A 71805-nucleotide genomic window follows, 5' to 3' on the forward strand; every position below is an offset into this window, starting at 1 on the left:
CCGTTCACACCAATCCGCGAAAATGACTAAAAACCCTGTATTACGCATGCCGGGCTAGCCGTTAGCAATGTCACTTAATATTTATATAGGCTACACCATTCATTTTGAAGAATTTAATTGCGCTTTTTTATACGTTCTACATGATGCATACATTTTTTTAAATCAAACTTGTTGCAGATTTAAATTTCAAATGGGTCCAATGCATTTTGTGGTCTGCGGCGACTCGTGTATATGATCTGCTCTATGCTATCGTGTCTCTGGACAAATAGTGACAAATCCGGTGAAAAAGCTAATTTTCCAACTCACCTGGAGTTAAACAGTTGAGTTTTACCTTTTTCGAATCCATTCAGCCGATCTCCAGGTCTGGTGGTAGCACTTTTAGCATAGCTTAGCATAGATCATTGAATCTGATTAGACCGTTAGCATCTGGCTCAAAAAAAGGACCAAAGTTTCAATATTTTTCCTATTTAAAACTTGACTCTTCTGTAGTTGCATTGTGTACTAAGACCGACGGCAAATGAAAAGTTGTTTTTTCTAGGCTGATATGGCTAGGAACTATACTCTCATTCCTGCGTAATAATGAAGGAACTTTGCTGCCGTAACATGGGTGCAGCAGGGCAATGATATTACGCAGCACCGTGAAAACCTGCTTGCACAGGGAGCGTGCTGGGGACTATTTTCAGGCGCTATTTTCAAACTCTTTGGTCATTTTTTGAGTGAGATGCTAAGCTATGCTAAAAGTGCTACCGCCAGACCCAGAGATCGGCTGAATGGATTAGAAAACGGTAAAACTCAACTGTTTAACTCTAGGGGAGTTGGAAAATTAGCCTATTTTCAAAAAAAGTGGGGTGTTCCTTTGAGGGCTATTATTATTATCATTATTATTATTTATTAATCAACAGTTAATCAAGTGTAATAAATTATGTTCAATTGGTTTTATTATGCACTAATGTGTTTTGGTACACATTATATATAAGCTACGTGTATTTTAAATGAATAACATTCGTATATACTTAGGATAATCTTTAACTGACAGTTTGGGGAGGCCCGATTTCGAGGGAGTACACGATTTATCATGACACTGCAGCAGACTATGTGTGCGCATGCGCAAATATGCATTCTTTTACAGAGCAGAACGTGCACGCCTATAGTATAGACTAAAGACTTTTCACAGTCTTTAGCGTTTACAGTTAGAGACGATAACGGTTACGTTTTCAAAAACGTGCACTTTGAAACCGGTTTTCAAAAGTTTGTGTTTTCAGGCCCCCTAAACACCGTTGTCATGTAAATGAACGGCAAAAATGCATTATATCACCAGACCAAGCTCAATTTAAGATTGAACATTGGTCTGGGGAGTCTGCTCTGTATTTTCTACTGCAAACGCGAGTATAAACACGCATAAATTAAATGATTCTGTACGCAATTGGATAGTCCTTCAACCAATCAGACCACAAGAGAAGTGATTAACGGGTAACAACCCACCGCTTCTCTATCCGTCATCGTGATAATCCCGCCAATAGTGGGCCAGGTGGATAAGCCAGTCTGTGATTGGTTCCCGCAAAAGTGTAACAGAAGCAGTAGAAGTGAATGTACGAGTTGCAGGGCGAAATTAAATCACCGGCAGATCAGGCTGGGTTTACCGAGTCTATGAAAACGGTGTTGTGTAAACGGAAAAAAGAAAATCCTTTGTGTGTTTCGCGTACAGACGTCAATGTTGTCAAACGAAAACGACTAAAAACGCTGTATTATGCTGCCAGGACAGAAGTCAGCAATGTCACTTTGTAAAAAAAAAAACCCTATGCGCCTATAGAATACGCATTTGTGCATAACATCACCTTTTTCACAAATTTGCATGTTTGTAGTTTACACTGAGACAAACGTTTTCAGGCACCATTGTTGTGTAAATGAATGGCTAAAATGCATTAAAAAGGTTTACATTTTTAGTTGAAAATGGTGTCGCGTAAACGGACCCTAAAATGATTTCTCACATAAGCTCCTTTGTTTGTACTAGAGCGTGTGGTGACATCTAGAGATGCAAAACTTTTTGCAGCCCACAGTTCTGTCTGAACAAGTGTTGCATACATTACCCTACCTTATATTCAAATCACCACAATGTGACATGTACTCACACTTAACTGCGTTGCTTCAGGGTAACAACCATATTTCCATATAACATGTACCTTTAGTAGGCCTATTTATGTACAGTGAAGACAATTTCAATTCTTTGTTTCAATCATACTGTTAGTTTTTAGTATTCTGATATCAGCAATGTATTTGATTCATTTTGTTCCATAGTTGTATGGTGGATTATGCACGATCATGTTTGTTTTTGGTTTTCTCTCCATTTCACTAAGCTTTTGTTCACTGTTTGTTCGCTATATCCATGTTGTTCGCTATATGTCTGTCACAATGCACATATGATCCGCTCTATGCTATCGTGCATGTCTCTAGACCGGTGTAGTGACAAATCGAGTCTCCTTTAGGACCCTTAGTGATCCCATTGGTTTAAATTGCTTTTTAACTCTCTTTAACACCTGATTACAATTCCTACAAAATCATGTTATGATAAATGGCTTCAACTACGTTATAATGGCCATGTCTGTATTAGTTAGATTATACTTAAATATGTTAAATGTCCAAATATTTCCGTTATAAATAAAACAAATGAATGATGATCAATTAATCAAGATCAGTTAATCAAGTTGAATAAATTACGTGCACTTGGTTTTATTACGGTATGCACTAATTTGTTTTGGTACGCATTATATATAAGCTACGTGTATTTTAAATGAATAACATTCGTATATACTTAGGATAATCTTTAACTGACAGTTTGGGGAGACCCGATTTGTCATGACACTGCAGCAGACAATGTATGCGCCTGCGCAAATACGAATTCTTTTACAGAGCAGACTTGTGCCAAACGTACACGCCTATAGTAAAGACTAAACACGTAATCATAGACTGTAAAAAAAATATGGACGTAGTGTCCGTGACGTCACCCATAGGTTTCTGATGAGCAGTTTTGAAGCGTGAAGTAGGGTCGAGCTGGCCGTTGCCATCTTGGCAGTGCGTCATCGCGCATCACTCCCGGATAATAGAAAATGGACAAAAAGGCGGGACGTGGGCGGAGCTGAAGTTACGCGATGACTAACAGACAGCAGATAAATGGCTATCCACCTGTCACTCGAAGTGGCCACGCCCTTAATTATGCAGAACTTTAATGCTTTATATAATGTAAATGAATGAGTTATAAAAAATTCACCCCCCTCACAGTTGTCATGAAGGTCAGTTCTGTATTGATTTCAAGAGAAACTGCGGGAGATTGCCGCTTGCACGTAATACGCATGACGTCACCGTTTTCTCAGATTTGCATTTTCGTAGTTTACACAGAATTTGCACTTTGAAACCGGTTTTCACGTTTTTTTAGGCCCCCCAAACACCGTTGTAATAAAAATGAACGGCAAAAGTGCATTCAAAGTTTTCAGTTTTTAGCTAGTCCTTTTTGTGTTTCGCGTACAGACGTTAACGTTGTCAAAATGACCTGTATTATGCTGCCAGGCCAGAAGTCGACGACGTCACTTTGTCAAAAAAACCTACGCGCCTATAGAATACGCATGCGCATAACATCACCTTTTACACAAATTTGCATGTTTGTAGTTTACACTGAGACAAAAGTTTGAGTTTTCAGGCACCATTGTTGTGTAAATGAATGGCTAAAATGCATTAAAGAGTTTTTAGTGGAAAATGGTGTCATGTAAACTGACCCTAAAATGATTTCTCACATAAGCTCCTTTGTTTGTACTGGAGCGTGTGGTGGCATGAAGTTACAAGAGAATGAGATGAAAAGCTTTTTGCAGCCCACAGTTCTGTCTGAACAAGTGTTGCATATATTACCCTACCTTATATTCAAATCACCACAATGTGACATGTACTCACACTTAATAACCATCTGCATGATGTTGCTTCAGGGTAACAACCCTATTTTCATATAACATGTACCTTTAGTATATTTAGCCTATTTATGTACAGTGAAGACTGTACTGTTAGTTTTTAGTATTCTGATATCAGCAATGCATTTGATTCATTTTGTTTGGAGAGTTTTCTCTCCATTTCACTAAGCTTTTGTACAAACATTCCTCTGGTTCACTGCGTTTTTTGCCTTTAGGTCTTCACATCAAGTGTACTGTGACAAGGGCAGATTTATGCAACCCTGAGATTATACAGCACCTTATAAGGCAATATCCATGGGCTTTCCCTTAAAGAACCAGAACACATGTTAAAGGGGCCAAAAAAGTATTTAGATACACAATATAAATAAGTTAACAGTGTTAAAACGGTTGCATTCCCTCCCTGGCAACACAAGTGGAAAAGTCCCGTCTTTTATTCCACGGATCGTTCTAATTAAATGGAAGGCCAACTGCATGCAGCTGAATGGTTTATGGAGAAAAAATATTAGACACATGTGTGAGAAATTGGCTCTCATTTCTCTGTTGGACTGCACTCGCAGAACGATTCCAACAATAGACCTTAAAAGGGCAACTGACTACTGCAGACGAGCCGACACAAGCCCTAAGAATATTACTTCAGTATATTTTAGGATATCAGACTAATCTGGGGAGCATGTGGAAGGATTTTAGTCTTATACTGAAATATAGCATGGGAAAACATTAACAGAACAGTTCATACGCATTTTAAATTTCAACTGCACACCTTTACATACGTGACACAAGCACAAAAAAGAAACATGTCAAAAGCTGTAATCCCGCGCCTTTATCCATCCCATCTGGGAAGCAGAGTCAAAGTTCATAAAACCACATCGACCTGAAAAGCTCGGCTAAGCTTCTATTCAACCGCAAAAATATTTCGCAAGAATATTTGTAGAGTGATTGACGGGAGGGCGTAGGCCACAGATAGCAGTTTTTTCTGCTGTCATGGTTATGTTTACTTGCCAAACCCTGAGGGAGAAGGAATGAAAGAATATGTCCCCTAGTCTCTGGGTGTTACCTAACCTGCGCTTCGAATCAATCCGACACACCCTCTGTCCTCAAAAATGCTCACCTGATGTTTACGGCCAACATTCATAGCAAGAAACAGCAGGACAATGTAAGCATTGTCCTGCCCAAAGGATAATTGGCAACTATATAAATGCTGCCAATTGCATGGTTTGACAAAAACGCGGTATATGCAGTGATTCACAAAGGTTTCCGCTTGTACAAACAGACACTTTGTTTCTTCATACTTCCATTACGGTAAACAAATGACTCAGTTATGACTCACAACTTTTTTGCAATAAAACAATAAAAGATTCACTTTATGAACGGATGTCAAGAATGGACCGGTTCTCACGGGTGTCTTGTCAGATTATTATTTTAACTCTGATTCATTCCGCTTATTGTACTCTTTGAATATAGTGTAGTGTGTATAGTGTCCCATTATTAGCAATATCAGTTATGTTTTTGCAATGCAATTAAAGCCAATTCAGGTAGAATAAAACAAATATCAAGGAAGGTTATTGAAAAGTTGTCCTGCATTATTAGCCTTTTTGTCCAAACCGATTTGCTGTGGTCAGGCTGATCTTATAATATCCTCTTCAATCCCATCACAAATAAGGTAACTTGGCTCTGAATGGTCATTTACAGTACACAGCCGTGGTCATTATCAGTTTGCTTGTTTATAGTAATCAATTCGATGTAAAATAGCAATACTCTCCAGGAGGAAAGACGCATGCAGAGAGGGTTAAACTGCAGATTGGGGCTTGTGCGCAGCAGTAATATGAGACTCGATGGGTGGAGTGGGGTGGGGTTCGGGTGGTCCAATAAAACGGCAGCAAACTGAAACCTCTGTCTAAACAGCCTCTCTCATGCTTGAAGACCTACGTAATGGTTTACAAATGAAGAGGTCTTTCTACTTCACATTTAAAAGCAAGCAATTCAATGTTGTTCCCCTTAAAGTCATATATCAAGATAACAAGAAGGTCTTCAGTCATAAAACACACAGCTAAATCCTTGTTGCCCCGGCCACATTCTTACAAGCTTTTCGTGAGCAAGACTTATTTAAGAATACTGTTTAGGAAGGCCCACTTTTGTCACAGCAACACACCCAAACAACCCTGTTTAATGATATGGTGTTTTCTTGCATGCACAAGTGTTAATGAACCTCTTGACAAGCATATATCTTTTCCCTTCAACATTGCCATAAATCTTTGAAAACCACATAAAACTATCTCACAATATGGTCAGAAGGATCAGGTGAAAAGGCTATCTTCATTGGTTTGGGGCTAGCAGACGATTTACAGGTTTGTACAAGCCTTTGTTTGCACATTCCTGAAGTTTATTTTCAGTACCTCATTGTTAAGACACACTGACACAAATGTTTCAACAAAGATTTTAGGCTTAAATGTATAAGAAAGTCAAGTGTTTTTAGTTAAGGTGACCTCACAAATGTCCTCTTTTTAGCCTTTGATAGTCCTGAAGTATATTCCATTTAAAGGGATAGTTCACCCAAAAGGGTAAATTCTGTCATCACTTCCTCACGCTCATGTTGTTTTAAACCTTTAAACCGGAGTCTTTGTTCTGTTGAACACAAAAGTTTGTGGTCCCCATTGACCAGCAACTGTTTGGTTACCAACATTGTTCAAAATATCGTCTTCTTCTAAAACTCGTACAGGTTTAGAACAACTTGAAGATGAGTGAATTAGGACAGAATTTTCATTCATGGGTGAATTATCCCTTTAAGGCCCGTTAACATCAAAAACGATAACTATAAGCAGATGCAAGCGTTCTGTTTATAGACCATTTGTGGGCAGACGTCACAGTTACGTCATTGGCAGCTGCGCACACACTGTGGTGGCAGAAAAACAGTGGCAACAAGGGAAGGAAAATGGGCAAAATACACGGAATAAGAGAAACAATGTCTTGTTGTGCCTCTGGATGTGAGAAACGGAATGCAAAAAAAGATGGTCTGCACATTTAATACTGCTGTCGAAGACGCTCTGTGAAGCTAAACACAGACATGGTTGCAATCCACAGACTGGACTGATGAAACCTGCAATGATTAGTCTACTATTAAAGCATGGATTTTTATGTAAACAATAGATCTACATAATATTCCAACCCGATCTCACAGCAATTTCTATATTTTACAAAGTGGCAAATTTGTACGAATAACCTACCTCAAACCCCATCCCGAAAACTACCTGTCACTGGGGTATTTTGTATATTTGTATGAGTGAGTTATCACAATTCTGAGGGGGGAAATCGACTTTATATCTTGCAATTCTGAAATTTAGGGGCCAAGCACCGAATGGTGAGATGGCACCTATTGTATCTGTTAGTTTTCTTCTTCTTCTTCCTCCGCCGTCCATAGAACCATATGGTAAAAAGTTGTGAAATTTGGCACACTAATAGTCAGTCCAAACATTCACCACAGCATGTGGTCTCAAACTCAATCCCTCTAGTGCCACCAACTGTTCAAATTTACACTTACAATTATGCTAATAACTTTTTAACCATAACCATGCTGGCAAAAAGTTATCTGAAGCTTTTTGATAAACACAAACGTTCTCGAATAACGTGCAAACAAATTTGATTAATAGCATGCCAAATTGGACATGAGGCTATATCTCCGCAATGCGTTAGTGTATTCAAACTTGGTTCGATGTACAAGCATGAACTGAGGCTACATGCAGCGTTTTGGCACAGCATCACCTACTGGTCAGAAGATATGAAAAATTGCCTTTTTTTGCTTATAACGTCTGAATGGTTTGCTCAAAAATCATAAAACTGGTCTCAAAACTGCATCATGCCGAGTCGAATGATACCTAATCCCATATTGGCTATTGTGGGCGTCGGCCATTTTGAATTATGTCCTAAAACGCATTAGTGTATCGTTACAAAACTCGGTATGTGCCATCAGGACCATGCCCTGAAGGTGCTCAACATTTTTTTCGAAACAGCACCACCTTGTGGTCATAAGTTATGAAATTTCCAAAAATGCTAATAACTTTTGATTAATTTTGCCTATTTTAATGCAACTTGATAGATTCCTTGTGTCATTCCGAGACAATGACACCAAATATGCCATATTTGCTTGAACTTGCTATCCGCCATTTTGAATTTCTTTGAAAACCTACTTTTTTCGAACTACTCCTAGACCGTTGGTCTGATTTTCACCCAAATTGGCTCAGATTATCTTCTGACCATGCCGGCAAAAAATGGAACAAAAGCTTTTTGATAGACCAAGCCGTTCTCAAATAACACATCAACAATTTTGTTGGCATGATGCCAAGCTGATTCTGAGGCTGTAACTCTGCAACGCTTTTGCATATTAACACCAAACTTTTTATGTGTCATTGTCACCTCACACTGACCACACCATCATAATTTTATAACAGCGCCACCTATTGGTCAAAAGTGATAAGCAAGTTAATCATATTACAGTGGTTGCATTTGTGATTTTTTTTTTAGCCATTTTGACTAAAATAATCTAAAAACATCTTGTGGCAAGAAGCGAGGCCGGGGGACCGTGAGAACGGGACAAGGCCGGTGGTGAGTAATAATGAGCGCCAGCTGCGCACTGCACCCCACCGGTCTTGTGTCTCACAGAGGAGCTCGGACGCATTAAAAGGAGGAGCGACGAAAGTGAAGGACGAGAGAGGACCAGGCCTGAATTTTACGTTTTGTCTATGTGTATGCGCAGTAGCCATCCGTGAGGAGGCTGCCGTTTTTACTTTCAGTTTGTTTATTTATTAAAATCTTTTTTTAAATGTTCGCCGGTTCCCGCCTCCTCCTTCCCATATTAACAAACCTCGTTACACATCTTTAATTACTTATTGTGGCTTCCATAGAGTGCTACAGCAGGATTGTAATTTTCTGCTACCAGGTAGGCTCCGCCCACAAAACACATCATCAATGATTGCAAACACTCAAATTGGTCTATTATGCGTGCTATAGTTTTGTCGTTAGTTCTGTTCTTTAAAGCAGGATGGATTCTTATTGGCTGTCAATGTTTTAATCGCTTTATAAGCTGGATAAAATAGCTCTGTAAGTGATTCCAACGATATCGTTTCTCTGTGCCGTTATCATTATAGTTGTGAACTATGTATGTGCTATTCTTTAATATGGAAAACGATTTTTAGAACTATATCTTTATCGTTATCTTTAAGGCACGTTCACACCAAGAATGATAACTATAAAGAAAACTATATTAGCATTCACACAGCGTATGATATTGTTCTGTTTATTCTAAGTGCGTACTTGTCTGTCACTTTAAATGCTCGAGCTTATTAAAGTAGGATGGATTCTGATTGGCTGTCCATGTTTTTATAGTTCATCAGCTATCAGCTAAATCGTTCTGAAAGTGATTCCAACGATATTGCTTATATGTACCGTTATCATTACAGTTGCGGTGTGGAAATATTTTAAGAACTATATCTTTATTGTTATCTTTATTATAGTTATCGTCCTTGGTGTGAACGGGCCTTTAGTCTCAAATCATGAGGTCATTAAATGGATAATAACTAAATCAAAGTGATAAAGTTTAGCATGCCACTCTGCATATCAAATCATATGTCTTTATGTCTGCACATAGGTATAATAACATACTAGTCTATATAATACAAATATACCAAAAAGCTTAAATAACCCTTATATTATAGACATTGATATACTGACAGTAAAACTCTAATGTATTCCGCTTGAAGCAAAGATAGGCACTTTTGCACCAAACTGTTGGAACACATTGCACTTTCCTTAATTATGTATTTATTTGCAATCATCAAAAGAACAAAAGAATTGCTCAAGATCACGTTTGAGGGCGGAGGGCACTGCTAACACTATTGGCTCATACTTGCGTATACTTGTCAAACCCTGAGGGTGAAAAATGAAAGAATTTGTCCCCTTGTTAGTCTCTAGATGTTACCTAACCTGCACTGCGCTTTGTATTGATCTGACACACCCTTTGTCCTCAAATGCTTACCTGGTTCAGGCTCATAAAGAGACTAGTACAAAAGCACTTCCATGAAAATCTAAAGAAGGCAAAGAAAAAACACACTGAAATGCATTCAAAATGCACGCTTTTGTTTGGAGGAAAAAAAGTCAAAGAAATGCTGCACAGAGACACAAAAGCAATTAAGAAAAAAATGTAATTTGCTACCTACAAAACATGGACCTATTTCTTTGTCATTTGACTTTGTGAGTCATATTTGGATTGTTTAGTAAAAGAAAATTCATGTTTTCATTGCATTAGCTAAATGCAAATATGACCCACAAAGTGCAATATATTAATATAACTTGCAAAATAATATAATTTCACAGGTGTTTCTCCTGTGCATTACGTGAATTATGCTTTCATAAATATTTAATGGTAGCGAACAACTACAAAGACAAGCCCTATATTTACCAGCTGCACATTAACGGCTTTGAATAATTCAGTCAGGAACGACAAATTACTAAAGTGTTATTTTGCACCTAATTACTATTTCGTACTTAATAGGAGCAGGCACATCAGACATAATTTATCATACTCCAGGCATTAGACTTTGTCTCACTTCTATATTTGTCTGTGTAAATTGTGCTTGACTACCATAAAACAATATATCATCAAATTTTGACTTTCTCTGATACTTCCCTGTACTTTATTGACATTAAGCGTTGAAAAATTCAGAGAGAGAACCACCCTTTGTGACAACTTAAAAATGGCTGGTCATGTAACTGTCGAGTTCAGTATAAGTTCCTACTATATGTGAAGTTACACCTCCAAAGGGACACAACCTAAATTAAGCAAGCTTTACAGTAAGCAAGTCTATGTAAAATATAAATACTCCTGCAGCCAAGTGTGAAACTGTGGGTTCTGGCATACAAACTGAAACTAGTCCAACTAAGACACTCCAAGTAAAACAGTTGACTAAAACTAGACAAGATCCATTTTCTTTTTTAGAGTTTTGTTTAAGAAAAAACTGGTAACACTTTACAATAAGGTTGTATTAGTTAACATTAGTTAATGCATTAGTTAACATGAACTAACCATGAACAACACCTCTGTTAAGTTTTAGTTAATCTTTGTTAACGTTAGTTCATAAAAATACAGCTGTTCATGGTTTGCTCATGTTAGTTCACAGTGCATTAACTAATGTTAGCAAGATTTTAATAATGCATTAGTAAGTGTTGAAATTAACATTAACAAAGATAAATAATGGGGTAACACTTTACAATAAGGTTCGTTAGTTAACATTAGTTAACATGAACTAATAATGAATTGCATTAATAAAGCATTTATTTATCTTTGTTAATGTTAACTTCAACATTTACTAATGCATTATTAAAATCTTGTTAACATTAGTTAATGCACTGTGAACTAACATTAACAAACCATGAACAGCTGTATTTTTATTAACTAACATTAACAAAGATTAACTAATGCTGAACAAAGGTGTTGTTCATGGTTAGTTCATGTTAACTAATGCATTGACTAATGTTAACTAATGCAACCTTATTGTAAAGTGTTACCATAATGGGTTTATAAGTGCAGTTCATTATTAGTTAATGTTAACTAATGTAGTTAATTAATGTTAACTAATGAACCTTATTGTAAAGTGTTATCAAAAAACTCATTATCTTATTATGTCAAGCGGTCTCACGGTCTCTTCTAAGTTTTTATGGTGCATGGTGTTTCATATCCAACTTTTATTTCTTCACTGTAAAACACTCCCTGCCATCAGGTGAAGCTTAATTATTAAAGGGCTTTCTTGTTCTCATATCAGGCCATCAGATTTACGGCTTTAACGCTTACTAAATGTTATTCCCTTTTGTTCTGGTTGCTTATTATTTGTTTTTGTTTTCACCATGGCAACAACATTAAGGCTTAACTTCATTTTTTTCAGATTTAACAAGGATAATGTAAAGAATGATTTGATCCAAACAACATCACTCGAATGCTAAGAGTTATAAATACCTGATAAATGCATTTTCTAATAAAAAGATATGAAACGTTCTATTCTATGTTCTTGTACGCAATTGTGATAAAACCTATTTTCTAATAAAAAGATATGAAATGTTCTGTTCTATATTCTTGTACGCATATGTGATAAACCTATTTTCTAATAAAAAGACATGAACCGTTTTATATTCTTGTATATAAATAACTGACGCAGTAACTGTGACTTTGCTGCAGCTTGTTCTTTGGGTGTGGCTCAGTTTTGGCACCCTGAGGACAGAAACTCTCACTTTCCTAGTTCTTGTATTTGCAGAGCCGTTTTCCTCTCAGGTTCAAAAGAAATTAGGGTAACTACAATGTTAATGTTGAATTTTGTGATTTTATATACAATATATACTCATAATATGCTGTATTAAACATATTAAAAATCGGATGCACTTCAGAAGGTATTGTTAAAGTTGGATATATGTATTTTGGTCCAAGTTGATGTAACGGTCCAGATGTGCATGTATACACACACTCCATATAGTCCATATATAGTATGTACTATAGACGATATATACATATAATTATTTTCCTTCTAAATCCACTGAGTTTGAGCACACAAAGGTTTTTTTTAACTAAACTATTAGACTATGAATAGTGCAGTTGAAATCAAAAACGTATGCATAGTGTTTTGCCACTGACTTCACTATGGCAAAATCCAACTACAGAAAATCTGGGCTTGATTTAAACCATACAGTTGGCTGAATGCTGTGACTGCATGTGACCCTGTGTTTGTTTTGGAGAGTGAGGCAATAGTTTCTCACTCCACCTCTTTGGCTAACCCACAACGCCCATCCTGATCGTTGCCTCCCTCTATTTCTAAATAAAAGAACATTTTGTGGTCATCTTTTCCTCACTTCTCACACTCTCTTCAGTCAAAGAACAGAACTGAAAGCCTCCTCTGCAATCATGTCTGTTTCCTTCTCACGCAGTTACAAGTCCTCTGGAGGATCCATGGGAGGAGGATCTCAATTCTCCATGTCCGGTGGAGGTGGGGGTGGTCGTATGTCTGGCATGCGTGCCCCCAGCATGCACGGGGGAGCTGGAGGATCTGGGACCCGTATCTCAAGTTCCTCTGCTTCTCGTTCTTACTCTTCTGGGGGTGGCGGCGGATTTGGAGGTGGAGCTGGTTTTGGTGGTGGTTTTGGTGGTGGAGCTGGTTTCGGTGGTGGAGCTGGTGGTGGTGGTGATTCGTTTGACGCGTCTGCAAATGAGAAAGCCACCATGCAAAACCTCAATGACCGCCTGGCCACCTACCTGGAGAAGGTGCGCACCCTTGAGAAGGCCAATGCTGATCTTGAGCTGAAGATCCGCCAGTTCCTGGAGAGCAAGACGTCCCCCACTGCTCGTGATTACAGCGCCTATTATGCTACCATCACTGATCTCCAGAACAAAGTATGTGGTACTGTCAGAAGAAAAGAATTGAAACTGTTATTAGTAAATAAATAATATATACCTACTTATCTTTTGTTAACTTACCTGTATACTAATAATGTGCTAAAATAAAGAACATTGTGTGTAGTTTATGAGTGATTTTTGTACAAAATAACCATTTAAATATTTGAGAACATTGATATTTTCAATATAGAGATAGCCATATGGAGATTGATGTAATTGTGATATATATATTAAAAGAGATACGTTTAACACTAAACTCTAATAATTCTCGAGAGATATCTAAATTTGGCTATATGCTTGTCCCCTGAAGATCCAGGAAGCCACTCGTATTAACGGAGGCATCTACCTCAGCATTGACAATGCCAAGCTGGCTGCAGATGACTTCAGAGTCAAGTAAGTCCTGTCACATGACTAAGAGAAAAGCTGACTATCAACATCTTCGAATGGGTCCAAGTGATTTACAATGGTTCCATTTCTCTGCAGATATGAGAATGAGCTGAGCATGAGGCAGTCTGTGGAAGCAGATATTGCTGGGCTGAGAAGGGTGCTGGATGAGCTGACAATGGCCAGATCTGACCTGGAGATGCAGATTGAGGGTCTGAGAGAAGAGCTGATCTTCCTCAAGAAGAACCACGAGGAGGTAAGTTGGTGATTGTTTCACACTCTTGAATAATTCATCCAGATGAAGCAAATGCTCAGTGGTTTGTTATCGCATCTTTAGGAACTCTTGGCAGCACGCGCCCAGATGACCGGACAGGTCAACGTAGAAGTTGATGCAGCACCACAGGAAGACCTGGCTAAGGTCATGGCTGAAATCCGTGAGCACTACGAGGCAGTTGCTGCCAAAAACCGCAGAGAACTCGATGCCTGGTTCCAGGCGCAGGTAAAATCAGAGTAGTTTACATTTGTCAAAACCAAATCAAAACCAAAGTTCTTATCTTATCTGACTGCTCTGCTATGGATTGTCTCTAACAGAGTGAATCCATCAACAAAGTCGTCGTTGAAAGTACAGAAAACCTTAATTCGTCCAGATCAGAAATCAATGAGCTTAAACGCACACTCCAGAGTCTTGAAATCGAGCTGCAGTCACAACTCAGCATGGTAAGTAGGTGACCAGGTCAGTCTAGAAAATTGATACATCACATAGACTTTAGAATAATGACTTTTCCCTCAACAGAAATCGTCATTGGAAGGCACTTTGCAAGACACACAGAACCGCTACAGCTCTATGTTGTCCGGCTACCAAACGCAAGTGACCAACATGGAACAGCAACTGGTGCAACTTCGTGGTGATCTGGAGCGCCAAGGTCAAGAGTACAGGATGCTTCTGGACATCAAGGCCAGACTGGAGATGGAGATTGCAGAGTACAGAAGACTGCTGGATGGAGAGGCATCAGGGTGAGATGCTAAAATACACATTCACACCCTGATTTCTCAGTAAATTATAGGAAGCAGAATGAGATTGAGACTTTTTTCTTCTGTTTTTTCCCCCAACCTCAGAAGCTTTCAAACTGCACAGTCCTCAGGCAAAACTTCAAGCACTTCAAGCACAACTACACGCAAAGTGGTAACCATTGTAGAGGAGGTTAAGGATGGCAAGGTGATCTCCTCCACCCAGGCAGTGACTGAGGCCAAAAAGTGAGATCTCAAACAAGAACAACCAGCACAAGAACTCCTGAGATAAAACAACCTAACTCAGAGTGATGAAAAACAATAAACTGGTCTAAATGTGCTTTTGTGTTTGAGTCTCTTTTATGCTCAACTTAATTATAGAAACATTTTTTTTGCCTTCTACAAAAACTTAATGAGGACTGTTGGGCAACCTTTTTTATGTTAAGTTATGCACAATACATAATATACAGGCATATACTGCCATTAAAAAGTTTGGGGTTATTCACATTTTTTTTTTGACTTTTACCAATTTCTAGTCTGATGATGTTGAAGATATGCACAAATGATTAAATGGTAGCGTATTTATAAAGATACGCAAGCTCAGGAAATCCACAAAGGTACAACTAAATGAAACAGTCAATAACAGACAAAGGAACAGAAGGAAAGGAAGGGATTATATGTACAAGATAAAGAACAGAATACTGACAGATGCAATCTAATCAATGAGTATCCAAGGAGACTAACAGGAAAATGAGAACAAAGGAACACTTACTAGAGAACTAAGTCGGGCTAAACAGAAAGAGAAGACAGCGACAATGAAGCCAAACTGAACATAAATGTTACAACTTCTATTCAGCTAGGATGCATTAAATTGATCAAACGTGACAGTAAAGACACTTATAATGGTTACAAAAGATTTCTATTACAAATAAATACTGTTCTCTTGAGCTTTCTATTCATCAAAGAATCCTGAAGAAAATGTATCATGGTTTCCACAAAAATATGAAGCATATTAGAATGATTTCTAAAGGATCGTGTGACACTGAAGACTGAAGTAATGACTAAAATAGAAAACTAAAAATGTTCAATTGTAAAAATATTTCATAACATGAATGTTTTTAGAGTGTTTATGATCAAATAAATGCCGCCTTGGTGAGCATAAGAGGCTTCTTTCAAATAAAAATTACAAAAAAAAGTGTTACATACAAAACAAACAAAGAACAAATACAAATGTACGCAAAGGTTTAAACAGTTACAAATTTCAACACAAATGAGTTAATACACTGCATATCAATAATAATTTATATAAAAAAATGCTACTGCACTGACCAATTATGTTAACAGAAAGTCCACTCCATTATCAGTGTACACACTGTCAGAAAAATATTGGCAAAAATTATGCCTTTAGGGCTACAAAAGCTTGTCACCAGAGCTGTGCACTTATAAGCTTAAAGCTGTACCCCTTAAGGGTGCATGTAATTGATAGACAAATTAATTTCAGTGCAGGTAGGTCTTGTACTGAAATATCATTGGGTTTTAAACAATCTAACACTGAGACATTTTCATTTCAATCCAATGAGATACTGACCTACGAGTAATTGTGACTATCAATGCATGCCAGATAGCTTGCCCTCAGTCAAACCATTGGGTCAGGACAAAAACAACTTTTGACGTTATAAAGATGAGGCTTACCTTTTTTGTAGCCCCACTGATTTATTCATCATCTTGGGAGAGCTGTATGATTTTTTTACTCTGGGAATGCTTTTGTAGAGTTTGTGCAGGGATTAATGCAGGGTTCAGATTGACGCTATAAAAGAATAAATATATGGGGCAGTCCCATTTACCTCTCTCACAGTACAGAATGTGTATACATATGTGTACATAACATATTAAAAACCATATCAGATTCTCATCTACAGTTCAGTGTGGATACTGACCTCTGTGTGGGACAAGCATCCTGGATCCAATCCATAATACACTCTAAAAAAAAAAAAGGTTCTATATGGCACCAAAAATAGTTCTTGGCTCGTAATCATAGGGGAACCTTTTTTAGTGCTATATAGCACCATTTTTGGTGCTTCAGTGGTTCTTCAGCGGTTCTTCACCGGTTCTTCACCGGTTCTTTGACTAAGGTGCTATATAGCACCTCTGAAGAACCACTGAAGCACCAAAATTGGTGCTATATAGCACTAAAAAAGGTTCCCTTATGATTACGAGACTTTTTTTTAGAGTGTATGTAGGTCTCCTCTTCTGCCACGGTGCATTTTGAAGTTGCTTTTCCTCCAGTTTTGTTCATTTGGGAATGTTACGCGTGATGTGTGATGGCTACAAAAAGGAGGAAAAAGAGGTAATTGCAAATAATAAACAATTGTGTACTTAAAGGGTTGGTTCACCCAAAAATTATTTCATTAATTCCTCACCCTCATGTCGTTCCAAACCCATAAGACCTTCGTTCATCTTCGGAACACAAATGAAGATATTTTTGATGAAATCCGAGAGCGCTCTGACCCCTCCATAAACAACTGTTTAATTAACACACTCAAGGCCCAGAAAGGTAGTAAAAGCATTGTTAAAATTGTCCATGTGAATACAGTGGATACATTTTGTGCGCAAAAAACAAACAAAAATAACGACTTTATTCTATAATTTCTTCTAGACTGTCAGACTCTTATGCTGTTTATGTAAAGTGCAGCACTTCCAGAACGCCGACTTACCATTGGTTGACGCTGTTCACGTGAGCACCACGACGCATGTGCACGAGTCATTCTGCCGTAGAACTAGGAAGCGCTGCACTGTTTACACTACGTCAACAACGTCCAAGTCTGACACAGACGAGAAGAAAATGTTGAATAAAGTCGTTATTTTTGTCTGTTTTTTGCGCAAAAAACGTATACTCGTCACTTCATAAAATTAAGGTTGAACCACTGGAGTCACATGGACGATTTTAACGATGTTTTTACCACCTTTCTGGACCATGAAAGTGTTAATTAAATAGCTCTCTATGGAGGGGTCAGAAAGCTCTCGGATTTCATCACCGAAGATGAACGAAGGTCTTACGGGTTTGGAATGACATGAGGGTGAGTAAATAATGACAGAATTTTCATTGGTGGGTGAACTAACCCTATAAAGTGGCTGTATGTAAGAATCTTCATTTTATTGCTAATATGTGAACAGCTTGTAACGAAACTTCCCTGACTTCCTAGGTTGTCTATGAAAGCCTGTAGACTGATTTACATGTGAAGGACTTGGGACGTTTTTGCCCGGGAAAATCAAAAGGACGTGGTGTTTACGCACGCCCCCGAGAAACTCTCTTCCGTTGACTCATGAAACAAATGCTTATACAATGTTCAGGAAAATGCCGAAAGAGCTATTCTGTGGGCCTTCTATAATGTCATTATAATGTCATGCAAAGAAAAGGGATTAATTCAAACTATAGTCAGATCTATATAGTCTATAATCTCGAATATAGGCCTACTTCATAATCAAACTATCGTAACAGTGTAATTTTGTCGACATGATGCCAGTGAATTGCAAAAGTTGGTGCAAACATATCCATATTACTATATGTGGTATTAGGCAGAATAAAGAACAGAGGAGATGGCATAGGCCTATGTCTCATCTTGAACTTTTACTCTCTTCATATTTTTTTAATGCCTTTTCTATTATTTTTTTTATGGGTCCTCTAGGGACCTCTAGTGGTACTGTTTCACATTACATACGAGTTTAGTTAAAGCATTGCAGCTTCTCAATATGATCAGATGCTTTCTTAACTGCTGTTTTCTCACCGCTGTCATTTTTGTTGTGTTTATTTTGTTATTGAGAGAAAAGCGCCCGGCATATATTAACATATTCATCTAAACGTCACTCTCAGCAGTGTGGACGGTGTCTGGATGTTTGTTACCAGTATATCACTGCAAAATTATTTTCATCTTCTTTTTACTTCCTAAGCAAAGAATGAAAAAGAACTTTGCCTTGGCCTGTGAGTATATCGGAGTATTGAATCAGGCTCAGTCTTGTGTATGTGTCGTGTGCACGAGCAATAATTTGCTAGCTGCAGTTCACTCAACTTGTTCACACTTGTCCGTAATAACAAGGGGTTTCTGAATTGTACATATAGCCCATTAATTTTTTTTACAGTAGAGGGAATGTTAATTATCCCCTGCTGGTAGACGCTGTAATTACACCACTAAGTAGGCATGTTTCTCCATTGTAGGCCATTCTGTTTTTGCAACCAACATTTAAAATGACCAAACAAACATAAAATGTCTCCACAAAATGACAGCAGCACCCAGGTTGTACTTCCGTGGCTGCATGCTCCGCCATTTCAGTGAATGAGAAGTGCTTTAGAGCTCTTTAGTTCAATCCAACCTTCAATCCTTGAGTCTCTTTTATGCTCAATTTAGCACACAATGGAAATAATGACATGAAAAAGGGGTTTAATTTTCAATAACGAGTTCAGTAATGAGTGACTCCTGGCGGCAGAGCGATTATATTGCAGGCTCGCTTTCTGAATGTACTAACGGAAACATAATTTGTCCAATGGCAAACTAGTTCACTGAAGTTCATTTCCAGCAACCTAGTTGTTCCTGTCAGTAACATAACATGCCAGAGATACAACAATACTTGTGAGAAACCCTAGCGAGAGTTTACTGCATTGTAGTGAATTATACTTTCATATAATCGGTTAACATTTTCACATATTTGGTAAATCTAACTGTACGGTGTTCTTCAGGTTTGACAGCTGTAACATGATACCTCCAGCATTTTATCCTTTAGTTAATGACACATGGTACTCTAAGCCGACATAAGAATGCCTACATTTTCGAATACATCTTTTTTTAGTTATCCTCTGATCGTTAAAAAACAGAGCACTAATAAATCTGACTTAGAAGCTAAACATTGAATTCAGATCTGCAGCAAAAAGCAATGTAACTGGTTTATTTTTTTACTAATAAACCAGTTAAATACTGGGTGTTGCACTATAGCTGCTGTGTCGACCTAAATTAAGTTTATGATTTATGACTCACTGATCACATTTGATGTTTCTTGCACAATCGCAAGTGACATTTTCTGCATGATTTAAATGCTGTTCCATTACATGTCACTTTCAACCTGACAACCAACACAAACACTCCCTTGTCTGCTTCTGTCAATAAGTTGGTCAGAGAAATGTGTGGGTTTACTGTAGACTGAAGAGTGATATTTTTCTTTGAAATTAATCTAATGAACTTTAAATTAAAAGGGTTTGTTGTACTGATATCACACCTCATACTATAAATGATCTGCTCTGGAGTGGACAAATCTGAGAGCTGATCATTTCAGAATCTCAGAGAGGGCTTCAAGGTGTAGGGGAGAGCGGGGCACAACCTAACGCTTTTTGACTTTCTCAGTTTGTGTAAATCCACTTGGGGTTCAGAGTATTTATTTTTTCCCACATTAGTTTCACACGTCTAGTAAAATTATGTGGTTTTGTTTCATTAATACAGTGTTATTTACCACGAAAAGTGGAAGTGAAATACGTTGTAACGTGAGGGGGCACATTTTAACATGACCAAATGACAGCTTAAAATGTTATCTGATATAATCACAAAAATATCCAGGAAAAATTCTAATATTTTGTTAATAAAATACAATTATTAACTTTTTATATGGCAACTAGTAAATACACTAAGTTTGGTCATGCTGGCACGTGTGGAAAGTGTTAAACCATGTGTGTTATAACTAACCCCGCTCACCCCTACACTTTTTGATTTAATGTTAAGACCTGACACATTCAGTGGATAAAACAGGTTTATCTTGCCTGAGGTGGGTTCTGAATGATCTCGATTAACTGTTGAAAAGTTTTTGAGATAAGGCTGAGAACTTGTTAAGTGCAGTTGACCAACATTTTCTACGGTTTTAAATTTAATGTAATTTAAAATTTAAAAAGGTGCATCTAATGAATCTAGCAATCCATTAATTTTAATCTCTTGAATTCTGCATAAAAAATATGTATCTACCTACAACGTATTTGAGTACTATCACCAGTGCCTATTAAAGGGATAGTTCGTTTACCCAAAAATGAACATTATTTAATTAATTACTCACCCTCATGTGTTTCCAAACTGTAAGACTTCCATTCATCTTTCGAACAAAAATGAAGATGTTTTGAGGAAATCTCCCTCCATAGACAGCTACTTATAGAGAGATCATAAAGAGATCGTAAAACTAATCCATTGGCGGTTTAGTACAGAATTTTCTGAAGAGACACAATCACTTTATATGATGAACAGATTGAATTTAGGCTTTTATAGACATATAAAATTTCATCAGCTCACACATCAGTTGTGGTAAACGGAAGCTCAAACATGTTAGCTTGACGTGCGAGAACCAATGAGGTTCATTCTCGTATGTTACGCAGCACGTTTGAGCTTCTGCGATAACCAATGATGTTCATTCGCGTGTGTTACGCAGCATATTTGATCTTCCTCAAGAACCAATGAGGTTCATTCGCGTGTGTTACGCAGCATATTTGATCTTCCTCAAGAACCAATGAGGTTCATTCGCGTGTTATGCAGCACGTTTGTGCTTCCACAAGAGGTTTGTTCTTGCGCGTAAAGCAGATAACGTAGAGCTTCTGTTTATGTTTTATGATCAATGTTTAAATGTGAAAAAAAGCCTAAATTAAATCTATTTATCATATTAAGTGATCGAGTCTCTTCAGAAAATGTTTACTAAACCACTCAATTCATATGGATTAGTTTTACGATCTCTTTATGAACTTTCTGAAGCGTCAAAGTATCAGTTGCGTAGCTGCCAATGGAGGGACAGAAATCTTAGATTTGATCAAAAAGATCTTCATTTGTGTTCTGAAGATAAACAAAATTCTTATGGGTTTGAAACGACATGAGGTTAAGTAATAAATCAAATATTTGGCAGAGACGAAAAGAAACAGTACATGCGAGCACAGAAGTGTGAAGATTGACAAGGACTGACAGCTGAACTCAACGAACTTATTTCTTCTAAGGAAATGTGAAACTATTATGATAACATACCAATCAAACCTGTTATCGGCCACACCTGCTGCTTCGAGGAACTGTGAAATGGTTTCACTCTCTACCACCTCGGGCAATCTTCACAGTCCCTCCCCTTATTTGTCAACATAAAAGGATTAAGGGTCGTCGTCTCCTCACTCATCCGCTCGCTCATTCTCCAGTCAGAGCAGAAAACGACAGCAAGACTCCTTCAAAATGATGTCTTCTTCTTCTTCCACCCGCAGCTACATGTCCTCAGGAGGATCTTCTCGCTTATCAGTCTCTGGTGGCGGAGCTGGACGTATCTCAGCCATGCGTGCCGGTAGCGTGTATGGGGGAGCAGGAGGAAGCGGTGTCCGTATCTCCAGTGCCTCTGCTTCTCGTTCCTTCTCTGCTGGAGGTGGTGCAGGCTTTGGAGGTGGTGCTGGCTTTGGAGGTGGTGCTGGTTTCGGAGGTGGTTCTGGTTTCAACCTGGCTGATGCTGTTGAAGTCTCTCCAAATGAGAAAGCCACCATGCAAAACCTCAATGACCGTCTGGCCACCTACCTGGAGAAGGTGCGCACCCTTGAGAAGGCCAATGCTGATCTTGAGCTGAAGATCCGCCAGTTCCTGGACGGCAAGGCGTCCCCCACTGCTCGTGACTACAGCGCCTATTATGCTACCATCACTGACCTCCAGGCCAAGGTACAATTAATATCCTTGTATCCCACCATTCTATGTATGCAAAAATATATTCAAAGCATGTGAAAAATATTGCATTTTTGACCTTTTATGCATCTTCATTCTGTGCCCCTAAAGATTCTGCAAGCCACTGGTGTAAACGGAGGCATCTACCTCAGCACTGACAATGCCCAGCTGGCTGCAGATGACTTCAGAGTCAAGTAAGTCCATTACTTAAAGACTTAAAAAAGCACTTCCAACATCTATAACAAATCCAAAACCTATTTTTATAATTTTGCAGATATGAGAATGAGCTGAGCATGAGGCAGTCTGTGGAAGCAGATATTGCTGGGCTGAGAAGGGTGCTGGATGAGCTGACAATGAGCAGATCTGATCTGGAGATGCAGATTGAGGGGCTGAGAGAAGAGCTGATCTTCCTCAAGAAGAACCACGAGGAGGTAAGTTGGTGCTTGGTTCACACTCAACAGCTCCTCTTGATATGTGGCTCAGACAAATGCTTAGTGGTTTGTTAATCGCATTTTTAGGAACTCTTGGCAGCGCGTGCCCAGATGACCGGACAGGTCAATGTAGAAGTTGACGCAGCACCACAGGAAGACCTGTCAAAGGTCATGGCTGAAATCCGTGAACACTACGAGGCAGTTGCTACCAAGAACCGCAAAGAACTTGAGGCTTGGTTCCAGGCCAAGGTAAAATCAGATTTATTCTGTAAAGATTGCAAAGAAAGATTGTAATCAAAACCAACAAAAGACGTATCTGACTGCTTTTCTTTTGACTGCCTCTCATAGAGTGAATCCATCAACAAAGAAGTTGTTGTAAGCACAGAAACTATCCAAACGTCCAGATCAGAAATCACTGAGCTTAAACGCACACTCCAAAGTCTTCAAATCGAGCTGCAGTCACAACTCAGCATGGTAAGCAAGCACAGACAAACAAAGGATTCTTGGAAAGGTCGTTTGTTGTCATCACAATGTATATAATAATTCCCTTCCCCCAACAGAAAGCGTCGTTGGAAGGCACTTTGCAAGACACACAGAACCGCTATTCCTCCATGTTGTCCAGCTACCAGTTCCAGGTGACCAGCATGGAAGAACAACTGGTGCAACTTCGTGCCGATCTGGAACGTCAAAGGCAAGAGTATCAGATGCTTCTGGACATCAAGGCCAGACTGGAGATGGAGATTGCAGAGTACAGAAGACTGCTGGATGGAGAGGCTGTTAGGTGAGACACAACTGCACAAAATCTCTTTTTTTTTAAAAAGCATTTAGATTTAACATTAATGTTTTATTTTTTAATAAGTAAAATAAGTTTAATGAGTAATTTGTAATCATCAATTTAATATTCTTTGTTTTCTATATCTGCAGTTCCTCAAGCACAAGCACAAGCAAAACCTCAACCTCAACTACACGCAAAGTGGTAACCATTGTGGAAGAGGTGGTGGACGGCAAAGTGGTCAGCTCATCTTCCCAGGCTACAAGCCAGGTCGTGTCTCAAAAGATCTCTTGAGCAAAAGCTATCAACACCAGAGTGATAAAAAGCCAATAAACTGGTCTAACTGGGCATAACTATTTGTCTTGTTCTGTTGTCTTTTGCACCTTGCATGAAATCATCTATTAAACTAAAGACTGCTCAGGAACTACATGCTGTTTTAAACTTTTCATAATCAAATCCCAGTCAAACATGATAATTAGGCAGAAGTCTTTTCAATTAAAATCAATAATTACCAGCCAAAGTAAAAACTGTTAGTACATAAAAAAATTGAATTAGACAAAATAAGGTGGCTGCTTGCTCAAAGACCCAAACACATTGCATGCATTTCCTGACTATTTTTTTGTTTTTCAAAATTTTAATTTTCAAAATGTAACTGTTCATTAAGATGTTTTATTAAGTACTTCAAAGAAGCCACATCAATACATTATTCCACCCAATTCAGACTTAGTGCCCATACTAATGAACATCACTTTTCTTTTCTCTGATGTTTATAATTACATGAATAAACATTTTTAGAGTTAAAGTGAGAGGTGAAATATATGTATATAATCCCTCTACTTTTGTCCAAATAAGGCACACATCTTAAAAAACTCTATTCTTCTCTTCTCTCTATTACCTTACTCTTGACACTGCATTACAATACTGCACATATCAATACTCCAGACGACGCTCCTATGCTTCAGTATAAAAGTAAATGGAGACGTTGATGGAATTGGGGGAGCTTCACAATTATCTCACTACGTATTTGTGTTTTTACAATGTGGTAATTTTTTACGCAATAGCTTACACGCGGCACAAGAAAGCTTGATTTCAAATTTTGAATCAAATTCACTAAACAGTCAGTAAAATAAGAACAATTAATTTATAAGCAGTAGCACAAATAAATACAATATAATAATGATACAAATAAAAGTATGTTTTTTTGGTAGGTCTAACATTAGGCCTAGTATTCATAAAAACTACAACATTTTTATAAAATGAACACTGGATAGTCTTAACTGTAAGCATGAAACCTACTGGGATGAGTAAAACTATGAGCAATAACAAAACTTCCTAGACTGGGTAAACCCAGCCTGATCTGCCGGTGATTTGATTTCGCCCTGCAGCTCAGTCTGGAAACCTGTACATTCATTTCTACTGCTTCTGTTACACTTTTGCGGGAACCAATCACAGACTGGCTTATCCACCTGGCGCGCTATTGGCGGGTTTAACTGGATGACGGATAGAGAAGCGGTGGGTTGTTGCCCGTTGATCACGCCTCTAGTGGTCTGATTGGTTGAAGGACTATCCAATTGCGTACAGAGTCATTTGAATTATGCTCGTTTATCACGCCTCTTGTCGTCTGATTGGTTGAAGGACTATCCAATTGCGTACAGAGTCATTTAATTTATGCTCGTTTATCATGCCTCTTGTGCAGTAGAAAATACATAGCAGACTCCCCAGACCAATGTTCAATTTTAAATTGCTCAATCAAAGCTTGTTCTGGTGATAGCCAGACAAAAAACTTCCATGACTTGTAATTTTACAATACTGTTCCAGGCCTGGAAATTGTTATATAAAAATGTCATGACTTTTCCATGTTTTTCATGACTGTACGAACCCTTAAAGGAACACTCCACTTTTTTTTGAAAATAGGCTCATTTTCCAATTCTCCTAAACTTAAACAGTTGAGTTTTACCGTTTTTGAATCCATTCAGCCGATCTCCGGGTCTGGCGGAAGTTAGCCTATTTTCAGGTGCTGTGTAATATCATTGCGCTGCTGCACTCATGGTATGGCAGAAAAGTTCCTTGATTATTACGCAGGAATGAGAATATAGTTCAAGAAAATCGCAACTTTTCATTTTCCGTCAGTCTTAGTAGCCTACACGATGAAACTACAGAAGAGTCAAGTTTTAAATAGGAAAAATATCACAACTTTGGTCATTTTTTTTAGCGAGATGCTAACGGTCTAATCAGATTCAATGATCTATGCTAAGCTATGCTATAAGTGCTACCGCCAGACCCGGAGATCAGCTGAATGGATTCGAAAACGGTAAAACTCAACTGTTTGACTCTAGGGGAGTTGGAAAATGAGCCTATTTTCAAAAAAAGTGGAGTGTTCCTTTAAGCAGTAGCAGTTTTGGGCACGGACGAACCGGGCAGTCGCCCGGGGCGGCATTTTTTCATGACACATGGGGGGCGGCATGAGCAGTTAAAAAAAAAAAAATCCTCTGCGCCACAAAGCGGTTTTCTATCTATCATTTCACTGAATGGGGAATTGGTAAATTGACGCCCTCTTGCACAGACTGCAGCTTCAGACGCCCCTGCTTGCTGAGAAGGTGCCGTGCACTTTGGTTGTGTGTGTGTGTGTGTGAGAGAAGGGGGGAGGGGGCGCGGGGAACAGTTAACCTCTGGGTATCTCCCAGAAGTAGTGGTGTGTGTTCATCTGAGCCTCATTGGTCTGTCACCACCCGTCAATCAAATCAGAGTAGGCAGGTTTTATGTTCACACAGAAGCTGATGAGGTGCGAATTTTAGCAGTGTGTCTCGACACATTTCATATTTGATCTCCTTATTCAAGTCAGAAATGTTTGCAAAATTACAAAAATATTCAGCCAAATGGATAAACTTTTGTCTAATTTCACCATTTTTAATTGAAAATAGGCCTATGTAATGTGATTCATAATGTAATTAACAAACAAAGAAATATTAACAAACTAACAAATACTAACAAAGCCAGATTAGGCAAGATTAATAATGAATGTGTACATTATAAATTAATTTGTAGCATTCAGTAAATAAAAAAAGCTCAGTTTTTTCAGCCTGTATTGGGCTTAAGATTAGTAATGAATGTGTGCATATTGTGAATTAATTTAATAAACTTAGTTACCTAGCTTTCCTGGTAGCCTTCAGTACATCAACGTGTCTACAAAAATGATTAATAAAACATATAAAAATCAGTCAACCATATGTTTACTACTTTCTTCAATGATGAAAATGAAAATGTCTGCCCACTGACATGGTTTTCAAGCTATTGTTATCAATTTTTTTGGCCTTCAGAACATCTTAAATTGCACATATGTAGATCACAGAAATAAAACTTTTCTCTGGGGAGCAAGCCCCCGAACCCCCCTAACTACCTCACATTTGGGATCTCAGTGATTATAAACCTGCCTACATTCCTGGGTATGATAAGGGATATACAATGTGGTCATGCAGAATAAGGCGTAAATATTTGCAACGATAAACAGCCAATAGGATAGCGCTCGAAGGAGGTCTTGCCCAGGGTGCAATTCAATGTAGAACCGCCACTGCCTTTAAGTATATCAATGAATGAATTGGATGACAAAAGTCTCACAGGACCTAATGCTGCATCTAAGCAATGCTTTAGAGCAAGGGTGTCCAACCCTACTCCTGGAGAGCTACCGTCCTGCAGATTTCAGTTACAACCCTACTCCAACACACCTGTGTGTAATGATCTAGCACCCTGGACACCATGATTAGCTGGTTCAGGTGTGTTTGATTGAGGTTGGAGCTAAAATGTGCAGGGTGGTAGCTCTCCAGGACCAGGGTTGGACACCCCTGCTTAAAGCTTGGAACATACTCTGCAAGAAGAAAGAAATTTGTTCGTTTTCTCGAGGTGGCAAGAACAAAGATCGTTCTGGCCAGGACATTCATACTTCACGAGAAAAGCAGGTGTAGAACATCTCCGTTTCTCCGCATTAACCCCGCCCACTTTACAATTTTGACCAATCACACACTAGTTCTCGGACACCCACAAGAAAAAAGTTCTGCTCAGAAGATGTGTCGAGAACGAGCTGCGAGATTTCCCAAACCAGGGCTCCGAGAACAAAATGACGTAATTTTGTTCTCGCTGCCCTGGGAGCGAGAACTTTTTTCTCTCTTCTTGCGGAGTATGTAGCGGCCTTTAGAGTGTTAAAAAATAAACTTGCATATGTCTTTGTCACCATTCTCTGAGCGTCTACTCTAAATCATGCATAATAATAATAATAATAATATGTTTATTTTTTATAGCGCCTTTCAAGAACCCAAGGTCGCTTCACAATGGAGTACAAGAGTACAATCAATTACAATCAGACAGTCAGCTTGTTCATTATAGCAAATAAACAAGCAGGTGTACAACAAATAACTCCAACAACAACAAAGAAGTTATAGAATCAAAAGAACAATTACCAGTAACTAGTCATGTAGTGTAACATGAAGAGGTGTGAGATCACTTGAAGGCAGAGGCGGTGAGAGAGAGTAGGTGCGTTACGGATAGTCGAGGGCAGCTTATTCCATAATTTAGGGCCAATAACACTAAAAGCCCTTCCTCCCACAGTAGAGTGTTTAAACTTGGGTACGACAAGCAGGTTTTCATTTCTGAATCTGAGGGTCCGGGCAGGAACATATGGTTGAACTAAATCAGCAAGATATTGTGGTGCAGGGCCAGGACTGGCATTATAGACTAAAACTAACAGTTTAAACTTGATGCGACTGGCCACAGGAAGCCAGTGAAGTTGGTTGAGGATGGGAGTGATGTGTACGGATTTTTTATTAAATGTTAGGGCTCGAGCAGCAGAGTTTTACACCATTTGGAGGCGATGTATGGCCTTAGTTGGTAAGCCGCTGTATAAGGCGTTACAGTAGTCTAATCTGGAGGTTATAAAAGCGTGAATAACAGTTTCAGCATCGTTAAAGTTGAGGGATCGACGGATACAAACAATATTTCGCAGGTGAAAAAAGCATGACTTAACTGTCTGACCAATATGTGAGTCGAAAGATAACGTGGAGTCAAGCAATACTCCCAGATTTCGCACAGTTTTTGAAGGTGTAATCTAGACACCATCAATCCACTAGCATCTGCTCTAGACTCCCTGGGGCATGCAGAGTTCAATTATTACAATTGTTCTGCTGTTGATTATTGTATTTTCCATCATCTACTTTTCAAATGTATTAGCCTACTACAATACAATACCTACTACAAAGTTTATCTGATTCTCACAAATCAGGTAATCAACAGACCATTCCTGATCAAAGTCAGGATAGATTAAAGTGAAGAGTATTCAAAACGGTTTGCTAATAAAAGCCATAAGTATGTTAGCAATCAGGGCCGTCCCAAGCATGGTCCATTCCCCTCAGTCCGTTCACTGCAGGGCCCCCCCTCAAGCACGGGGCCCGGTGCGGTCACACTGGTTGCACCGCCTTGAAGACGGCACTGTCAGCTATACCACTGAACTGACTAAACCTGAAAAATGTTGCAGGGTCAAACCCTAAAGGGTCATCACCCGTGTGGCCTTGAGCAAAGGACATAACCGCAGGTAGCTCTAGGCCATCACCAACATTTTCAAAATGTTCCTAATTAAACAAACCTGATTCAACAATGTGCCTCCAGAAATGGAGTCAGGAAACAATGCTCAGGTGACAGTACCTGCAGCAATTTCAGTGCAGTAAAGTCCCTTTTGTTACACGACAACATACTTGCATGCCGGGAGGGACCCTGCATAGTTCCTGGACATTGCATAGGGTGGTCAAATGGTTTATAATAGGGTTAACTCTGTACCTATAACATAATATGGGTCACTCAGAACTGAAAATATAATAATCACCACGTAAGAATTAGTTCTACTATATTAGGAATTTGTATAATGAATAATTTCTTTAGAATGAAACTACTGTATATTAGAGACTGACCGTGTTTAGCTTTACATTATTACATTCATGCCACATTTCAAACATTTAAAAGTTGCCCAGCACAACTTTGTTACATACAACATAAAAACTTTCAATTTGCCATTTGAAATAAAAAACATTCCAACCCCTCGCAACAAATCTGATTAATATCAGGTCACCCACCTCAGACAATATATATGTGTGTGTGTGTGTGTGTGTGTGTGTGTGTGTGTGTGTGTGTGTGTGTGTGTGTGTGTGTGTGTGTGTGTGTGTGTGTGTGTGTGTGTGTGTGTGTGTGTGTGTGTGTGTGTGTGTGTGTGTGTGTGTGTGTGTGTATACACTCACCTTGGAAGTCCACATTTGTACATGCTTCAAATGACACCAAACAATATGTGCTGTGGAAACAAATAAAACTTTTACCCCAAAATCATTTTCAAATTGGCCTATTATGAACCACTGGAATAAATAAATTATAGATACCTATTGTATGTACAGAACCGAATAATATAAGAATCAAGAAATAAAATGCCTGAGTCCCACACAAAAATATCTTGGTACATTTTTTAAATTTGTGTTTAACAGTAGGCCAAATAATGTGGGGTCTCATTATCACTATATCTTGAATATATCTAAATATATTCTAATTTACTTATCGTACTGATAGGGCCAATATATTGTGCATTCCTAATGCAAACATTAAAAGGTTTATTAAAGCCACAATATGTAATCTTTAGCCGCTAGAGGTGACTTATTCAAAACAAAGGTGTAGCTTGATGACGCCTGGATTTCGCAGAGCTTTTATTATGCCGCAGACGACCACTTCCGCTTCTTCCGGTCATGCATATGAAGCGCTGTTTTATCATATTTGATACGTTATTTGAGTGTGTTGAAAGTTATGTTATAATGCTTCTCTGTGCGTTCGCTCTAGGGCTGCCAACCGTTCCGTATAATATGGAATGCAAGAAAACATGCACTCTCCCTGAGGGAGAAAAAAATATATATTTAAGTAACTTGTAGCATATTCTTAACCTCATTATTTAAACACAAAATAGCCAATAAAACCTCAAGCACCAAAAGCATCCCATACTAATCCTCTAAGTTCTCTTTAATTGAAAAATATGAATTTTTATTTATTCATACATGGTTGCAACAAAATTTTGTTAAACATTTTAAGTGCCATTGTTTAAGAAAACATTTATTGGCTGAAATTTCAAAGACGTTCAGTTATTATGCTTTCAAATTTTATGCCATCTATGTATCTTCCTGACCAAAAAAAAAAAAAAAAACGTTGAAGTTTATCCTTTTGAATAGAGGTTGATGATATTTAATATCCCTATGTGTAAAAAATAAATATTCAATCATTTGAGCATGGAGCCAGATTTTATCTAAGGGACTGAACCATATAGGGCCTTTAAAATTAAGGTTACAAAAGAAAGGTTTATTAAGAATGAGAATGTAGAAGGATATATAGATACATTTAATATTTTTTAGAGTTACAGGCACAATATGGGAAAAATGGTATTGATGGCACTTAGACAGGAATGTTCAATTGTGTTGAAAAACCAGATACATTTCTAGTTTCAACATTATTTGTTGTTCAGAAAATGTGTGACCATTGAAAATGTGAACCAATTTACTCATGAAGCCACAGTGAGATCTCTGTATCTCTATATCTCTGGAAATTATTGGGCCTTAAAAATTAAGAAACCAAAAGTAAAAAGTGCTTCAAGAATTAGAATCTAAAAGGATATTAAGGTATCTTCAAAATGAGTTACAGGCACGCAAACTTTAATAAAAAAACACAAGTGCTTTTTCCAATTTTTGAACTGTCACCACTGGCAAATACTGCAACAAAGATTGCTAAAGTCAACAGATGTACCTAATAGACCTGCCAATCTCTGTGTAAAAATAAAATAATGATGCTGCCATCTTTCTAAAGCGATTTTTACATCCCTGTGAATCTTTTATACACACACTTAACTGCAGATACTGAAATTGCATACACTGTGTGGTACAGTACAAATATTTTGAGTGTCCCTTATTTTCCTATAAAGAACCGCAATTGTCCCTTATTTTCTTTTCCAGAAGTTGGCAACCCTAGTACGCTCGCCGGCTACTATGAGGCACTTGTTGCATTGCAGTAAGCTAGACCGATATTAGGCATGGGTAAACATGGTACTCACGGTAAATCATGACAATGAGATTTCAACAATAAGACTAACTGTGTGTTGAGCTATAAAACAAATGATCAGTTTTCTGTCGATTTATTAATCCAAACAGTTGCTCACCTGTCTAATAAAACACATAATATATTAAAGTGTCTTTGGTGTTTCCATGGTTTCTACAAAATAAAACCAGAAATCGAGGGTAACGCGGTTATGTCATTGATTGGAGACGCATGGACACAATTCTCTGGATTTAAACATTCTTGGAAACATTTGGGATAATGTAAGAACACAAGTCAACCAAATATATAACACTGTTCTAGTGGTTTTGGATATTTTAATCCAAAAATCTTGCATATTGTGCCTTTAAAGTAGAAGAAATTAGTTAATTTAACAAAACAAAAAAACATATTTCAGTCAATCCATGATTTCATGCTTGTCAAGAGTCAAACCTTAAGGAATTTTTGAGTAATTTAAGTGAAACTGTTAACCTGTCTTCTACCACGCCTGCTACCTTGGGGAATGGGCAAATAGTTTCACACTCCCCACCCTTAGGCAATCCATCCACCTAGTCCCTCCCCCATTTGTCCACATAAAAGGAGCAGGGGTCGTCTTCTCCTCACTCATCCGCTCGCTCATTCTCCAGCCAGAGTAGAGAACGACAGCAACACTCCTTCTAAATGATGTCTTCTTCTTCTTCCACCCGCAGCTACATGTCCTCAGGAGGATCTTCTCGCTTCTCTAGCGCTGGTGGTGGAGCTGGTCGTGTCTCAGCCATGCGTGCCGGTAGCGTGTATGGGGGAGCAGGAGGAAGCGGTGTCCGTATCTCCAGTGCCTCTGCTTCTTGTTCCTTCTCTGCTGGAGGTGGTGCTGGCTTTGGAGGTGGTGCTGGCTTTGGAGGTGGTGCTGGTTTCGGAGGTGGTTCTGGTTTCAACCTGGCTGATGCTGTTGATGTCTCTGCAAATGAGAAAGCCACCATGCAAAACCTCAATGACCGTCTGGCCACCTACCTGGAGAAGGTGCGCACCCTTGAGAAGGCCAATGCTGATCTTGAGCTGAAGATCCGCCAGTTCCTGGACAGCAAGACGTCCCCCACTGCTCGTGACTACAGCGCCTATTATGCTACCATCACTGACCTCCAGGCCAAGGTATGTGGCATAACTATAAAACATGTCAGTCAAGTCAATCATTAAACCACATTCAGATGACAATGATCTAGTTTTCACTATCCAAACTTTCCTCATTTGCAAAGCACATATTCAAAGCATGTGAAAATACCATATTTCGCACATGCGTAGGAGATAACTCAATTTGACTTTTTTTATTCATGAATTTTTCCTCTTGAAGATTCAGCATGCTACTGGTGTAAACGGAGGCATCTACTTGAGCATTGACAATGCCAAGCTGGCTGCAGATGACTTCAGAGTCAAGTAAGTGACTAGCAATACAAGCAAACAGTGCTTCCAACATCTGTAAAAGGTCAAAAGCCTTTATATCAGTTACTTTTTTAAGCAGATATGAGAATGAGCTGAGCATGAGGCAGTCTGTGGAGGCAGATATTGCTGGGCTGAGAAGGGTGCTGGATGAGCTGACAATGAGCAGATCTGATCTGGAGATGCAGGTTGAGGGTCTGAGAGAAGAGCTGATCTTCCTCAAGAAGAACCACGAGGAGGTAAGTTGGTTCACACTAATTGATAAATAAGTAATTCCTCTAAAATGAAGCAAATGCTCAGTGGTTTATTACATTTTTAGGAACTCTTGACAGCACGTGCCCAGATGAGTGGACAGGTCAACGTAGAAGTTGACGCAGCACCACAGGAAGACCTGTCAAAGATCATGGCTGAAATCCGTGAGCACTACGAGGCAGTTGCTAATAAGAATCGCAAGGATCTTGAGGCTTGGTTCCAGGCCAAGGTAAAAATCGGATGTTTTTAAAGAAAGGGCAGCGTTATAATCAAAACCAACAAAACACTTATCTGACTGCTTTGCTATGGATTGTCTTTCATAGACGGAAACCCTTAACAAGGAAGTTGTTGTCAGCACAGAAACCATTCAAACATCCCGATCTGAAATCACAGAGGTTAAACGCACACTCCAGAGTCTTGAAATCGAGCTGCAGTCACAACTCAGTATGGTAAGCAAGGAGAGATGAATCCCTTAAAGTTTTCTCATCGCATTGTGTAGAACATAGAATAATTCACTTCCCCCCTTACAGAAAGCGTCGTTGGAAGGCACTTTGCAAGACACACAGAACCGCTATTCCTCCATGTTGTCCGGCTACCAGTTCCAGGTGACCAGCATGGAAGAGCAACTGGTGCAACTTCGTGCCGATCTGGAACGTCAAAGGCAAGAGTATCAGATGCTTCTGGACATCAAGACCAGACTGGAGATGGAGATTGCAGAGTACAGAAGACTGCTGGATGGAGAGTCTGTTAGGTGTGACATCTACAACTCAACATCTCTATAGCATTTAGATTAAACAGTGGTGTCAACATTTTTCAGTGAGCAGTGGTGACTTAATCTGTCTAGCATTTCAGAAATGTAATTGTATGTGTTTCTACCTCTGCAGCCTCTCAAGCTCCAGCTCCAGCTCAAGCACAACTACACGCAAAGTGGTAACCATTGTGGAAGAGGTGGTGGATGGCAAAGTGGTCAGCTCATCTTCCCAGGCTACAAGCCAGGTCATGTCTCAAAAGAGCTCTTGAGCAGCAACAATCCACCTCAGAGTGAAAAATACCAATAAAGTGGTCTAAATGTGAAATTCTTGCGTTTGTCTTATTTTGATATCACATTGTCTCATAATGTGAAAATGTAGGCAAGGGGCATTTAAATAATAATAAAAAAAACAGATCAGCTAGTATTAGCCTAGTAGTGGTATAAAACAATAGAATAGGAAAAAACAGGAATAACAGCTAACTCAAAGACCCAATTACATGGATTTTCTCAGTTACCAGTACAAAAATTGAAATAACAAAAACAGTTGCCGATACATTAAATCACATACATCAAATCTGGCTGAAGTTCACTTTGCTGCAAAGGACATGTCTTTTTAATAAATGTATCCATTTACAAATAAAAGCAAACTGTTTCACATATGCAACAGGCCATCAAAATAACTAAATCAATCTCTCTGGCACACACTCAACTATTTAAACGCATTTATGCAGGACTGAGTATGTGAAGTCTGAAACATGACAAATGACAGTAAAACCAGCATTGAAAAACGTCCACAAATGTCTGAACATGTACAGAGCTCGTGTCTGAGAAAAGTTTAGCGGGGAATGCAAGATGTCTATCTTACTTTAACTCAATTAACCAGTTTTAAGTCTTATGTTGTTAGGACATTCACACTTTATTATGCCATGGGGGCCAAGCACTAGCAAAGCCAATTGAAGCAATGCAAATATACGTTACACTACCCGCCTGTTCACTTGCAACCTGACAACCAACTCTCTATCGCTTCAAAACACCAGTCACTTTGCATTCTTGACCTGCCTCATTGACACTTCATTGTCACTCTTTTGAGATGTGCAGTTATTTGCCTGATGACTTTAAAGGGTAAAGGGCGATTTTCGCAATTTTCCTAATGAAATAAAACTGATTCAACAATGTGCCACCAGAAAAGAGTCAGGAAACACTGCTCAGGTGACAGTCCCTGCAGAAATTGCAGTGCAGTAAAGTACCTTTTGTTACATGGCAACATACTTGCATGCTGGGAGGGACCCCGCGTAGTTCCTGGACATTGCCTCCTGTTGGTCAAAAGGTGTAAAGTAGGGTTAACCTATAACATAATACGGGTCACTCAGAACTCAGAGCAAAATATAATAATCACCATACAAGAATTAGTTCTACAATTTTAGGAATTCATAAAATATATATATATTTTTTAATGAAACTGTATATTAGAGACTGACCGTGTTTACCTTTACATTATTACATTCACGCCACATTCCAAACATTTAAAAGTTGCCCAGCACAACTTTGTTACATACAACATAAAAACTTTCAATTTGCCATTTGAAATAAAAATATTTCAACCCCTCACAACAAATCTGAGTAATATCAGGTCACTCGAAACCCACTTCAGACAAACTAAACCTGCTTTTAGGGCAGTTAGTAAGGACACAACAGTAAGGACATTAAGCAACAATTGTATAGTTTAAATGTATAATCTGCAATACATATACATATACATATATATATATATATATATATATATATATATATATATATATATATATATATATATATATACATATACATATATATATATATATATATATATATATATATATATATATATATATATATATATATATATATATATATATATATATATATTATATATGAAACATGCAAACTAGGTAATGGAATTTGTCAGTCCTGCTAACTGATCATTTACATTATTAATACATTCGCTGATTTGTAATGATATACATTTTGTGAAATTACAAATATATATAGTGGACTATATACAGTACATGTATAGTATACACTCACCTTGGAAGTCCACAACTGTACATGCTTCAAATGACACCAAACAATATGTGCTGTGGAAACAAATAAAAATTTTAAATCACATTCATTTTCAAAATTGGCCTAATATGATACCTACAGTATGTACAGCAAAGAATAATATAACAGAGTCAAGAAATAAAATGCCTCTGTCCCACACAAAAAAACGATGGAGTAAACATTTTATTTAATTTGTGTTTAACAATAGGCCAACAACATATAATGTGGGGTCCCATGATCATTATTTCTTGAATATATCTAAATATATTCCTCTATTTTACTTATCGTACTGATAGGGCCAATATACTGTGCATTCCTAATGCAAACATTAAAAGGTTTATTAAAAGTAGAAAGAAATTAGTTGATTAAACGAAACAAAGCAACAAAAAAAACCCCACATATTTCAGTCAATCCATGGGTTCACGCTTGAGTCAAACCTTAAGGGATTTTTGAGTAATTTAAGTGAATCTGTTAACCTGTCTTTAGCCACGCCTGCTACTTTGGGGAATGGGCAAATAGTTTCACACTCCCCACCCTTAGGCAATCCATCCACCTAGTCCCTCCCCCATTTGTCCACATAAAAGGAGCAGGGGTCGTCTTCTCCTCACTCATCCGCTCGCTCATTCTCCAGCCAGAGTAGAGAACGACAGCAAGACTCCTTCAAAATGATGTCTTCTTCTTCTTCCACCCGCAGCTACATGTCCTCAGGAGGATCTTCTCGCTTCTCTGGCGCTGGTGGTGGAGCTGGACGTGTCTCAGCCATGCGTGCCGGTAGCGTGTATGGGGGAGCAGGAGGAAGCGGTGTCCGTATCTCCAGTGTCTCTGCTTCTCGTTCCTTCTCTGCTGGAGGTGGTGCAGGCTTTGGAGGTGGTGCTGGCTTTGGAAGTGGTGCTGGTTTCGGAGGTGGTTCTGGTTTCAACCTGGCTGATGCTGTTGATGTCTCTCCAAATGAGAAAGCCACCATGCAAAACCTCAATGACCGTCTGGCCACCTACCTGGAGAAGGTGCGCACCCTTGAGAAGGCCAATGCTGATCTTGAGCTGAAGATCCGCCAGTTCCTGGACAGCAAGACGTCCCCCACTGCTCGTGACTACAGCGCCTATTATGCTACCATCACTGACCTCCAGGCCAAGGTACGTGGCATAACTATAAAACATGTCAGTCAAGTCAATCATTAAACCACCTTTAGATAAAAATTATCTAGTTTTCACTATCCCATCTTTCCTCATTTGCAAAGCATATATTCAAAGCATGTGAAAAAATACTGTATTGCTCAAGTATGTAACTTCAGGAGATAACTTAATTGGACTTTTTTTATTCATTCATTTTTCCTCTTGAAGATTCAGCATGCTACTGGTGTAAACGGAGGCATCTACTTGAGCATTGACAATGCCAAGCTGGCTGCAGATGACTTCAGAGTCAAGTAAGTGACTAGCAATACAAGCAAACAGTGCTTCCAACATCTGTAAAAAGTCAAAAGCATTTATATCAGTTACTTTTTTGTGCAGATATGAGAATGAGCTGAGCATGAGGCAGTCTGTGGAAGCAGATATTGCTGGGCTGAGAAGAGTGCTGGATGAGCTGACAATGAGCAGATCTGATCTGGAGATGCAGATTGAGGGGCTGAGAGAAGAGCTGATCTTCCTCAAGAAGAACCACGAGGAGGTAAGTTGGTTCACACTCTTTGATAAAAAAGTCATTGCTCTAAAATGAAGCAAATGCTCAGTGGTTTATTACATTTTTAGGAACTCTTGACAGCACGTGCCCAGATGAGTGGACAGGTCAACGTAGAAGTTGACGCAGCACCACAGGAAGACCTGTCAAAGATCATGGCTGAAATCCGTGAGCACTACGAGGCAGTTGCTAATAAGAATCGCAAGGATCTTGAGGCTTGGTTCCAGACCAAGGTAAAAATCGGATGTTTTTAAAGAGAGGGCAGCGTTATAATCAAAACCAACAACACACTTACCTGACTGCTTTGCTATGGATTGTCTTTCATAGACGGAAACCCTTAACAAGGAAGTTGTTGTCAGCACAGAAACCCTTCAAACATCCCGATCTGAAATCACAGAGGTTAAACGCACACTCCAGAGTCTTGAAATCGAGCTGCAGTCACAACTCAGTATGGTAAGCAAGGAGAGATGAATCCCTTAAAGTTTTCTCATCGCATTGTGTAGAACATAGAATAATTCACTTCCCCCCTTACAGAAAGCGTCGTTGGAAGGCACTTTGCAAGACACACAGAACCGCTATTCCTCCATGTTGTCCGGCTACCAGTTCCAGGTGACCAGCATGGAAGAGCAACTGGTGCAACTTCGTGCCGATCTGGAACGTCAAAGGCAAGAGTATCAGATGCTTCTGGACATCAAGACCAGACTGGAGATGGAGATTGCAGAGTACAGAAGACTGCTGGATGGAGAGTCTGTTAGGTGTGACATCTTTAAAGAACAGCATTTAGATTAAACAGTGGTGTCAAAAATTTTGAGTGAGCAGTGGTGACTTATTGCAACAAACAAAATTAAAGCGGGATGGAAATATCTGTCTAGCATTTCAGAAATGTAATTTTATGTGTTTCTACCTCTGCAGCCTCTCAAGCTCCAGCTCCAGCTCAAGCACAACTACACGCAAAGTGGTAACCATTGTGGAAGAGGTGGTGGACGGCAAAGTGGTCAGCTCATCTTCCCAGGCTTCAAGCCAAGTCCTGTCTTAAAAGAGCTCTTGAGCAGTAACATTCAACCTCAGAGTGATTTCAAAAATACCAATAAACTGGTCTAACAGTGAATTTCTTGTGTTTGTCTTATTTTCTTTAGTTTTGATATCACATTGTGTCATAATGGGAAAATGTAGGCAAAAGGAATTTAAATGAAAAAAACTGATAAGCTAGTATTTGCCTAGTTGTGGTATAAAAAAGGGAATACAGCTAACTCAAAGACCCAATTACATGGCTGTTCTCAATTACCAGTACAAAAATGTCAAAAAGCTGCCGATACATTAAATATCAAATCAGGCTGAAGTTCACTTTGCTGCAAAGGACATGTCTTTTTTATAAAGATATCCATTTACAAACATAAGCTAAATGTTTCACATATACAACCGACCATCAAAATAACTATATCAATCTCTCTCTGTCTCTGGCACGCACTCAACCATTTGAACGCATTTATGCATCATGACTATGTGAAGGGACTGGTAAAATCTGAAACATGACAAATGACTGTGCTATTAGGTCATTCAACACTTTATTATGCCATGGGGGCCAAGCACTAGCAACGCCACACCTTTTCACTTGCAACCTGACAACCAACTCTCTAAAACCACTTCAAAACACCTGTCACTTTTCATTCTTGACCTGCCTTATTGACACTTCATAGTCACTCTTTTGAGTTATTTGCCTGATTTGAAAGGGTAAAGGGTGATTTTACAGTTGACAGATGGTTATTCAAATACGGTATCTCGTCTATGGCACCAAGAGAGCTAGGAGCACCACTTTAAATAAATAAATAAACCACTGCCATTACCCAAGAATTAAATATTACAGTAAACATTCAAGTATTGTTGAATGTCACAATACACGTTTGTGCACATCCTTGTAAAATTGCTAATCTGGATGCAAGGTAAATGTTGTGGGAATATAACTTCAACTAACGTTACTGGAAGTATATGATTATTGAGTTGTAGTTGTTATTATTATGAATATCGTTCGCGAATGAGACCATCATATTTAACATATTTGCATTCTGAATCTTTTTTACTCTCGCAGCAGTCAAAACCATCCAAATGTAGTATACATTTTATCTGAAACCACTATCTTTATATGGATTTTTGTTCACATATTCACTCATTTCAACTTCACCGAGTAACGCTATGCCTACTCTAGGCATAGGACTACCGGGTTTCAATGATAGCCTAGGTAGCCTAGGTACGTTATTCATATTATGATATTCCATATCTTAGTTACCATAAAAGTTATATAATTTGTGGTGAAGTATCCTAAAGTGTCTCACCTTATTCTCTGAACTCTCTGAACCGCTCCATTCCTGTCACGCGCGCGCGCTCTTGTGGTCGAGCACGCAATCGATGCTGCTAAACAAACGACCAGTGTTTGTACATCAACTTGATTCGCTTCTCTGAATACCAGAAATATCGGTTTCATTGCAATATTTAGGTAAATTCTTTAAAATGTACCTACATATTGCAATGAAACCGATATTTCTGGTATTCAGAGAAGCGAATTTCTTGTTAAGGTGACTCGTTTGCATTAGAGAATTGTGTTGGCAAACATACTTTTTCTTTTAACAAAATTTCACAAAGTCGGATTTTCCTTTCCCCCTCTTTTCAAGAAAGGTGGCATCAGTATATGTAAAACATTTAAGGTGAATTAATGACAATAAAATAATTGTTTAAGCTTTACTTTGAATTACATTAAAAATGTTAACTTTTTTATTATGAGGTAGTATAGCATTATTAGAGTGAACATTACATTATTTAGACAATGCTATAGTGCACTATACTGGGAACAGGGAGTGTTTGAGTTTTGTTTGACTTGAATGCAAAATGGTGAGAGGTCAAAAAGGCTATCACTGTACATTCCTGCAGCTCAACCATGCTCTAACATTTTAAAATATAACTAGCCCAATCTTATTTTAAAGTAAGATTTGTACAAAGCTTATATCATATTCTCAATATAAAAAAAAATGAGACCTAAAGACAAACAATAAAATAAGTAATAAAAACGTATCATCTCTTTTTACGCAGAGGTCTGTCCTCAGCTCAACGGCCTAAGGGAGGAATTTTATATGTTAAGCTAAACATGGTGGGAAAAATCCTGCTGCTCTGTTAAGTGAACACAGGTACATGCACAAACATGAGAGGTTTCAAACAATCCACTTTTACCTCTAGATAATATAGTACAGCCCCTATAGTAAGAAGCTTAAGTTGCTGCAGGCGAATCTTCAATTCCCAATGAGATCAGCATAGCTCTATGTAGTTTCACATCTTATCAATTTACATCTTTTTGCACTTTGATAGATTTTCTGAAGTCACATTGCTTCTTCCAACATGGCTGCATCCACTTTTTACCAAGCACTTTTTATTTTATTTTACCAAGCAGTAAAATTTTAAATGAGAGTGTAATTTTGTTTTTGAGTTAGTTAACATCCTTTAAAGGGATAGTTCACCCTAAAATGAAAATTCTCTCATTTACTCACCCTCAAGTTGTTCAAAACCTATGCATTTTTTTCTCCTGCTGAACACAAAAGAAGATATTTTGAAGAATATGGGTAACCAAACAGTTGATGGGCCCCATTGACTTTTCCCAATGGGGCCTATCAAATGTTTGGTTACCCATTTTCATCAAAATATCTTCTTTTGTGTTCAGTAGAAGAAAGAAACTCATTCAGGTTTGCAACAAATTTAAAGTGAGTAAATGATGACAGAATTTTCATTTGTGGGTGAACTATCCCTTTAATCTACTTTAATGTAGAACATTCAAGGGTTTTAGAGTGCGAGTGTGAGATGCTTTGTCCATAAATGTCTGAACATGTACAGAGCTCTCCTCTGAGAAATGCAAGCGTCTATCTAACTTGCTCGAGGTGATGATCTGTCAACCCATTTTAAGTCATAGCGTCACTTTTCACTTTAAGATAATTTAAGATCCAATTCCTTGCTGTCAGCAAGTTTTTGATGGAAAAAAAGGGTTACTGCATCTTTCCTTGTCTGCATCACCAGCACATAAAAAGACCCTGAGTTTCTCCACTGTACTCACTCTCCAGGCAGAGCAGAGTAAGACCAAACCACAGTCCACATGGCTCCCACCTTCTCCAGCGGCAGCTTTGTTTCCAGCAGGTCCTCAATGGGCTCCTCACGATTCTCAGTTTCAGGTGGAGGAGGAGGAGGTGGCCGCATCAGCGCCATGAGGGCTGGCAGCGTCTACGGGGGTGCAGGAGGTTCAGGGGTCCGGATCTCCAGTGCCTCCCGCTCCATGTCCGCAGCTGGGTCAGGAGGCGGCTTTGGTGCTGTTGGAGGATTCGGTGGGGGATTTGGTGCTGGTGGAGGATTTGGTGCTGGTGGGGGATTTGGTGCTGGTGGAGGATTTGGTGCTGGTGGGGGATTTGGTGCTGGTGGAGGATTTGGTGCTGGTGGAGGATTCGGTGTCTCTGGAGGAGCAGATGACAGCGTCATTGGCAATGAGAAGTTCACCATGCAGAATCTAAACGACCGTCTGGCTACTTACCTAGTGAAGGTCAGCTCCCTTGAAAAGGCCAATGCTGACTTTGAGTTGAAGATACACCAATTCCTTGAGAGCAGAATCTCTCCTACTGGCACAGCTCGTGACCACTCAGCCTTCGGGGCTACTATCAGTGACCTCCAGGCTAAAGTAAGTCTAGCTAGGAAGATTCTCTGTGGCCACTGTTACAAGGAAATCGCAAAACCTAATACTCTTTATTCACTATACGACATGCAAACAAACAAATTAAAATATTTTTTTATTTTCCTTTTGTTTGCAGATCTTGGCTGCCATTCAGGTAAAGAGCACAGTCCACCTCGGCATTGACAACGCCAGCTTGGCTGCAGATGATTTCAGAATGAAGTAATTATTTATTTTTTATTAAAGAAATAAACTGTATAAAATATATGCTGTGCAAATGTCCATGCATTTTAGAAAAACAACAACAAATAACTGCGGTGCAAATCATTTGAAAATCTGCTTTTGGGTAATTTGCACGTTCTGACAAAAGCTATACACCTTTATACACAGTTTAATAATCTATTTGTCACATTAAAATAACATTTAAAATGAACTAGTATACTAATGTATACAGTAGACTATGGATTTGAACAAATTTTGATGTTGATTAAAGAAAGTTATTTTTATAATGTTCCTTTTTATTTGGCAGATATGAGAACGAGGTGGCAATGCGTCAGTCTGTGGAGGCCGACATCGCGGGGTTAAAGAGTGTTCTTAGCGAGCTCAACGTGAACAATAAAGACCTCAGTCTGCAGATCGAAGGGCTCAATGAGGAGCTGGTCTACATAAGGAAGAATCAAGAGGAGGTAGTGAATCTATTCATAATGGAGCAGAGCAAAACACAAGATTTATGCTAAAAACTGTCCCAGTGAAATATTTTAGACAGGAGGTCAGGTCACACAGGTGCCTTAAAGTCTTAAAGGGATAGTGAATGAAAATTCTGTCATCATTTACTCACCCTCAGGTTGTTTCTTCTGTTGAACACAAAATAAGTTATTTTGAAGAATGTTGGTAACCAAACAGCCGGTCTCCATTGACTTCCATGGTGTAGAAAAGAAATAGTAAAATTCTATGAGAGTCAATGGCAACCAGACACTGTTTAGGTACCAACATTCTGCAAAATATCTTCTTTTGTGTTCAGCACAAGAAACTTGAGGGTGAGTATCCCTTAAAGGTCAAGATGTTACTGTTTTATATCACATTTCCATATCATGGAACTTGGACATTTAAAGTAAAGAATAAACAGGTGATGATGGAAAGATATTTTCAAAATGGGCATCTGAAAATGATGTGTTTCTTCAGGACCTCTTGACCACACGTGATCAGATGAGTGGACAGGTCAATGTGGAAGTTGATGCCGCACCACAGGAAGACCTCACCAGAATTCTAGCTGAGATGCGTGAGCACTACGAGACCATCGTAGCCAAGAGCCAGAAAGACCTTGAAGGCTGGTTCCAGCAGAAGGTTGGTTCAGTCCAGAACCTGACTCTGTATATGAGAAACACAACACTCATAAAGTCATATGCATTCTATGGGCCCAGCTCAAAAATGTTGGAAACAAAATAATAAAGCCGGTCCAAATAATAGTTAATGAAATTAAAACAACATTTTGATAGCGGATCAAATCTTGCTAAATTATTATTTTTTATTTTGGAGAGTAGTGCCCAGACAGCAACATCGTGTCGGCCCAGATCCGGCCCACATCTGGTACATGTGAATTCCAGATGTGGGCCGGATCTGGGCGACACTATGTTGCTGTCTGGGTAGTATACACCGATCAGGCAAACCATCATGCCTGATTGGTGTAGCTAGCGCTATGTTGGGCTTTAAAATGTCATGTGTTAAATTACATTCTTTTTTAAAAAATACTTATTTTGCAGTCTGAGACCGTCAAACAAGAGGTTGTAACAAGCACAGAGACCTTGCAGACGTCGAAAACCGAGGTCACCACAGTGAAGAGCACAGTACAGTCACTGGAGATTGAGCTTCAGTCCCTCTTTTCAGTGGTGAGTGTGTTCAAGAAATGTACAGAGAACCCAAAAACTATTTAGACACATAAGTCACACTTAAATGTCTTTTTTGGACGGTACAGAAGCATAACAATACCATAATATGTTTGCAGAGTGAACATGCAACAAGTTCAAATACCTGTTTCTCTGGAAAAACAATGCTACAGCCAGTTAGTCTATTTTTAAATGTGCGATCTTTGTCGGAATATCTGTTTTTGTTTTGGTCTGTGTGCCACTGCCAATTTACACAATGGTATTTCGACACATAGTTGCCAGTTGGCGGAAAACACAGCAATGGAAGCCAGCAAACGAACTGGGTCAGAGATTGCAAATTAAACCTGACCAATAAAAACATTGCAAATGTATACATTAGCTTATACTGTAAGGCTTGTCGCTTTCAATTTTCAATGACACTGTTGGGTGTCCTTAATCTGGCAACCTGCGTGAGCATAGAGTCTGAGGAGGACGGGGCGGGAAAACTCTCCAATATTTAGAATTTGGACTGCAGTACCCATTTTAACCACTAGCTGTCAACATTACATAGTGCATAGTCAGTGTAAAGAGTAGCTACTTGAAAACCATACTTGAGTAAAAGTACAGAGAAAATGGCAAGTCACCGATTCCATTACGAATTGAGTAAAAATCTTAGAGTATCTGATTTTAACACTAAGTATTTTACTCATACTAAATGTAGGATCAAAGATGCACTAGTCCTCAACACCGAAGAGACATGCCACTGAAAAAACAAGAAACAGTTGAATTGTGAGGAGAGCAATCATGTTATTCTAAAATCAAAATAAAACTAAACACCTCAATATTGCAATAAATTAAGGTTGACACAACACAACAGTCTCTTAAATGTTCAAGAGTTTAGCTCAATTTCTCAAAAAGGGGAATAAGTAAACCAATATCCTTCAAAAAGGTGTCTTCAACAATAGAATGGATGTTATCAAAGTCTGCTTGAACTGGATATGCTGGCTTTATCACTAGCTGCAGACATGTCCTCATCTCATATATTCATGAAACACCTGCGATTCACAACTACATGCTAATGCACCCACATTCGCGCAAAGTAGGCTAGTCTTGTTGACAAGTTTGGGTAAGAAAGGCCAAAACCCACAAAATATAGTACCTTAAATGCCCTGTAGATGGAGATATTGCTTCTTTTGTAGCAGAAATAAACTGCTGCAGAAAAAGTTAGGTGCCATGCAAAATGTAACAAATTGCATTACTCAAAACTAACGTATTGGATTAAAGAGTACATATACTTATTCAAAAATATAGTCCAGTAGAGAGTGAAAGTTGCTAATATCTTTGATACTAAACTATAAAGTCGCAAAAAAGTTACTTAAGTACAGTAACTAATTGCATTTACTCAAATACTTTAGACCACTGCAAACCAAGTGCCATTTACAAATGGCAAATGATTTCAACATAACATACATACATTTTTTTTCAAATAAGTTTCAGTCATACAAATCAAAACTTAAGGTAAGGAAGTGTTGCTAATATGGCAAAGCTGTACCACCATGGAAAATGTTTTTTTTTAAAAAGTAAAAAAAAAGTTTTTCTTCTAGAATTTTAATTTCTATTTAAATGCATTGGAACTCATGCGAACCAAATAAGTAGATTCCTATGATTTAACCTTCAAAATGGCAAAACTCATCCTCACTCTCATCACATGGAAGAGCTAACTCTGCACTCTTCCTATTGTTGCCCTTTCGGTAAAATATCTCTGCATTCATTTTCTGAAAATAAATTATTTTATTATTTATACATAAAAACAACTACTACAATAAAACTTTTTTTGTATTTTTTGGAAATACATTACTGCAATTCCACTGTGGTAAAGTGTTGCCACCTATTTTTCCTGTAGTGGTACAGCATTGCCATTTGGAAACGTTGATATTTTCTCAATTTACAGTAAAACTATGTTAGACAATGAAAATATCTAATTTACTTAAGTTATTTACTTGATGTTTAGAAATGTGGTTAATAGAGCAATTTCTGGAGCACTTAAATAAGTGTCTTCCATGTGAGGGTGGAAAAAGAGTGGGAAAGAGAGTTTTGGAGGGACATTCAAATGTAATGTGACTTAAAAACAGCACATCGTTGGCTTCCCTTATATTGCCTGCCCTTTTAATTCCCATAGTGCAATGTATTGTATTTTTTTCTGAACTTAAAGGGTTAAATGATAAAAAGACTAAAAGTATTTGTATTGTACACTTTCTGGTTATCAAACTTTAAAGAAAATGTACAATTTTGTTCATTGCTAACATGTTTTTCTCATTATCACAGAAATCATCTATGGAAAGCAGCCTGAGTGAGACTCAGAATCGCTACTCCCTGCAGCTGTGCGGCTACCAGGCACAGGTGAGTGCTCACCTAAGGCTAAGAATCTCATTAATCTTACAGACAGAACTCTTACTGTAGCCAGCTCATTAACAAGGCTTTAAAATGACCTGTGTTGGGGTTAAAAGTTCTGTCTTCTCCCCTCGGGCTTGTAGGTCAGCGGAATGGAGGGCCAACTGGTGCAGCTCCGCAGTGATCTGGAGCGCCAAAGTCAAGAGTACCAGATGCTTCTGGACATCAAGACCAGACTGGAGATGGAGATTGCAGAATACAGGAGACTGCTGGATGCAGAGGCCAGCGGCAGGTCAATCACAGACCATATTTATATAGACATTAAAGGCAAAGTTCACCCAAAAATGAAAATTAGCCCATAATTTACACACCCTCTAGTCATCCTAGGTGTATATGACATTCTTCTTTCAGACGAATAACATCTGAGTGTTATTAAAAAAGTCCAGGCTAATCCAAGCATTAGAATTGGATTCATAGCTGCTCTGTTTTTGAAGTCCATAAAAAGTGCATCTGCCCATCAAATAACTGCTCCACGCAGCTCTGGGGTGTTAATAAAGGCCTTCTGAAGCGAAGCGAATCGATGATTTGTGTAAAAAAAAAATACATATTTAAAACTTTATCATGTAAACTTTCGGCCGACCGCCTTCCCTATTCAATTTATGGAAAAATTGTTGAAAAGTTCCCCTGCCGATTGAAAGACTAACGCGACCAGGTGGGCTCGTCATGACGTCACGTACGCATCTTGAGTTTCACTTTCAACATTCAACACTTTTCCACGGAAGGCGGTGGGCCGGAAGTTTACTTGATAAAGTTTTAAATATTAATATTTTCTTATACAAACGCGTATATATATATATATATATTGCACTATACACCGATCAGGCATAACATAATGACAATATCCTAATATTGTGTTGGTCCCCCTTTTGCTGCCAAAACAGCCCTGACCCGTAGAGGCATGGACTCCACTTGACCCCTTAAAGTGTGCACCAACATGTTTGCAGCAGATCTTGTAAGTTGCGAGCTAGGACCTCCATGGATCGGAATTGTTTGTTCAGCACATCCCACAGATGCTCGATTGGATTGAGATCTGGGGAATTTGGAGGCCGAGTCAAAACCTCAAACTCATTGTTGTGCTCCTCAAACCATTCCTGAACCATTTTTGCTTTGTGGCAGGATGCATTATCCTGCTGAAAGAGCCACAGCCACCAGGGAATACTTTTCCATGAAAGGGTGTACATGGTCTGCAACAATGATTAGGTAGGTGGTACGAGTCAAAGTAACATCCACATGGATGGCAGGACCCAAGGTTTCCCAACAGAACATTGCCCAAAGCATCACACTGCCTCCGCCGGCTTGCCTTCTTCCCATAGTGCATCCTAGTGACATGTGTTCCCCAGGTAAGCGACGCACACGCACCCGGCCAGCCACGTGATGTAAAAGAAAATGTGATTCATCAGACCAGGCCACCTTCTTCCATTGCTCCGTGGTCAAGTTCTGATGCTCACGTGCCCACTGTTAGCGCTTTTGGCGGTGGGCAGGGGTCAGCATGGGCACCCTGACTGGTCTGCGTCTATGCAGCCCCATATGCAACAAACTGTGATGCTTTGTGTATTCTGGCACCTTTCAATCAGAACCAGCATTAACTTTTTGAGCAATTTGAGCTACAGTAGCTCGTCTGTTTGATCGGACCACATGGGCCAGCCTTCGCTCCACGCGTGCATCAATGAGCCCATGACCCTGTCGCCAGTTAACCACTGTTCCTTCCTTGGACCACTTTTGATAGACACTGACCACTGCAGACCAGGAAAACCCCACAAGGGCTTCAGTTTTGGAGATGCTCGGACCCAGTTGTCTAGCCATCACAATTTGGCCCTGCGCATTTGTCCTGCTTCTAACACATCGACTTTGAGGACAAAATATTCACTTGATACCTAATATATCTAACAGGTGGCGTGATGAAGAGGTAATCAGTGTTATTCACTTATGGTCATAATGTTATGCCTGATCGATGTAGATAGACAGTACAAATTGGGCATTTAAGGTTTAACTGGTTGCGTATTTTTGTCTCCCAACAGCCTCATTATCTCAGCCAACTCTGGCTTCAGTTCTTCCAGCTCCATCACTAGCACCAAAACAGCAGTGATCACTGTTGTGGAAGAGGTGGTTGATGGTGGGACGGTGATTTCTACCTCTTCAACATCCCTTGTTAAGTGAAGCACACCAGACTCATGTTGGTTGGAGAATACACCTGCAGCTCCTATCAAGCAGTCAAAATGTGGTGTTAGTCTGTGAGCATTTGCAACAATAAAAAATGTCATAGACAAAATGTGTGTGGTTATGTCTTTTACTGTATATGGGTGCAATTTTGAACTGATTAAAGTGACCAAAACAACTGCAAAGAGGGTATTACCAATGCACATCATTAAACATATCCAACACCAGCTCAACCACATCCTCAATTAAACCCAGGTGAGAAATCAACTCATCCCATCATCCAAAATCTTAAAAACAGTGTTTTAAACTAGGTTAGCAAAGAAATGTAACCATGTAAATAACCTAGAAAAAAGTTTCTACATTTAAATGGCTGGTTTAGCAACATAGTTCAGATGACTGCATCTGCTGAATGTATGCAAATGAATGCGAATAAGTAAAAATGCTGGGAGTGAGAGTAAAGATTAAGATAAGAAGATAAGTAGGGTTAGTACTGGGTCATAAGTGTACGATAAAGCAGTTAGCATTGCACAATCCTGACAAATCTCTCCTGCCAAGCAACTAAAAGGTCAAACCGGAATGAAAGATGCTTAAATTGCTGCTAAAATGTCAAGCGGTTATCAAACAAATCTGGTTATTGTTCTGATGAACTTGCTTTGCGTAAACCTCACCTTTCCATGATAATGCTTTGCATGCAAGAAACCACAAATGTCAAACACATCATCTGCAGAAATGTCAGCCCAGCCCAGCCCAGCCCATTAAAAAAACGTGGTTTGGTCAGTAAGCAAAATTCATTTTCATGTTAAAACTGTGGAGGTCTTTAAACTCACACATCTCTTTTCATGATGATTGCTGTGCTACTGGGTTCTCGAAGCAGGATTTGTTTTTCTAAAATGGTTTAGTTTGAATTTTGGCAGCCTTTGAAACATTGGCAAAATAACCAAGACAATTGTATAGAAAAGAAAACAGCAAAAACAGAAAATGAACTAATCTATGAACTAAAGAAAACAATTTACGGATAGCAAAACAATTCTGTGTTATTGTTTATTTGCATTCACAATTCAATATTTGGAGGGACACCCCTCCAAATCATTGAATTCAGGTGTTCTAATCACTTTCAATGGCCACAGGTGTATAAAATCAAGCACCTAGGCATGCAGACACTTCTACAAACATTTGTGAAAGAATGGGTCGCTCTCAGGAGCTCAGTGAATTCAAGTGTGGTACCGTGATAGGTTGCCACCTGTGCAATAAGTCCTTTCGTGAAATTTCCTCAATGCTAAATATTCCACCATCAACTGTTAGTGGTTTTATAACAAAGTGGAAGCAATTGGGAACAACAGTCACGAAGTGGTAGGCCACGTAAAATCACAGAGCGGGGTCAGCGCATGCTGAGGCTCACAGTGCGCAGAAGTCACCAACTTTCTGCAGAGTCAATAGCAACAGACCTCCAAACTTCGTGTGACCTTCAGATTACCTCAAGAACATTGTGGAGAGCTTCATTGAATGGGTTTCCATGGCCAAGCAGCTGCATCCAAAATGCAAAGCTTCAGATGCAGTGGTGTAAAGTACGCCACCACTGGACTCTAGAGCAGTGGAGACGTGTTCTCTGGAGTGACGAATCACGCTTCGCTGTCTGGCAATCCGATGGATGAGTCTGGGTTTGGCGGTTGCCAGGAAAATGGTACTTGCCTGACTGCATTGTGCCGAGTGTAAAGTTTGGTGGAGGGGGGGTTATGGTGTGGGGTTGTTTTTCAGGGGTTGGGCTTGGCCCCTTAGTTCCAGTGAAAGGAACTCTTAATGCTTCAGCATACCGAGACATTTTGTACAATTTCATGCTCCTAACTTTGTGGGAACAGTTTGGGGATGGCCCCTTCCTGTTCCAACATGAGTGCCTGACCTCACAAATGCGCTTCTAGAAGAATGGCCATTAATTCCCATCAACACACTCCTTCAAAAAGATATATTCAAACACTATACACTACCATTAAAAGCTTGGGGTCAGAATAAGATTTTATCTTTTTTTGAAGAAGTCTCAAGTCATCTCAAGGCTGCAATTATCTGTTCACAAATATTATCAAAATTTAAAAAAGCTGTTATCTAATTAAATCTATTTTAAAATGTAATGTATTCCTTATATTTTATTCAGCATCATTACTCCAGGCTTCAGTGTCACATGATCCATCAGAAAACATAATATGCAGATTTGCTGCTCAAGAAACATTAATATTACATTTTTTGATGAATAGAAAGTTTTTTAAAAAGCATTTAATTGAAATAGAAATATTTTGTATCATTATAAAAGCTTTACTCTCACTTTTGATCGACATGAATGAAACCTTGTTGAATAAAAGTGCTAACTTTTATTACTGCCCCCAAACTTTTTAAAGCATAAAACTCAAAGTCAATGCTGAGTGTTAAGGGGTTTATGCATGCTTACAGCAAGAAACCATGAGGAGAAAACACAATAAATGTATAAAGGATAAAGTCTGAAAACAAGTTGTAATATGTTCTACACAAATACTTTTATCTTGTTTTAAGGATGTTTATATATTTTTGCACTTTATAATGGAGAAAAACTAAGTGTTTATATTCCCACCAATGCACACAAGTCTTCATCAGCCAGTAGCAGACAGATTTGATAAGCGGTGTCCTTTATCCGACAATTATCTAAGGTGTGACTTTTAAGGTCGTTGGAGATGTTCCAGAAAATGTGGCGAGATGACATGCATGGAATTCCAGGTATTGAGTCTCATATTCAGATTCACTCTATAAAAGAAGCCGACGTTCTCCTGGCTTCATTTACTGACCTGTCTAGACAGACGCAGACAGAAAGTCCCGGTCAACATGGCTTCCTCCTACTCCACCCGCAGCAGCTACATGTCCTCCAGCGGCTCATCCATGCGTGTATCCAAGGCAAGTGCAGGAAGCAGCCGTATTAGCACCGTGAGGTCTGGCAGCGTGTACGGCGGCGCAGGCGGTTCAGGGGTCCGGATCTCCAAGTCCTCTTTTTCTGCAGGAGGTTTCGGCATGTCAGCATCTGCAGAGAGCAGCATCATCGGCAACGAGAAACTCACCATGCAGACCCTCAATGACCGTCTGGCCACTTACCTGGTCAAGGTTCGCTCTCTGGAGAAGGCCAACGCTGATCTGGAGCTGAAGATCCGCCAGTTCCTTGATGGCAAAGCCTCTCCTGTAGCTCGTGACTACAGCGCCCACTATATCACCATACATGATCTTCAGGCTAAGGTATGTTAGGGTTTTCAGGGTTTTATGCAATCAAATATTGTAAATATGGGGCAAAAAGTAAATCATGTATATTCATTTATATGTCCAGATCATGGCAGCCATTCATTTGAAGGGTGGAATCCATCTCAGCATTGACAACACCAGCCTGGCCATAAATGATTTCAGAATGAAGTGAGTCTTTTCAGCAGATGTATCCATAATAGATCATCTATCTATCTATCTATCTATCTATCTATCTATCTATCTATCTATCTATCTATCTATCTATCTATCTATCTATCTATCTATCTATCTATCTATCTATCTATCTATCTATCTAATATTTCTAATCTATCTATCTATCTATCTATCTATCTATCTATCTATCTATCTATCTATCTATCTATCTATCTATCTATCTATCTATCTATCTATCTATCTATCTATCTATCTATCTATCTGTCTATCTATCTGTCTGTCTGTCTGTCTGTCTGTCTGTCTATCTATCTATCATCTGTCTGTCTGTCTATCTATCTGTCTGTCTGTCTATCTATCTATCTATCTATCTATCTGTCTATCTATCTATCTATCTATCTATCTATCTATCTATCTATCTATCTATCTATCTATCTATCTATCTGTCTGTCTATCTATCATCTATCTAATATTTCGAATCTATCTATCTAATATTTTTAATCTATCTATCTGTCTGTCTGTCTATCTATCTGTCTGTCTGTCTGTCTGTCTATCTATCTATCTATCTATCTATCTATCTATCTATCTATCTATCTATCTATCTATCTATCTATCTATCTATTATTTCGAATCTATCTATTACTTCGAATCTATCTATCTAATAATTTTAAATCTATCTAATATTTCTAATCTATCTAATAATTTTAAATCTATCTATCTAGTATTTCTAATCTATCTAATATTTCTAATCTATCCATCCATCCAATAATTTTAACACTATTATCTAATCTATCTACCTATCTATCTAATATTTCTAATCTATCGATCTGTCTATCTGTCTGTCTATCTATCTGTCTGTCTATCTATCTATCTATCTATCTATCTATCTATCTATCTATCTATCTATCTATCTATCTATCTATCTATCTATCTATCTATCTATCTATCTATCTATCTATCTATCTATCTATCTATCTATCTATCTATCTATCTATCTAGTTTTACCTCTAATTGTCTAATGTCCAGTGTGAGTGTTTCTAAAGAAAATGTTGCTGCATGACAGATATGAAACGGAGCATGCCATACGTCAGTCTGTGGAATCCGACATTGTCGGGCTGAAGAGGGTGATTGATGACCTCAACATCAGCAGAAAAGACTACACCATGCAGATCGAAGGGCTGAAGGAGGAGCTGGTCTTTTTGAAGAAGAATCATGAGGAGGTATATAATGCTTCTGTGTGGTAGTTTAGAAAGTAGTGTTAGAATTATTTCTCAAACCACCATGTAGGAGGACACATCATGGCCATATTCCAAGAGGACAAAGTCAAGATTCATCAGGCTCGAATTGTGTAAGAATGGTTGGGAGGGAGCATGAAGAATCATTTTCACACATGAATCGGCACCTCTGAGTCCAGACCTTTAAATTAATGTTGTGCTGGAGGAGACTTTACAGAGTGCTGGACTCTTGCATTGTCAATACAATACGATGCACCTCTTGATAGAAATAACATCACAACATTTATTTCCATTTGAGCCTGATAATTCCTGACATTTGATAAAGATTATATATACACATACCATTTTACTGTAAATCATGTAAATCCCAAATAATTATGATTTGTGATAAATACGTTTGCTTAAGTCAATATTTATCAATGAGGTTACTTGAATCGACATGAATATGAATTCATGCATATTCTTAGGATCTCTTGGCCGCACGCACACAAATGAGCGGACAGGTTCATGTCGAGGTTGACGCGGCTCCACAGGAAGATCTCACCAAGATCCTGGCAGAACTCCGTGAGCACTATGAAGCCGTCACAGCGAAGAACCAAAAAGATCTTGAGTACTGGTTCAAGACAAAGGTGAGATCTATCAAAACATACAGGGACAAAAGTCTTTTTAATGTGCTTTCCATGACAGAACGGTGTGAGACAGAACACATATAAAGTTTTTTTTTATTTTTTTATTTTAGACAGAAACTCTGAAACAAGAAGTTGTCACCAGCACCACAGACTTGAAAACAACTCGCTCTGAAGTCAATATAGTCAAATCCAGAATGCAGTCATTGGAAATCGAACTCCAATCCATACTAGCCATGGTCAGTGATACGCAATTGGCAGTTTTTGTGGCACTTATATTAGCATTCTAGTATTACGTTATTCTGAATGTGCATGTTATCGTCAATTTAGAAATCATCTTTGGAGGCCACACTGTCTGACACACAGAACCGTTATTCCATGAAGTTGTCAAGCTACCAACATCAGGTGAGTAGATTTGCATTGAAAAGGATAGTTCATAAAATTCATAATTTACTCACCATCATGTCACTCCAACCTGACTTTCTGTCCTGTTGTAACACACACACACACACACACACACACACACACACACACACACACACACACACACACACACACACACACACACACACACACACACACACACACATTATTCAGCACAAGAATGTAAGATCTGAATAGGAACAAAACCACTCATTTTTGGTGCTTCTAGATCACCGTCCTGGAAGAGCAGATCGTGCATCTCCGGGCTGATCTGGAGCGCCAGAGTCAGGAGTACCAGGTGCTCCTGGACATCAAGAGCAGACTGGAGATGGAGATCGCAGAGTACAGGAGACTTCTGGACGGAGAAGCCACGTGAGTTTATCTGTTGATTTCTTTCACATAATTCTCCGTCGCTCAGCTCCAAATCATTGAAAAAGCACTCCCAGGAACATACTACTATTATTATTATTATACTGAGTTTAAAATGAAAGTCCCACTAACTGTTGTTTTTCTTCCACAGTGTCAAAAAAACCTCCAGTTCCACCTCGAGGACTAAAGTCATCACTGTTGTGGAAGAGGTTGTCGATGGAAAAGTGGTTTCCAGCTCCACGTCTGAAAGCCTGTCTGCCAGTCGCAGAATTTTGTAATGCGCGGTTGTGTTTGCTGTAAGGGCAAAACTGAAAACCAAATAAAACAGCATTATGAAACATTTTTGTGGTAATGATGCATAAACTACGTATTCTTAAAAGTGGGATTACATTTTGATTAATAATAATAAAAATAAAACTAATAAATCGGACCCACTTTATATTAGGTGGCCTTAACTACTATGTACTTGCATTTAAATGAAAAATTTGATACTGCTCTTATTGTGTACATACATGTTTTTACATTGTACTTACATTTAAAAAAAATTACCTGCATGTAATTACATCTGTAATTACAGATCCCTTAGACCTAACCCTACCCTTAAACTTACCCAATGTACCACCTGTCCCTAACTTTACCTGTATCCCACCTCAATATCAGCAAAAGTGTTTTGCAATACAATATGAACACAATAAGTACATTGTATTTATTTTTTGATGCAAGTACATAGTAGTTAAGGCCACCTAATATAAAGTGGGACCAATAAATCAAATAATTTAAAATAGATTAAATACATTTTATTGAATATTACATTTTTGAAATTGTATTCTGCTGAAAATTATTACATTCAATTACCTTTTATTTAATTATGAAATTCTACCTTTTAGCAGAAAATATGCATTCCTATCTATATCTAAGTGAAACCTGTAGAATACACACCTTTAAAGTTGGATTACATTTATTTATGAAAAATAATAGATGGAGATTATAATAAATAAAGGCATTAAATAAGCGCACTCTTAAAAATTTGGGAGAAATTGAGAACTGTTCACTGAAAGGTTCTTTGTGGAACCAAAAATGGTTCTTATATGGCATTGCTGGAAAAAAAACCTTTAGGAACAGTTATTTGTAAGTGTAATAAGGGTCTCACTAATCATAAAATGCCTGTCATATGTAATATATCTGCAAACAGTAATGGAATTTCCTGGTTCCACATAATTCTTAAACGTGTCATATCTTCATTTCATTTTCTATGGCATCACGCTTCAAGCAATCCACTAGAGTAGCTCAATTTCAGTTTGAATATTTTTCATGAAAAAAGACCTGCAGTGCACAAACAGCAGGTGGCGCTCATGAATGTCCAATAAGGTTTAGCTCTTTCACTTTTCAGGCTACCTTTTACTTGTTTTGTCCTTGATATTCACCAGCAAACCTGTCAACGAGACACAAACAGTGCTGCATTCACAACATTTCTGCTGTCTCAAAGTGTAATGTGACTATAATCCATGTGCAGAGTTAAATCTCTAAAGCCAGTGGTTCAACCAAGTAACAGGCATCCCAACACACTCTAAAATGCTGGGTTGTTTTAACCCAAATTTGGGTCAAATATGGACAAACCCAAACATTAGGTACAAATTTTACATTATATTTTTAACCCAAATTTGGGTTAAAACAACCAAGCAGTTTTTAGAGTGCACAGTTCAATTTCTTACTGTTTAAATGAAGCAAACACAACAATCAGAAGAAGCCTGTAACCCAAGTTAAATATACAGGTGTGTATTAAGAAATTGTGCAAATGAAAGATTTTAAAAACAGACAACTAGAAAAATGCCGGTTTGGTTACTTACGAGTTGGTTCTGAGCAGATGTGTTGATGATGAGGTGACAGAGACCTCTGGTGGCTGACCTAAAAAGGTATGAAAATATAATTAAGATTTCGGCATCATACAAAAGACATTAACTTTATTATTTTCACTTATTTTGGAAATCAAACATCACTTTCATTCCATATTAAACATTTTAATGGCAGCTTTTGAAGTAAAAACCTCACACTCTTCAGAGCTGGGTAGATTACTTACAAATTGTAGTCAGTCACTGATTCCAAATTACATGACAAAAAATGTAGTTAATGTAATCTTTTACCATATTTATATAAAAATACAAAGAGAAAGAAAATATATTCCATTCTTTGTTATCAACAACATGAAGTGCATTAAATATTACATTACGTCAGGGTTTCCCAGACTGGGCTTCGTATTAAGTAATTAAATAATAAAACATTTAAAATTAAAATAAATAATTGTAAAAAAAAAAATTAAAAAAAAATAAAAAAAAAAAAATAATAATAATATATATATATATATTAAATACAACACTAACTTAAAAAAAAACATGTTGATGTTTACCTGCAGCATGTGACCTTTACCATCATCAGAGATCCGTGAACTAAATTTTTATTTATTGAACTAATTATTATTTATTATAAGTGACTTAATTTAATATAGACGTAACTTATCAACTTAAAATTTCAGGCTCATGTCTACACTCAAAAAAATAATTTGATGAATTTACTTAAAAAAGCAGCATCAAGTGGTTCCACACAACTATATTGAGTAATTTTTTACAAATAACAATTTAGTTATATGAACAAAAGAAAGTCAAGTAAAGCTGACAAAATTTCTTTAAGTAAATACAAACCATTTGAATTGGTCACTGTTACATAATATGTATATGTGCAGTTTACTTAATAATGTTATGATACATTTATAAAAGTTTATTATGTTAGTGAACACATTTATCGATTAAATTTACATTATTAAATTATCTACTTGCTCTACAAGTGTAAGTAGAAAACTATTGAATAACAACAAGTATATTTTTAGAAACAAAATGCTAAAATAACTTAATTGAGAACAGAACGTCCATCCAATAAATGTGTGTATATGAGTGCCCACAGCCTAAACACAGGCACCACTCTTCTGCATAATGGTAACCACAAAATTACAGAAACTCCTCTAAATGTCCAACATAACACTAACACAAACTAACAACATCTTTCACTTTACTGAAAAACATAAAATAACACTTTAATCCCTAAATGTACTCTCCTAATGCAGTCCCTTGCCAAGCATGCTGGGAACTACAGATCTACTGCCCAGTTTGTTCGTTTCACTCAGCAATGTTAAGTTGACTGAACAAACACTTAAGTAACGCTAACAATACTAATTTTTAGTAGAAACAACTCAGTAAATCTAAGTAAATTTAGTTACATGAGTTTTTTAAGTAATGCGAACAAGGATGATTTGAGTGCAACTAACAACAGTGAAAGTTCATTTTTTTGAGTGTAGTGGCTGGTCTGTGTGTGCATTTCCACAAACCTGAAAGAGCTACTGAATGTACACCGATCAGGTAACATTATGACCACTGACAGGTGAAGTGACTAACACTGAATTTCTCTTCATCACGGCACCTGTTAGTGGGTGGGATATATTAGGCAGCAAGTGAACATTTTGTCCTCAAAGTTGATGTGTTAGAAGCAGGAAAAAATGGGCAAGCGTAAGGATTTGAGCGAGTTTGACATGGGCCAAATTGTGATGGCTAGACGACTGGGTCCGAGCATCTCCAAAACTGCAGCTCTTGTGGGGTGTTCCTGGTCTGTAGTGGTCAGTATCTATCAAAAGTGGTCCAATGAAGGAACAGTGGTGAACCGGCGACAGGGTCATGGGCTCATTGATGCACGTGGGGAGCGAAGGCTGGCCCGTGTGGTCTGATCAAACAGACGAGCTACTGTAGCTCAAATTGCTCAAGAAGTTAATGCTGGTTCTGATAGAAAGGTGTATATGGGGCTGTATAAACGCAGAGCAGTCAGGGTGCCCATGCTGACCCCTGTGCACTATGGGAAGAAGGCAAGCTGGTGGAGGCAGTGTGATGCTTTGGGCAATGTTTTGCTGGTAAACCTTGGGTCCTGCCATCCATGTGGATGTTACTTTGACACGTACCACCTACCTAAGCATTGTTGCAGACCGTGTACACCCTTTCATGGAAACGGTATTCCCTGGTGGCTGTGGCTCTTTCAGCAGATAATGCGTCCTGCCACAAAGCAAAAATGGTTCAGGAAGGGTTTGAGGAGCACAACAATGAGTTTGAGGTTTTGACTCGACCTCCAAATTCCCCAGATCTCAATCCAATCGAGCATCTGTGGGATGTGCTGAACAAACAAGTCTGATCCATGGAGGCTACACCTCGCAACTTACAGGACTTAAAGGATCTGCTGCGAACATCTTGGTGCCAGATACCACAACTCACCTTCAGGGGTCAAGTGGAGTCCATGCCTCGACGGGTCAGGGGCTGTTTTGACAGCAAAAGGGGGACCGACACAATATTAGGATATTGATCGGTGTATATAAAAAGTAGACTTTTATAGAAAGGAACATTTAAAAGAAGTAGAAGGTAGAATCAATGAATTATGAATAATACAAGTAATTGTATTTTCTTTTGGAATCTGGTTACATAATCAAGATTATATGTAATCAGTTACTACCCAGCACTATCCATCTTTGTATCCTTTGTGGTATCCATCCATCGTTTCAAAATATTCATAGAAAATATCAGCCAGCAGCGAGAATACAGAGCTGGCTCAGAACACCATGCTAGGAGAAACAGCTTCAAGTCATTGTGGTTAGAAGATACATTTAGCTCACTAACTGCATGGATAATTACCCTGCAACAGCTGGGAATTCAGCTTTTATGTTTAGTCCACATCCTCAAACATAAACCTACTGGCATACTTTCACTGTTCCCTACACTTGCAAATCATTTAATCATTGTAACATTACTTAATGCAGTTCTAGCCATGCACAGACAATACAAACTAACATATGTTGATTTTTGCTTGCTGCCACAACGAGCTAAAAAAAAACCCCCATCCAAATATTTTCAGTTCAAGCTAAGTTTACTTTAGCCTACTTTAGACAGGCTCCCTTGTGAGAGATGAGGCTATTGGGACACCAATTAGGTGATAAACATCCATAATAACTATTTGGAGTCAAACAAACCAAGTTCAGTGATTCTCACAGGACTTGCACATATCATTAGCGCCAGTGATGAAACATGTGCAGACTGGCCCATAGAATCACATTAAAATGAACATCCACAAATGAATATGTATGGGGAGAGGGATTACACTTTTAGCTTCCGGGATGAATGCACTCGCATAATTGCTTTTATTTACCCAAAAATCCAAATCACCAATTTCTTGGTCTGAAATACATCTGATGTGTAACTCCACAGTTCAGAACTGGAATTTTTATGGCTGAATTTGACTTTGCTGATTAACTAAATCTGATTGAAAACATATGTGCACTCCCTGTTTCTCTCTAGCAAACACCTCTGTGTAAGAAATTCCACAGAGACTGAGCTAAGGTCAACAAATTGTCCTAAACACTTTATGACTCATTGGAATGACATGCAAATGTAACAATCACAAAACATTTAAACAGCAATGAGAACTAATACGAAATGAAAGTTTCAGCTTCTTGTAAGAATTTGTTCTTTACCACTTACATTCATCTTTGACAATAAATCCACACTGTAAACCCTAATGTTCAAAATAATTCATTGGTTTGAGTTGAGCCAATTCAAATTGAACAATTTAGTTCAAACAAATGAACTTTCTTTTTCTTTTGAGTTCTCAAAACTAACACATTTTAAGTAATCTGAATTGTTTCCTTGTTTTGAGTTTTATGAACTTGTTTCTTTTAATTTAGACAAACTTAAATTGAACTGAAACTGAGCTGGGATTTCTATTTCCCAGCATGCTTTGACACTGAAAAGGGACAGTAAATGCCAAAATTAAGTGTTATATTATGTTTTTTTTTTGTGCAAGATTAACGTTAGGTGTGAGATTTAGTAGTGTTTAATATTTTGTTATTCTAGCTTAGAAGAGCTAGGGAGAGAACAGATATATGTTAAATGTATTATTGCGGTCTTCATTCAGCAAGTGCTATGCTATGCTAATGCTATCCAAGCATTGTGTAACCAATTAGCGAGGTGGCATTTATTGAATTAGCTAGTTAAAGATAGTCAGCTTCACACAACTAAAAATTTGAGATTGCATGATTTTTAAGTTAAATATGAATTAGCTTACTCAAATATTTCAGAGCAATTAAAATGTATGCTTACAAAATACAATTCTGCTTACTTAAACTTTACATTTCTTAACTTAAAGGCAACGTACTCAGGTTTACAGTGCAGCTTTTACTGGACAGGGAGCAGAACAAAACCTACGGGTGCAGAAATTGTTTTACTTAAAGGGTTAGTTCACCCAAAAAATTGTATTAGCCCATGATTTACTCACCCTCAAGCCATCCTAGGTGTAGATGACATTCTTCTTTCAGACGAATAAAATCATATTAAAAAAAAGTCCTGGCTCCTTCAAGCTTTATAATGGCAGTGAATTGTTGTTTAGTTTCTGAAGTCCATAAAAGTGCATCTATCCATCATATAACTGCTCCACACGGCTCTGGGGGGTTAATAAAGGCCTTCTGAAGCGAAGCGGTGCATTTGAAATATATCCATATTTAAAACTTTATAAAGTAAAATATCTAGCTTCCACCAGTGTAGTGCCTCTCGCAGTTCAAAATGCTTACGCTACGTCTGACGACATTGCACACCAGTTACGTTTTTTTTTTCCATCTGGTGGAAGCTGGATAATTTACTTTATAAAGTTTTAAATATGGATATTTTTCTTAAAACAAATGCATTGATTCACTTTAACTCACTGCCATTATAAAGCTTTGAAGAGCCAGTACTTTTTTTAATATAACTCCGAAGAATGTCATATACACCTAGGATGACTTGAGGGTGAGTAAATCATGGGCTAATTTTCATTTTTGGGTGAACTGTCCCTTTAAGGTTTCAGTGATGCAGTTTTAACTTAGTTACAGATGATATTTTCAATAAATCATATAACCAAGTAAGCTACACACACTAGCCTTGAAGGGTTAGTTCACCCAAAAATGAAAATTCTGTCATTAATTACTTACCCTCATGTCGTTTGACACCCGTAAGACCTCCGTTCATCTTCGGAACACAAATGAAGATATTTTAGTTGAAATCTGATGGCTCTGAAAGGCCTCCATTGGCACAATGCACTTTACACTCTCAAGACCCATAAAAGGTACTAAAGACGTCGTTACAAAGTCCATCTCACTACAGTGGTTCTAAAATAACGTTATGAAGCGACAAGAATAGTTTTTGTGCGCAAAAAAACCCTAAATAACGACTTCTATAGTGATGACGATTTCAGAACACAGCATCATGGAGCTTCGGATCGTTACGAATCAGCGAGTCGAATCATGATTCGGATCACGTGTCAAACCGCCAAAATCACGTGACTTTGGCGATCCAAACCACTGAATCGACTCACTGATTCATAACGTTTCAAAGCTTCATGATGCAGTGTTTTGAAATTGTCATCACTATATAAGTCTTTATTTAGGGGTTTTTTTGCGCACAAAAACTATTCTCGCCGATTCATAAAGTTATTGTAGAACCACTGTAGTGAGATGGACTTTGTAACGACGTCTTTAGTACCTTTTAAGGGTCTTGAGAGTGAACCGTGCATTGTGCCAATGGAGGCCTTTCAGACCCATCAGATTTCTACTAAAATATCTTCATTTGTGTTCCGAAGATGAACGGAGGTCTTACGGGTGTCGAACGACATGAGGGTAAGTAATTAATGACAGAATTTTCATTTTTGGGTGAACTAACCCTTTAAAGGGATAGTTCACCCAAAAATGAAAATTCTGTCATCATTTACTCACCCTCAAGTTGCTCCAAACCTGTATGAATGTCTTTGTTCTGCTGAACACAAAGGAAGATATTTGAAGGATTGTTTGTAACCAAGCAGATCTCGGCAGCCATTGACTACCATAGTAGGAAAACAATACTATGATAGTCAATGGGGGGCGAGATCTGCTTGGTACAAATATCAGGTTTATACAGGTTTGGAACATCTTGAGGGTGAGTAAACAATGACATAATTTTCATTTTTGGGTGAACTATCCCTTTAACTTTCCATTAGAAGCACAAGTAAAGCAAAACTTAGCATTTCACTGCTGTAAATAAAGGGATAGGTGAGAAACCTATTCAAACGCACAACTCGGTTTCAAAAATAACAGCAGATGTTTTCAGATTTGTTTTTAACATTAGTTTCTTTAATAATTCATTCCAGTACATGGTTTAAGAATTACATATTATCAATAAACGTGTACACTGAGTATTTTACTGGAGGAAAGAAACTAGAATGGCACTCACTATGACACAGATCAGACAAGATACAAAGACTCTCTGTAAGCTCACCGATCCCAAACATAGACACTTTCGCAAGAGAAAATCAGTCACGACTGTAACCAAAAGGAGATATTAAGAAAAGAGACGTAAGGTATGAAAACATAATGAAACATATATATTTTATAATATATTTATATATATTGTAGCTTTTATTTAAAAAACAAAAACAAAGAAAGAAACGAAAAGCAATAAAACGAAAATAAAAGGGTAATACTTTTTTGAGACGTAATGAGGTTTTATTTCAGCTGCTATCGTTACTGAGACTGCTGCCACTGCTAAGGTCGGGCCGTTCTCGTTTGTGAATCTGCTCGTGTGCTTTGAGATGACCTGATTGGCTGAAATTCTTCCCGCACTGCTGGCAGGTGTACGGCCGTTCGCCCGTGTGAATTTGCTGGTGTGCTTTAAGATGTCCCAAGCGGCCAAAACTTTTGCCGCACTGGGTGCAGCCGAACGGCCTTTCCCCGGAGTGAATCTTCTCGTGCGTTTTAAGGACCCCTGAATTGCTGAAAGATTTGCCACACTGGGAGCAGCTGTACGGCTTCTCGCCCGTGTGGATTTGCTGGTGATTGCGGTAACTCGTCTCTTTAGTGAAGCTCTTGCCGCACATCGAACAGCAGAAGGGCCGCTCTCCCGTGTGGCTCAACTGGTGGGCTTTGAGTTCCTTGGTTTGACTGAAGCACTTTCCGCACTCGGCGCAACTGAACGGCTTCTCGCCCGTGTGCAGCCGCTGGTGCGAGCGGAGGTCGTCCGCTTTAGTGAAACCCTTCGGGCAGTGTGCGCAGGTGTAAGGTTTTTGCCCCGTGTGGATGAGCTGGTGCCTTTTCAAGTTGCCGGCCTGCCCGAAGCTCTTCCCGCACTGGGAGCAAGTGTAAGGCCTCTCGCCGGTGTGGATGCGTTGGTGAGTCTTCAGGTTGCCCAGGGTGCTGAAGTTCTTCCCGCACTGAGTGCACGAGAACGGCTTGTCGCCCGTGAGGTTGCGAGGTTTGCGTGGCCCGTGGCCTTTTGTGCTGGTTTGGTTGTGCGCGGCAGGCGCTTTGTTGGCGTGGACGGACGTCAGTTCGTAAAGGTTCCCGGAGGGGAAATCCGAGTCCATTTTCCCCATGCTGTCGATGGCCGTCTCGGGCCGGAGCTTGTTGAGCTCGGTGCGCAGCTCCGCCATGTGGATGGACTCCAGGCCGTTCATCTCGGTCTTGATGTGGCTGGACATGAGGTTGGGTTCGTACTCGGTCTTGATGGCGCCGAGCTCGCTGGCGTAGTAGCTGTGCAGGTCCGAATGCTGCTCTGACTTGATGTACTCCAGGCTGTCCGAGACGTGGGTGATGTAGTCGAACACCAGGCTGGGTTCATAGTGTGACTTGTAGGAGTCCAGCTCCGTGCTGTGGAAACAATGGAGGTCGCTGTGGTGCTCCGATTTGATGTAGTCCAAGCCGCTGATCTCCATCTTGATCTGCTCGGAGCCCAGCTCGGCCGTGCTCAGGGGCTGAATCACAGAGAGGTCCACCGTGCGGATGGGGTCGAGGTCGGGCTCGCTTTTGATGCACGGCAGCATAGCCATGGGCTCCACGATCTCGGACGCCAGCGAGCTGAGCGTGGGCATGCTACATTCCGACGAGAGCATGGTCAGGGTCGGCGTGGCGCACTCCGCCTGCAAAGAGTCAAGCGGCGGAGTGTCGCATTCCGACACCAGGTTATTTAGTCCTAAAGTGATGCATTCTGTCTCCAACTCTGCCATCCTGGTGGAAGCTAGTCCACCGTCTGTCCGAAGCTTCCGTTATGAGTAATATACCTTACTTTCACGGAGATAAAAAAAAAAAAACAGGATTCCTGAGCGGGGATTGTCACTTCTGCCGGGGCAACCTCTGTCCAGGGTTAGGAACAACCGTGAGTCCCCTGGCTCCTAGAAGCAGAGGAAACGACAAAACAAATCAATGTACAACATTTGAACAGCAATTGGATGTCCCTTTATTAGTATAAAAATCGTAATAACAGACGATTTTACACAATGTCAACATTAAATCATTTTTTGGTGCCGCATTCCACAGGAAAATGATGCAAAACGCATCACCAAAGATGGGGGAGAACCAACAGTTGGTGTTTTTTTTCTGTGGAATGGTTTGCCCTTAAAGGATTAGTTCACTTTCAAATAAACGTTTGCTTATAATTTACTCACCCCCTTGTCATCCAAGATATCCATGTCTTTCTGTCTTCAGTCGAAAAGAAATGAAGATTTTTGATGAAAACATTTCAGGATATTTCTCGATATAATGGAATTCAATAGACCCCAAACGGTTCAAGGTCCAAATGAGAGGTTCAGTACAGCTTCAAAAGGGCTTTAAACCACATCAAACAGTACCAGACGATCAATAAGGGTCTTATCTAGCGAAACGATCTGTCTTTTTTTTTTTTTAAATGAATAAAGTTTAAGTTTTATAAGCACAAATGCTCGCCTTGCTCTGTTCAGTGATGCGCGCTCGTGACGTCACGTAAAACGCAATTACGTTGAAAAGGTCACGCTAGACGCAGGCGGAAGTACCGAGTCAGTGTTTACAAATGAGCGGAAGGAGGACCGTATCCACATATTCAAACGTCTTTGCACCTGCGTCTAGTGTGACCTTTTCGAGCGTGCATCACTGAACAGAGCAAGGCGAGCATTTGTGCTCATAAAACTTAAACTTTATTTATTAAAAAAAAAAATGACCGATCGTTTCGCTAGATAAGACCCTTATTGATCGTCTGGTACCGTTTGATGTGGTTTAAAGCCCTTTGAAGCTATACTGAACGTCTCATTTGGACCTTGAACCGTTTGGGGTCTATTGACTTCCATTATATCGAGGAATATCCTGAAATGTTTTCATCAAAAATCTTCATTTCTTTTCGACTGAAGACAGAAAGACATGGATATCTTGGATGACAAGGGGGTGAGTAAATTATAAGCAAAAGTTTATTTGAAAGTGGACTAATCCTTTAAAGATCAAACCCATGACATGTATCTTTAAAAGCAGACTTAAGGCTTATTTTTTATTGTTATTTGAATAATTTTGGTCATTATGATTTAGGCGTGTCTTTGTTACACTGTAATTACACAGTTAAATACTGAGTAATGTTAAGTAACTACATGTATTTACTTTTGGTGTGGTTTAGTTGCATGTAATTATGCATAATTTATAGTTATTACAATAGTAAATACAGTAACACTGACACAGTAAAATCAAGCGTTACCAAAAGCTGTTTCTTTTTTGTATAGCACTTTGGTCTACCTTGGTAGTTTTGAGAATGCTTGATAAATAAAGAAATAAAAATAAAAGATATTTCCCAACAAATACATGAAGCTTTTATAGCAATAATGCAACATTATGAATAGCAAATGATGCACATTAGGTGGGTACTTGACGCTTTATCTGTGTATTTATTATATGCAATGTAGAATGTTGGGAAATAGTTTAATCACACAGGTTTCAACATAGACCAGGTAACTGACTAGCTGTACACACTATATTGTACCATAACATGAACTATTCTGTCATTATTGAATATGATTCAGTCACGAAGTTAAAAGTTTTCCTCTGGTAATTTGTATTTGGTGGCATAATTCTTCCGACATGACTTCTGTGAAGGACTTTATAGCTGTCAAAATTCAACCTACACTAAGGGCAAAAGTTAAAAAAAGAAAAGCTACTAGATCAAACATGGATTCACGTCATTTGATATTTTGCACACTTCAAAAGTCATTTCAAAATGGCTGTTTCTTTGCATGTGACAAAGCTGTCCATGCAAAACACATTTGGTATGCTCTGCAGTACACTCATAAATGCTTATAGCATCATTTATGATACCTAATAAATATGACAAGCATCTCCACACCAAGATGTCAAAGTCAATCTGACACATTGGTGAAGCATAACAACCCAGATGTTTACATCAGAATTTATTGAGAAACAGTCGCACAAAATATAAATATCAAGCAAATCAGTGAGGGAATCAAACAAAAGATGGAGGTTCAAGCTTACAAGTGTATAATTACAACGTCGCGTCATTTGTGTAATTGTGTGTGCCGACTGCCTGAAAGTACACATTTTAGGCCGGCGAAAAATAAGACGACAGAAGAAAAAGAAAAAGAAAAGAAAACTTGATGTGCTGTGTAAAGACGCGCAAAAAAGGCTAGTCGATTTTTACCTAGAATCACTGAGCAACTAGTCAAGGTGGCTTCGCTAGTTCGCCACGCATCATGCACTTTTCTGCTGCCTTTCTTGAATCTGGCGGCGTTTTGCACACAATAAATCTTATGTTATTTTTTCCACCAAGAGAACCGTTTAATCCACGACGCCCGGGAACGGCGAACGTGCTATACAAGCACAGAACCGGTGGGTATATCGGCATGCGCGGCGCGTTTCGGTGTTTCCAGCGGTGGTGATGAAGAACATACAAAGGCAGGAGGGTGAAAATGCCACAGCTTCAGCATGCGCGAGCCAGTGGCCATCTTGTTTGTAGCTGAACGTCGCTGCATCAGCCAACTGAACGATACGCTGAGGGAAAGTTGAGCCAGCTGCAACTTTTGAACGCAAACGTCGATTCGGTCACCTTTGCATAACAATGCGACCCGCTCGCAGCGATAGAAGAGCGTACGTGGGGAGTTGCATGACTTGCGCGGTTCATGCACACTCTCATCACTACCTATCAGGAGAGACAGGAGGAGGAAAAAAAGATGAAGACAGCGGAGCGCGAGTAAAAACGCTCGTGAGGACGCATCGGCGATTTTTTTACCTGTTCATTGCTTTTTTATCGGCCGTCAACGCGCCGAAGCGGAACCCACACCAAACCCCTGCCGGACCCGCCACGTCCACCTCGGCCCCAGCGTCCAGCAGCCTCCCTGTCGCACACACTCCTTCTTTCCCTCTCTCTCCTCCCTCTCATTGACTAATTCCGCTTCGTTTTCACTCCCGTTGTCGCTTTCCTCCGGGTTTCAGCCGTTGTACTTCCGTCGTAAAAATGTAAATGCGCGCGCAGCAGTGCCGTTTACTGAGCAGCTACTTTGTTTACTTCCGACAAATGCTCGTTTTCGTGCGTATTATCGAAGGACGCACGGCCGAGGGAAATTAAATAAACATCTGCACGTACTAAGCAAATAGTGTTGTGTGCAACCAGATGTGTCTTTCTTTCTCTGGCTCATTTCAAGCTGTCATTATGCATCATCTGAGGGAACAGACACACCAGCAGTTACTCCTCAGGACAAAAGCTGAGTGCTAGAGAGGAGCATCACACATGCTCGGACACCCCAGAGTTGTTATGAAGTGGACAGATCTTGCATGGTTATCAACAAACAATGATAGGCCTATGCAAATGATGAGACCTGCGTTCCATTGCAAATGACTAGATATGTGATTGTCTTTATGCCTATAATATGATTTTATGCACAAAATATAAATTGTTGTAGCCTACAAAAAAAATAAAGCAGTAAAAATTAAGTCAGATAAAATGCATATACTATGTGTTGTGCATGTCTTACAAAGCCAAAACAAATGAAAAGTACAATACATAAATATGATTGCATTGTCAAACAAGGTTCTTAAAGGGACAGTTCCCCCAAAAATGAAAATTAGCCCATGATTTACTCACCCTCAAGCCATCCTAGGTGTATATGACTTTCTTCTGTCAGACGAATAGGCTACAATCAGAGTAGGCTATATAAAAATGTCCTGGCTAATCCAAGCATTATAATGACAGCCAGCGCAAGTGCAAAAAAGTGCATCCATCCATCATAAACGTAGGGGAGAGCGGGGCACATCCTAACGCTTTTTGACTTTCTCAGTTTGTGTAAATCCACTTTGGGTTCAGAGTATTTATTTTTTGTGTAAATCCACTTTGGGTTCAGAGTATTTATTTTTTCCCACATTAATTGCACACGTCTAGTACAATTATGTGGTTTTGTTTCATTAATAAAGTGTATACTTTTTTCTTGATATACCCTGAAAGAATTGAAGTGAAATGTAACAACATGCCCCGTAGGTGGGGTACATTGTAACATGACCAAATGACAGCTTAAAATGTTACCTGATATAATCAAAAAATATACAAGACAAACTAAAATATTTTGTCAACAAAATACAATTATTAACTTTTTTAAATAAAATAATGGTATTTTTAATCATTACAAATATACACATTTGAGTTTGACAACAAACACATGGCTAAATACAGCTATACATCATAGTTCAAAACATAATAATAATGAATAATTTCTGAACATTAACTCTCAGTCATTCACCCTTTTCTCATGGTTTCTCTAAAGAAAGTATAGAATATAATAGCGTAGTTCTAATAGGGGCTCATTGTAACGCAGTGTTACAACGCAACTGATTTAAATCGCGGCTCGTGTCTTCTGCTGTTAGATCAGCATTAAAGGGTTAGTTCACCCAAAAATGAAAATTCTGTCATTAATTACTTACCCTCATGTCGTTGGACACCCGTAAGACCTCCGTTCATCTTCGGGACACAAATGAAGATATTTTAGTTGAAATCTGATGGCTCTGAAAGGCCTCCATTGGCAAAATGCACGGTTCACTCTCAAGACCCTTAAAAGGTACTAAAGACGTCGTTACAAAGTCCATCTCACTACAGTGGTTCTAAAATAACTTTATGAATCGGCGAGAATAGTTTTTGTGCGCAAAAAACCCTAAATAACGACTTATATAGTGATGACGATTTCAAAACACGGCCTCGTGAAGCTTCGAAGCGTTATGAATCATTGAGTCGAATCAGCAGTTTGGATCGCCAAATTTCAGCAGTTTGGCGGTTTGACACGTGATCCGAATCATGATTCGACTCACTGATTCATAACGCTTCGAAGCTTCATGAGGCCGTGTTTTGAAATCGTCATCACTGTATAAGTCGTTATTTAGGGTTTTTTTGCGCACAAAAACTATTCTCGCCGATTCATAAAGTTATTTTAGAACCATTGTAGTGAGATGGACTTTGTAACGACGTCTTTAGTACCTTTTAAGGGTCTTGAGAGTGAACCGTGCATTGTGCCAATGGAGGCCTTTCAGAGCCATCAGATTTCAACTAAAATATCTTCATTTGTGTCCCGAAGATGAACAGAGGTCTTACGGGTGTCGAACGACATGAGGGTAAGTAATTAATGACAGAATTTTCATTTTTGGGTGAACTAACCCTTTAAAGAACGATCTCAACTGTTAAATAGATATAAGATTAAAATAATATCGGATTTGTCTTATTTTAAATAAACACAAAAAAACGATAAAAACTAAACTTAAGTAAGAAACTTACTTTTTCTATGGTTAAATACATGTTCAGTAATATCTTCCAGAGATTTTAAAATTTTGGCGCTATTTTTTCTCTAAAAATTTTTGACATGGCAACTAGTAAATACACTAAGTTTCGTCATTCTGGCATGTGTGGAAAGGGTTAAAACATGCGTTACAACTAACCCAGCGTTAGGCTGTGCTCCGCGCTCCCCTACTCCACGCGGCTCCAGGGAGTTAATAAAGGCCTTCTGAAGCAAATCAATGGGTTTGTTTAAGACAATATATACATATTTAAAACTTTATAAAGTAAAATATCTAGCTTCTGAACTTACGGAAAAAAAACGTAACTGGCGCAGCGTATGATGTCGGACGTAGCGTTAGCATTTTGAACTGCGAGAGGCGTTACACTTTCTTTGAAAGTTGAATACGGAAGGCGATCTGGTGGAAGCTAGATATTTTGTAGATATAACGTGTTAAATATGCTTTTTTTTTTAAACAAACCCATCGGGGTTGCTTCAGAAGGCCTTTATTAACCGGGAGCCGTGTGGAGTATGTTTATAATGGATGGATGCACTTTTTTGGGCTGCCATTCACTGCCATTATAAAGCTTGGATTAGCCAGGCCATTTTTTAATATACAGTGGGGCAAAAAAAGTATTTAGTCAGCCACCAATTGTGCAAGTTCTCCCACTTAAAAAGATGAGAGAGGCATGTCATTTTCATCCTAGGTACACTTCAACTATAAGAGACAGAATGAGAAAAAAAAATCCAGAAAATCACATTGTCTGATTTTTAAAGAATATTTTTGCAAATTATGGTGGAAAATAAGTATTTGGTCACCTACAAAAAAGCAAGATTTCTGGCTGTCACAGACCTGTAACAACTTTAAGAGGCTCCTCTGTCCTCCACTCGTTACCTGTTTTAATGGCACCTGTTTGAACTCGTTATCAGTATAAAAGACACCTGTCCACAACCTCAAACAGTCAGACTCCAAACTCCAC

The 71805-nt window shown here is 38.8% G+C and overlaps 7 protein-coding genes across 7 annotated transcripts; 6 read left to right on the top strand and 1 right to left on the bottom strand.

The window, feature by feature from the left end:
- The first annotated feature begins 12230 nt into the window (after window positions 1-12230).
- On the top strand, window positions 12231-15109 carry LOC307133965 (keratin, type I cytoskeletal 50 kDa-like). Its single transcript, XM_079829369.1, has 7 exons — window positions 12231-13374; window positions 13688-13770; window positions 13861-14017; window positions 14099-14260; window positions 14353-14478; window positions 14555-14775; window positions 14878-15109. The coding sequence occupies exons 1-7, from the start codon at window positions 12889-12891 to the stop codon at window positions 15017-15019; spliced, it is 1377 nt and encodes a 458-aa protein (XP_079685495.1). The 5' UTR covers window positions 12231-12888; the 3' UTR covers window positions 15020-15109.
- Window positions 15110-21685: 6576 nt separating this feature from the next.
- Window positions 21686-24477, top strand: LOC307133966 (keratin, type I cytoskeletal 50 kDa-like). Its single transcript, XM_079829370.1, has 7 exons — window positions 21686-22466; window positions 22581-22663; window positions 22744-22900; window positions 22988-23149; window positions 23249-23374; window positions 23461-23681; window positions 23825-24477. Exons 1-7 carry the CDS (start codon window positions 21999-22001, stop codon window positions 23964-23966), a joined length of 1359 nt encoding a protein of 452 aa, XP_079685496.1. The 5' UTR covers window positions 21686-21998; the 3' UTR covers window positions 23967-24477.
- Window positions 24478-32447: 7970 nt separating this feature from the next.
- Window positions 32448-34472, top strand: LOC307133487 (keratin, type I cytoskeletal 50 kDa-like; the record flags this gene model as incomplete). Its single annotated transcript, XM_079828569.1, has 7 exons — window positions 32448-32915; window positions 33115-33197; window positions 33283-33439; window positions 33520-33681; window positions 33776-33901; window positions 33983-34203; window positions 34337-34472. The coding sequence occupies 7 exons, from the start codon at window positions 32448-32450 to the stop codon at window positions 34470-34472; spliced, it is 1353 nt and encodes a 450-aa protein (XP_079684695.1).
- A 2411-nt stretch (window positions 34473-36883) lies between these two features.
- On the top strand, window positions 36884-39062 carry LOC307133967 (keratin, type I cytoskeletal 13-like). Its single transcript, XM_079829371.1, has 7 exons — window positions 36884-37415; window positions 37623-37705; window positions 37791-37947; window positions 38028-38189; window positions 38284-38409; window positions 38491-38711; window positions 38869-39062. Exons 1-7 carry the CDS (start codon window positions 36948-36950, stop codon window positions 38990-38992), a joined length of 1341 nt encoding a protein of 446 aa, XP_079685497.1. The 5' UTR covers window positions 36884-36947; the 3' UTR covers window positions 38993-39062.
- Window positions 39063-42085: 3023 nt separating this feature from the next.
- krt1-19e (keratin, type 1, 19e) lies at window positions 42086-49119 on the top strand (the record flags this gene model as incomplete). The annotated part of the gene is made up of 8 exons (XM_079828571.1): window positions 42086-42658; window positions 42789-42871; window positions 43179-43335; window positions 43832-43993; window positions 44410-44535; window positions 46837-46911; window positions 47046-47194; window positions 48981-49119. The coding sequence occupies 8 exons, from the start codon at window positions 42086-42088 to the stop codon at window positions 49117-49119; spliced, it is 1464 nt and encodes a 487-aa protein (XP_079684697.1).
- Window positions 49120-51922: 2803 nt separating this feature from the next.
- On the top strand, window positions 51923-55882 carry krt1-19d (keratin, type 1, gene 19d). The gene is made up of 8 exons (XM_079829372.1): window positions 51923-52365; window positions 52454-52536; window positions 53603-53759; window positions 54242-54403; window positions 54514-54639; window positions 54731-54805; window positions 55053-55195; window positions 55344-55882. Exons 1-8 carry the CDS (start codon window positions 51964-51966, stop codon window positions 55468-55470), a joined length of 1275 nt encoding a protein of 424 aa, XP_079685498.1. The 5' UTR covers window positions 51923-51963; the 3' UTR covers window positions 55471-55882.
- A 7818-nt stretch (window positions 55883-63700) lies between these two features.
- Window positions 63701-68465, bottom strand: LOC307134402 (uncharacterized protein). Its single transcript, XM_079830120.1, has 2 exons — window positions 68305-68465; window positions 63701-65440 (listed from the first exon to the last, which is right to left on the bottom strand). The coding sequence occupies exon 2, from the start codon at window positions 65273-65275 to the stop codon at window positions 63785-63787; it is 1491 nt and encodes a 496-aa protein (XP_079686246.1). The 5' UTR covers window positions 65276-65440; window positions 68305-68465; the 3' UTR covers window positions 63701-63784.
- Between the last annotated feature and the right edge of the window lie 3340 nt (window positions 68466-71805).

The sequence above is a fragment of the Gobio gobio genome, assembly GCF_949357685.1.
Source record: "Gobio gobio genome assembly, chromosome: 11".
Taxonomy (NCBI): domain Eukaryota; kingdom Metazoa; phylum Chordata; class Actinopteri; order Cypriniformes; family Gobionidae; genus Gobio; species Gobio gobio.

Bases quoted from the DNA above. Each gene is read 5' to 3' on its own strand.
- LOC307133966 (XM_079829370.1), top strand. From the start codon at position 21,999: ATGATGTCTTCTTCTTCTTCCACCCGCAGCTACATGTCCTCAGGAGGA. The intron at 22,901-22,987 runs GTAAGTTGGTGC...TCGCATTTTTAG, and splicing joins TCAAGAAGAACCACGAGGAG to GAACTCTTGGCAGCGCGTGC. The intron at 23,375-23,460 runs GTAAGCAAGCAC...TTCCCCCAACAG, and splicing joins TGCAGTCACAACTCAGCATG to AAAGCGTCGTTGGAAGGCAC.
- krt1-19d (XM_079829372.1), top strand. From the start codon at position 51,964: ATGGCTTCCTCCTACTCCACCCGCAGCAGCTACATGTCCTCCAGCGGC. The intron at 52,537-53,602 runs GTGAGTCTTTTC...GCTGCATGACAG, and splicing joins ATAAATGATTTCAGAATGAA to ATATGAAACGGAGCATGCCA. The intron at 54,404-54,513 runs GTGAGATCTATC...TTTTTATTTTAG, and splicing joins AGTACTGGTTCAAGACAAAG to ACAGAAACTCTGAAACAAGA.
- LOC307134402 (XM_079830120.1), bottom strand. From the start codon at position 65,275: ATGGCAGAGTTGGAGACAGAATGCATCACTTTAGGACTAAATAACCTG.
- LOC307133965 (XM_079829369.1), top strand. From the start codon at position 12,889: ATGTCTGTTTCCTTCTCACGCAGTTACAAGTCCTCTGGAGGATCCATG. The intron at 14,261-14,352 runs GTAAAATCAGAG...TGTCTCTAACAG, and splicing joins ATGCCTGGTTCCAGGCGCAG to AGTGAATCCATCAACAAAGT. The intron at 14,479-14,554 runs GTAAGTAGGTGA...TTCCCTCAACAG, and splicing joins TGCAGTCACAACTCAGCATG to AAATCGTCATTGGAAGGCAC.
- LOC307133967 (XM_079829371.1), top strand. From the start codon at position 36,948: ATGATGTCTTCTTCTTCTTCCACCCGCAGCTACATGTCCTCAGGAGGA. The intron at 37,416-37,622 runs GTACGTGGCATA...TTCCTCTTGAAG, and splicing joins TCACTGACCTCCAGGCCAAG to ATTCAGCATGCTACTGGTGT. The intron at 38,190-38,283 runs GTAAAAATCGGA...TGTCTTTCATAG, and splicing joins AGGCTTGGTTCCAGACCAAG to ACGGAAACCCTTAACAAGGA.